At 33.0% G+C, this 67,349-nt stretch overlaps 6 protein-coding genes across 8 annotated transcripts; 2 read left to right on the plus strand and 4 right to left on the minus strand.

The window, feature by feature from the left end:
- Positions 1 to 427: 427 nt before the first annotated feature.
- LOC141711254 (uncharacterized) lies at positions 428 to 3,587 on the minus strand. Its single transcript, XM_074513656.1, has 3 exons — positions 3,535 to 3,587; positions 1,754 to 1,860; positions 428 to 1,116 (listed from the first exon to the last, which is right to left on the minus strand). Exons 1-3 carry the CDS (start codon positions 3,585 to 3,587, stop codon positions 428 to 430), a joined length of 849 nt encoding a protein of 282 aa, XP_074369757.1.
- Positions 3,588 to 10,544: 6,957 nt separating this feature from the next.
- On the minus strand, positions 10,545 to 12,660 carry LOC141710509 (homeobox-leucine zipper protein HAT22-like). Its single transcript, XM_074513077.1, has 3 exons — positions 12,091 to 12,660; positions 11,737 to 11,816; positions 10,545 to 10,950 (listed from the first exon to the last, which is right to left on the minus strand). Exons 1-3 carry the CDS (start codon positions 12,520 to 12,522, stop codon positions 10,653 to 10,655), a joined length of 810 nt encoding a protein of 269 aa, XP_074369178.1. The 5' UTR covers positions 12,523 to 12,660; the 3' UTR covers positions 10,545 to 10,652.
- Positions 12,661 to 15,116: 2,456 nt separating this feature from the next.
- Positions 15,117 to 25,329, minus strand: LOC141710510 (CSC1-like protein RXW8). The gene is made up of 11 exons (XM_074513078.1): positions 24,820 to 25,329; positions 24,179 to 24,325; positions 23,808 to 23,871; positions 23,497 to 23,703; positions 22,517 to 22,702; positions 20,258 to 20,559; positions 19,180 to 19,456; positions 18,764 to 19,042; positions 16,134 to 16,367; positions 15,798 to 16,056; positions 15,117 to 15,685 (listed from the first exon to the last, which is right to left on the minus strand). Exons 1-11 carry the CDS (start codon positions 25,092 to 25,094, stop codon positions 15,600 to 15,602), a joined length of 2,316 nt encoding a protein of 771 aa, XP_074369179.1. The 5' UTR covers positions 25,095 to 25,329; the 3' UTR covers positions 15,117 to 15,599.
- Positions 25,330 to 29,501: 4,172 nt separating this feature from the next.
- Positions 29,502 to 33,313, minus strand: LOC141711396 (squalene monooxygenase SE1-like). The gene is made up of 8 exons (XM_074513821.1): positions 32,829 to 33,313; positions 31,825 to 31,936; positions 31,546 to 31,720; positions 31,017 to 31,185; positions 30,699 to 30,917; positions 30,288 to 30,563; positions 29,883 to 30,161; positions 29,502 to 29,768 (listed from the first exon to the last, which is right to left on the minus strand). The coding sequence occupies exons 1-8, from the start codon at positions 33,060 to 33,062 to the stop codon at positions 29,661 to 29,663; spliced, it is 1,572 nt and encodes a 523-aa protein (XP_074369922.1). The 5' UTR covers positions 33,063 to 33,313; the 3' UTR covers positions 29,502 to 29,660.
- A 12,407-nt stretch (positions 33,314 to 45,720) lies between these two features.
- Positions 45,721 to 50,728, plus strand: LOC141711397 (amino acid transporter AVT6B-like). The gene is made up of 5 exons (XM_074513822.1): positions 45,721 to 46,160; positions 47,744 to 47,896; positions 48,816 to 49,019; positions 49,628 to 50,093; positions 50,399 to 50,728. The coding sequence occupies exons 1-5, from the start codon at positions 45,797 to 45,799 to the stop codon at positions 50,535 to 50,537; spliced, it is 1,326 nt and encodes a 441-aa protein (XP_074369923.1). The 5' UTR covers positions 45,721 to 45,796; the 3' UTR covers positions 50,538 to 50,728.
- A 7,618-nt stretch (positions 50,729 to 58,346) lies between these two features.
- On the plus strand, positions 58,347 to 62,465 carry LOC141711398 (putative xyloglucan glycosyltransferase 12). 3 transcript variants are annotated; one of them, XR_012571331.1, is made up of 6 exons: positions 58,347 to 59,480; positions 59,610 to 59,918; positions 60,221 to 60,511; positions 60,612 to 60,725; positions 60,859 to 61,718; positions 61,874 to 62,465. XR_012571331.1 is itself a non-coding variant. In XM_074513823.1 (5 exons), the coding sequence occupies exons 1-5, from the start codon at positions 58,695 to 58,697 to the stop codon at positions 61,492 to 61,494; spliced, it is 2,136 nt and encodes a 711-aa protein (XP_074369924.1). In that variant the 5' UTR covers positions 58,347 to 58,694; the 3' UTR covers positions 61,495 to 61,872. The 3 variants fall into 3 exon arrangements, 1 of the variants encoding a protein (XP_074369924.1); XR_012571332.1 differs by having other exon boundaries at positions 61,884 to 62,465; XM_074513823.1 differs by lacking the exon at positions 61,874 to 62,465 and having other exon boundaries at positions 60,859 to 61,872.
- Positions 62,466 to 67,349: the final 4,884 nt, after the last annotated feature.

A 67,349-nucleotide genomic window follows, 5' to 3' on the forward strand; every position in this document is an offset into this window, starting at 1 on the left:
ACGAGAAATTTATCTAATTATGCACAAACCAACCTGTCATATTGCTTCAAGAACAACTTGTCTTCCATGTCTCTCCGACATCAGAATTAACAATGACGATGAGTTAGTATCTGCGTATGAACGTTAGAGGGGAGAAATAACAGTTCAAAGAAAGACTTAAAGTACTTTCATAAGTGATCAGAAAACAAATTAAAACTAATTAATAACAGGTAGAAATAGAAGATCCACATGCAACAAAGTAACATAACTATTAATACTTCCCCAGTCCTAATATCTGAGAATGAACATGAGAGAAAAGAATTCTAAGCATAAATCCCAAATCAGTGATAATGGTCTTGTACCTTACAATTCTTTTAACTGGACAACTGGACATTAACGCGTAAATTGTCTTCTAAAAAGACAAATTATTTGCCTCCTAATGAACTAACTAATCGCAAGGGAGTTGTATAGCATTGTAAATCTTACTCCAAACACCACCGCAGCCCTTCCCCTCATCCAAAGAATATACATCAAGCTTACCAAATGAACAATAATCATGTGCCATTAAAGTAAGAAGTTCCCTCATATTCACAACTTTAAATCTCTCTTCACTACTAAAATCAGAGCGAAACTCAGGCAACAACTTGAAATTGTTACTTGTGGCGTCAAACTTGAGCGCAGTCAAATTAAATTTAGCCTTGTACTTCTCCAACGAGACTATGGTATAAGGCGTCCAATAAGGACAATCATTCACCATTGTAGTTGGAGAGCGCGAAAACGTTAATTCTGAAACAAGAGTTTCATAATCATGATCATGAAACTGATAGTGCATCCATGAATCGGAATTAGAGGAGTAAACAGCATAACAAATCCGTGACAAACCAACCGATTCATAACAAATTCCCACTTTATAATCATTATTTACAGGATCAAAACCGAATCCAGCTTTTTTAAGACAATCATAACCTAATGTCGGAAGCTGAAACTCCTTAGACTGACGAATTGCAGGGTTCCATAACGACAAAATGTCGTTACGACGAATACAAACTAACCCCTTAGCACAACCAATCAAATAGGAAAACTGATCCCCAACGCGAAAGTCTCTTGGAAACGGGAAAAAGTAACAAAATTGTATGACTGATTAGCGACAAGACAGTCATAGTGATCAGGGTTCATATAAGTGGTGTGTAGGTTTACATATTTTGGATTCGAGAATAGAGATAACCATGATTTACATACGCACTTTAAACGTACCAAAGATTTGATTGGAAGGCGTGTCAATATCTCTGCTCTGATCAAGTCTTCCGGAATCTCCCGGGAGATTCTAGTAGCCATATATACTTTTTAACTTGCGGTGCTTATTTTGAAGAAACCCTAATCTCACAGGATTGGACAAACCATGTCTCTAACCGTATACAATCAGAATCAGAGTCCCAATCATGTCAAGATCCTAAAATATTGTTTACAATGCTTACCTGCTTTCTAAATTTTAAGATTAAAACTGCATGTATTATGTTCATGATTAGTTCATGTTCCCATACCAAAATATCAAAAAGTTTTACATCACTTATTTATAAGGCTCCCACCGTCTGAGAGTCCTTTTCAAAACTACCGTCAGGAAAATTAGATGACTGTTTGGTAATTTTTTTTAATTTATGTATATTTTCAGATATAATATATAAAGTTAATATTTTCGAGAAGGTTTGATGATGAAACTAATAGCTACTTCTTGCAAAAGTTGAAAACAACTTTTTCCAAAAGTAGGGGGACATACTTTTACTAATAACAGCTTTTAGACAAAAACGCTTTTCCACACAGCAGTTTTTGGAATTTACCAAATATTTTTCTGACAGTTTTTCAGCAAAAAACTGTTGTAGCTGTCTGCAACAACAATATCAAACGGGGTTAATCTGAATCAGTAATTCTGAATGATTAATATTTCTGAATGATTAATACTCAGGATACCAACCAAATGAGATTTATTAGGGGTGTATTCAATTCTGATTTTAGCGAATTTATAATAATCTAATGATTATTGTTGATTTTGGCTGATTTTAATTGTACGCGTATTTTAGTTGAGTTGTTAAATAAATCTCGCAGAATCTTGCTGATTTGAGTAATGATTTCAACAAATCCATCAAAAACTCTTGGATTTTTCTAAGATTTCTGAAAATATAAATACACTGAAAAATCTATCAAAATCTACAATTTTATAAAATATAAAAAATCCATGAATTTTTGAATACCACCAAATTTTAATGGATTTTTTAAAATCAAAATTGAATACTACCAGATTTCAATGAACTTTTTAAAATCTAAACGGAATACCCCAAATTTTAAAAGACTTTTTTCAATCTTTATTGAATATCATCCGATTTTAAATAAGTTTTGAGAATTAAAATTGAATATCCTGAGATTTCAAAATTCAAAAAAATCTTTTAATATCTCAATTAAATACACCACTTTAAATTTTGGTCCATTTAAAAAATCGGAAACTTATAAACACTTGTGTAAGATTTTTTTTAATGATACTAAGCCCGTCCAATTTATTGGGCTCCGGGCGCCCGATCTCTTAACCGGATCATGAGTCAGGAGGGACTATAGAGTGACTATTTCGTAGATGCTCCCGGAGCAAGGCTAAACATAAATTTAGTATTTTTATATTTTTATAAAAAATATAGTAAGTTTTCTATTTTACAATATAGTATTTTAGAAAAACAAATCATACAAAATGCTAAATATAAATGTAAAATAAAAAAGTTGTAAATATTTTACTTTTAGTTTAAATATAAAACGAAATATAAATAAGCGGTAAAGTAGATATTTACCGTAAAACGACATATAAAATGTTGCATTGAAGGTTAGTCGAATGAAATTCGGTCGATCACAAGTTCTATTTTTAATATTAAAAATCACGATTTTTCTAATGTGTGTTAAGGGCACATTATAAGTACGAACTCCGGTTAGTTTGATGCATTTTGATTGGTTCTTTAATTATAAATTTTAATGAATCCCTGCACTTACAACAACTTCACTAATGAAAATGTACTAAACTCATAAAATTTAGTACTTATTGTGTGTTTGTGGGCACACATTCGAAAGACCGAAAAAATCATTTCAATAATTAACTAATGATTTTAGTGCTTCTGGGGAAGCTTAAACACATTGACCATCTATAAGAGCAAGTGCAGCGGGGGCCTATTTGAGGTCTGGGGACACGTGAAGTGACTTGTCCCCTCCAAATATGACACTGGACAGCGTTGCACTAAATTATAGTAAATGGCATGGTGTCTCTTCCCCGGGCCGGGACACTTGGTTTTTCTATTATTATTTTCCTCCACTTTTCACAAAAGCTGGACCCACCTGCTACTCAAATTATAATCAGAATTCATAACTAAATATAAACGTTGTAATGTTAACGTTAATAAATATTAACGTTGTTATATAAACAGTAACTTTTTTTTCCTCTTATAAATATCAATCCCCGAGTCACTATTATTTACACTCTTTGATTCTTAAAAAAATTATACTAGCAAAAATGAATCCAAAAAATACCCCATCTTCAAATCAAAATTCAACTCCTCAAAATCCAAACCCTCAATTTCCATATCCATACCAAAATTCCTATTTTCCAAACCCACAAAATTTTACCTTTAATTCTCAAAATCCGAATTCTCAATATCAATTTCCACATTCTCAAAATTCTCAATTTCCATTTTCATATCCTCAAAATTCTCCATATCAGTTTCCATTTCCTCCATTTTAAGTGAAGAACCATCTGTCACATACGAAACATATATTCAAAACAGTATGCAGATGCGTGATAGACGGCCCCATCGTCGGCTACAAAATGACTTGGTTGAGCATATCTCGCAGTTCAACGAGAATCGTTAAATTGTAACGTTTAAATTTTATGTTTTCTTGTGTGTTGTTTTCAATTTCATATTTTTTTAACAATATGATGCATTTTAATTACGGGTCATAATTTTTATTTTAGTGACATTTTTAAAAAATTAATCACTTTAATTTTATTATTAAAATTTTTGTACTAATAAATTAAATATAAAATCAAATAATAAAAACAATTATTAGATATATAATATACTAATAATATAAGGAGTCCTACACAAATGTGGGAAGTGGGCTTAGCATTGGATAAGTTGGGGTCACTTTTTTTATGGGGTCATTTCGGGTGACGTGGCGGGGAATGTGTAAGTGTCCCCGGGGGGTTGACCCCGAGGGCTGTGGATGCTCTAACAAGTACTATTGGCTATTAAAGTGTGGCAAGATGGAGAAATGTTTTTATACCTAGTGTTATAACGGAAGCAAGAAATATTATAATAAACTTAAAGAAAAGATCATAAATAGGTAGAAGAGAAAAGTTTTATTGATCTTGAGGATACAGATTACAACTTACGTTTAGGTTATTCCGATACAGATTACATAATACATGTTTTAGGTTATGCCCTAAAGAGTTTATATAGTACTCTCTAGGCGGTTACAGAAAAATCCAGAAAAATAGATCCAAAACAAATAACCCTCTAAAACCAGATTCAAGACATATTCTAACAATCTCCATCTTAACTTGAATTCTCTCACAAAAAACAGGTGTATCAGATGCACCACAATAGTGCCAGATGTACTAGAAAAACTCTTCTACTTCATATATTGCCCTAAAATGGACAATCAACAACTCCGAACATTTAACAAGTTCAAATAATGTTGAAACTTATTATGGGGAACCGACTTGGTGAGCATATCAGATGGGTTATCGGCAGTACCCACTCTGCTTACTTGTATTCTATTCTCACTTCTCAGAAAATGATATCTTACATTTATGTGCTTAGTCCGCTCATGATGGACCTGATCCTTGGCTAAATAGATTGTACTAAGAGTGTCACGATACACTATAGCTGATCATGATGTAGACCCAAATCATTGACCAAACCTTTCAGCCAGATTCCTTCTTTTGCGGCTTCTGTCAATGCCATGTACTCTCTGCTTCTGTAGTAGATAAAGTCACCGTAGGTTGCAAAATAATTTTCTAACTGACAATTGAACCACCCAGAGTGAAAGCATAATAAGTCATAGATCTTCTACTGTCAACATCTTCAGGATAATCAGAGTCTGAAAATTCTATCACCAAACACTCTGTATCACTTCCATAAATGAGACTAACATAAGACGTACCTTTTAAATACCGAAACACCCTCTTCACAACTTGTCAATTCTCCTTACCTGGATCACCCATAGACCTACTAACAACACCGACAAATTGTGCAAGATCGGGTCTAGTACAGACCATTGTATACATCAAACTTCTTAATGTAATAGCGTAGGGAACTCGAGACATGTACTCCTTCTCCTCAGCAGACTTAGGTGCATAAGCAACAGCCAGATGTGCATTTGCATCACTAGGAGTATCTATGAGCTTTTCTATAGACATGCGAAACCTTGACAGAATTTGCATCCCGCTTTCACTCATGTGACCGAGCCTCATGTGCCACAACCTGGTCATATTTTCCTTTTCAATCTCGGAGGACGCAACAACAACAGAACCTATTAACATAGAACCTTGAAAAAGATACAAGGTACCATGTTTAACACCTTTTAGAATCACATCAAAATCCTTGCAGACATGTAAAAATCCACCTTCACCTTTAAAACTGAAATCCTTGTTGTCTAACATACTCAGAGATATCAGATTTTTCGTCATCAGTGGGACATGCATAACATCATTCAATATGCAGTAATTACCATCATGTGTCCGATGTTTAACTGAGCATATTCCAACCGTCTCACATATAAAACTGTTAACCATAGAAATTTTTCCACTGTCTACTTGCTCGTAGGTTGTGAACCGCTCCCCACGCGGACATATATGGTAATACGTTCTAGAGTCAAGAATCCACACATCAGAGTGATGCGTGTGATTAACAACAACTAGAGCAATATCTTCTTCAGAATTATCACTAGCTACAACAACAATACCTGCGGCAGGTGCCACCAATTTATCATATTGCTTCTTTTTCTTAGGACAATCGGATTTCCAGTGCCCCTTCTCATTACAGTAATTGCAGACATCATTAGATTTCAAACCATTAAGAGCTGGTTTCTTGAATATATACTTCCCCGACTTTCCCTGCATGGTACTCCCGCTGGCTATCAACCCAACAGTCTGATTATATGCACCTGTATCAGCCGCCTTATGGCGCAGCTCTCTAGAATGAAGAGAAGATATAACCTTCTCTAGAGAAATAGTATCTTTACCAATAATAAACGATTGCACAAAATTCTCATATGATAATGGTAAAGAAACTAACAGAATTAAAGCAACATCTTCATCTTCAACTTCAGCATCAGTATTACACAATTCTAATAAAATTGTGTTTAACTGATCTAAATGATCTCGAAGAGGCGTACCTTACTGCATTCGCAAACTAAACAGACGTTGCTTCATAAGCAACTTATTTGTTAAAAAAATTGTCATGCAGAGACTTTCAAGCTTCAACCATAAATCAGATGCGGTATCCTCCTCCGCGATTTCAGTAATAATATCATTTGCAAGGCATAGCAGAATTGTTTAATGTGCCTTTTCTTCGAGATTGGCCATCTCAGTACTTCCAGAAGCAGCCGATTTCGTGTTCAACGGCGCCCAGAGCCCTTGTTGCTTTAACAAGACACACATCTTGATCTGTCATAAACTGATACTATTCTCATAGTAAATTTGTAGACCTTCACGTTAATACCGCCAGACATCCCAAACATCTTTCTCCCTGAACCGAAATTCAAACCCTAGAATTAGAACCAGATTCGTGATACCAGTTTATTATAACAGAAGTAAGAAAAAATATAATAAACGTAAAGAAAAGAACACAAATAGGTAGAATAATTTTTTTTATTGATATTGAGGATACAGTTTATATATCTAAAAGTCTAAAATTTATGTATCTAAAATCTGAAGAATTTTCTATGGAGTTCTTATTTTTTATTTTTTGTGGAGTGCTGGAATCCACTTACGTTCTGAAATTAAAATATTATGTAAAATATTGCAGAACACATTATTTTACGGATCGTTTTATATAAACATCGTTATTTAACAAAAAAATTATGCAAATCTCATAAATTTTACAAGAAGAACACGTATGTTCTACAATGTCAACATGTATGTTCTGTAATGTAAACATGTTTTATAGAATATCATGTTTTGCAATTTTCTACTCATAAACGGTACGTGTTTTGCATTATTTTTAATTAAAATAGTGATGTTTATGCAAGATAATTCGTAAGATAATATGTTTTGCAATAATTTATATTATATTTTAATTGCAAAATTTAGGTGAACTCCAGGAGTCCACAAAAAACGAAAACTCCATGGAACTTAACTCTCCAGAACCAACTTTATTTCACATATTCTAATTTATCGTCTTATAGTATCTTTTACAAAATCTATTATCTTTTTATCGGAAATTGCATCAGTCCTATAACAAGAAGCTACGCCCATGAAACCCTCGCATCAAATCTCAGTCGAATTGAGATTGATTTATCTAATGTGAATGTAGTTCTATCGCAGGTTCTAGAATATGCCCTGAATCTGGCTTGTTTTTGGATTTTTTCTGTAACCGCGCATTTAGAGTACTATATAAACCCTTTAGGTTATAACCTAATGTATTTTGTAATATGTATCGATATAACCTAAACGTATACTGTAATTTGAGGATATTATTTGAACATCAACTATTTTTTTATAGAAGAATTTAAATATTATACTGAAATTTCACTACTATTTTTAAAATTGAACGAGTATTAGGTAGGACCGTAAAGACCATAATATTAAATCGATTAACTAATTACAATCAAACAAGCGTAACCTACTTTTTACCATTTTTTTTTTGACAAAATGCTTTTTATAAATTGCATCAACCAAAATTACAACTTAATTTCAATAGGAACAAAACTCCCATCGAAAAAACACAGCCATGATTAAACAAATAAACGAGCTAAGCAAATAGTCGCTTATGTTTTCAGACTGTTTAACATCATGAATCTCACGATTCTTTGAATGAAAAAAGATTAAAATAGCTTCCTGATCGATCATACATGCACCAATCCTGGAACTAGTAATATCACAAATGACCTTCACATACGCACCACCTGTAGCCCAATGTTCAGAAGCACCCAAGCTATCTACATGCCTAAAACCAGCTATAGACAAGCCGAGGGTGAAAGATCTCAAAAGATGAACACATTTTAGTTGTGAAAAGTAAGCTCTTGTAATAATCGGCACCAGCCCAAATTTAATGCACGAAAAACAGATCTCCCACAAAACCACATAAATCATTTTCAAAGTAGCCAGATTAACCCAAGCATGACTAAGCAAAAACATAACAAACACTCCAAAAGGAGAGACAGATACACACTCCAAGAGGAGAGACACACAAATACCCAAAAAAAATGGGTTTTATTGAAAAGAAATCAACGAGAATAAAAAAATGAAGGGATTAGGGCTTTCCACTGGAGAAAACCAGTAGAAGCCCCTCGATTTACTTGAAAATTGACAAACCCTAGGAGAGGGGACAGAGGAGGGAGGCGGCTTCTGGCTTTTTTTTTTACCATTTTTTTTAATTAGCTGCAATATACTTGCTTGAGCAATGTGACATGATTCAAATTGCTTTTATATTAAAAACTCAATTTCCTTACATCAACTTATCATATCCACAGACGACGCCACCACACACACCATCTTCCTAGATTTGTCAAGATTTACAATTTTTTTTATTTTCCGCTAATGGTTATCAAATCAAGTTTAAGTTGTCATTGATGAGCTAAACAAAGATTTAATTTATATACTAAAACACTTGTCAAATGTTTACGCTTTACACCACTTAATTAGGTACTTAAATACTAGTAAAACGTATCTGTCAACTATCACGCCGCCTTCACCACGTCCGGGAAAACATCACTAAATTTGTATAAGCACTAATGCACTTTTAATGCATACTAGCCTTACAACCTATGCGATGCACGAGTCTTAATTAATATTTTTATATTATTTAAAATAATAATAAATTGTTTTTGTGTGATAGAAGGGTCTTTATTAATACTTTTATATTATTTAAAATTATAATATTTTTTTTGGATTATTATCTTATTAGTATATTTATAGATAATAATATAAATATCTGTTGTTGGCGGGATTCAAACATGAATATTGGGTAGTGTATAAATACAAATAAATATTTGTTGTTGGTGAGGTTCGAAACCGGGAGTTTTAGTAGTGTATAAATATTTGTTGTTGACGGAGTTTGAACCTGGGAGTTTAAGTAGAGTATATATTTTTAGTATTTGAATCTAACGGTCTTGATCACTTAATTAAAAAGATCCAACAGTCATAAATGGGATAATCAAACCAACCAAAAAAAAAACATACAAAATTATACCATATTGCGGTTATTATAATATAATATAGATAAGTATATAACTCGTGTAATGTACGGTCGTTTTTATTATTATATATTATAAATTATAATTTTAATAATATGTTACTTATAGAATTCGATCTTATATTACTTGAATAATAATTTTTAAAATTATATGTAACGATTTTTATCAATTAATTTAACAATGACGGTTCTAGATTAAATGACCAAGAATTAACAACCAAACTTTTAGTATTCCGTCTTTAATATAATAGTAAACACGATACTACTACTTGCGGTTTACCTTGGTTCAAGTGATTTGCAGGCTATTGCGTGAGCCTATGGAGTTTAACCGGTGCGCACGGATGGGTAGCGACTGCGATTTCCCTACATTAAAAAAATAAATATGCTATAATGGTTAGGCTCATGCATCATTATGCATGTCGCAAATTTTGGTACAATGGGGAATGTTTATACTTGTAGCTTCAATGGGATCAATAATGTTTTTATCCGGATTCCGAACCTATCATGGATTCAATAATGCGTATCACTTTTGCAGGTCCATTTGTTAGTTCAATTTAATTAAATTTCTTAAATCTGGGTTCTTTTGAATTTTTCACGTAATTTAAGAGGTATAAAAGAAATTTTTTCATTATTTTTTAAATTTTTTATGTAAATATAAATTTACAGTTTTATTTTTAAAAAAAATTGAAAAAATATTACTCCCTCCATCACATTTTTTCTTTCCGTAATTTTCGTTATTAATTATTTTAAAAATGTTGTTCATAATTTATATTTACGGGACATTGATTGGCTGAGTTCCTCCTCTTTACCCCTTGTCGAGGAAAAAAAAAGTGACAAAAAAAAGTAGTTCAAAAGAAGGACAATTAAAAAATTAAATAATATTTTAGGAAATTATTGAGTCAATTAATTTAATTAAATAAAAATTGGAATTTTGTTAGGGTGCCCAACATCTTCTTATATCGAAACTTTCGTGTCGATGGTTGCGCTACACTATAAAAATTTTAGTTGCGCCTGCTACACAAATGACTGTTTTTGGCTTACTGGTAAGCGCTAGGATCCAACAAATGGTATCTGAGTATGTCACGAGTTCGATAATTTGAAGAGAATTTACCTTGCATGATCTAAACAAACAAATTTCGATGTTATATACGAATATATAAATTTTAGCTAGGGGAATTAACATATTCAGAATTCGTAAAATTTAACCAAAACAATTAAATACAAAGTTTACTAGCAAGCAGCAGAAGAGTGGTTATTAAGGGGAACATAAGACTGTTTCTTCGAGCTGTTCATTATGAACTGAGGCTTGGCAGAGGTTTGTTGCTTAACTGCAGGCTCACCAGCTCTCTCACAGGAAGGGCAAATGCTAAGCGTTGCTGCAGGCAGTTTCGTATAAAATCGCGGTGCTGTAGGCTTCAATGCCTTGAGCTCTTGCACTTCCTTTTGAAGCTTTCCATTTTCGTCTGTTAATGTTCTGCAGATCTTCTTTAGCAGTCCACAATCTACCTCAGTTTGTTTCAGCTTGGTCCTGTTAATCCGTTCGAGGGTGTTAATTGAATGGAGTTATGGTACTTTACGACGATCATAGCAAAACATATAACAAAGCAATGTATGAAAGAACTGATAATATTAGCCGGAAATTTCCCAGCAAATGATCAAGTTTGTCCGAACACACTTTCATGTTCAAATTCGGATTTGATAATTAAACGAATCGAGTCGAGTCCACCTGAAACGGCCAACTCCAGTTTCGTTCACAAATACTACTTGGAACCAAAACGGTATGTTAACATTAGGTCAGATGTTGAGATAAATTTATAATACAAGTTCCTGGAACAGTCAATAGCTAATTTATTTATTTATTTTTTTACTTTTTTCCCCCGCTTTATATTATTGGTCCCGGGATATAAACCATTTCTAATAGGTTTAATGACCTTTTAAACCTCAAAATTTGCACTTGTATATCCATCAGTTCCCATAATTCATTACCGTACCTTTTTGCCCATCAGGTACCAAAAACATAACCTTTTACCCTTAGATCGGCCGGTTTTCACCCGATTTTTCTCCCGGTCCAAGGTTAAAAAACACATTTTGGATACTTGAGGGCTGAAAAAGTACACTTTTAAACTTCAGGATTTTATGAGTACGTGCAAATTTTGAGGCCGAAAAGGTCATAAAACCTTTCTAAATTCTAATAACTCATACAGTATATAATTCTAAATAGAACCAAGCACCAAGAATAAATACTATACGCTGTGTTCGTTTGCCAGAATGAATGATCGGAATAATATGCGATACGAATACTTTATATGCGTACCTGGCTCTTCTGTTCTGAAACCATACTTCTACTTGTCTAGCCCTCAAGTTTAGCTGTTTCGCCAACGCCTGCTTTTGCTTCTGATCATATCAAAATGAACAATCAATTTAGTTAAATCTCTATCGAGATTTTAACCGAATCATATACTATCTTAACGCTCGTATATAAAATAATTATTAAAAAACTTATGGAGCTGATATATACACATTCTTCGTTTATAGGTGCACACCCTTAGTTTATCTGGTCGACTTAATTTCGATAAAGGGTGTGCACCTATAAAGTAAGACTTGTACGTATCAGCTCGGAAGATGTAACACCTATAAGGGGAGAAGAGTGTGAATTGAGAAGATATACAGGATTGAGGGTGATATGTTCTTTGAAGTTTTCTTCTAAAATGAGAGACTGTTGTTTAGTAAGTCTAAGTTTCTTTCTTGCACCACCTTCTTCCTCAGTCTCTCCGTTTCCTGATTCTTCCGAGTGAGACATACCGGATATGTTCGGTTTCATTTGATTTACTGTTTTAATATTCACTTCTTCACCGCTCGCATCTCTGTCTCGTTTTACACTCGAAGAAATAGACGATATCACGCTAATCGAAGAGGCTTGTCGATTCAGAACCACACCGGGTTCAAGTTCCCCATGCACTTGATCGGAAGACAAGGCTAAACTGAGACTCGTAAACTGATCCGGAATAATCAATACCTTCTTCTTGTGAGTACGATGATGATCAAGCTGAGAAAACAAGCTAAGACTGAGGCCAGTGTTATGCAGATCCTCAAACGCCATATCAGAATAAAAACTTGATTAGATTAAGAAAATAATGAACACAGACTTGAGAGATAAGGAGAGTAGCATTCACATATATATATAATGGAGATATGAAAAAGAATGATTTGAGTAAACGAATCTAGACCGTTGTAGTAAAGTTGGCCCATTTTCCTTAATTTCTCGAGTTGACCGAACTCTCTTGAAATGCAACATTACGAGAGAATCGAATAACGACTCTACTTCATGACATATATATGTCATAAATGATAAAATTCTCAAAACGGTTCTCAAAATCGTTCCCAAATGCTGATGTTAAATAAACATACTCGATAACTTTCTTATAATGAGATGTGACATATGCGCCTCCAAGTTAAAATAAGTTGAATTTGACTCATATCAAGTTAAAATCATCAATCTATTGGATAAATTCTTAAATAGTACATTGACTTGTGATAACAATGAGTGGATGAGTGTATGAATACAGTCATGATCCAACATGTATATGGGCATGCAGCATGTTGGCAAGTAATCATATGTTCATTTGTATAAGCTGTATAGTTGCATGAATTTGGTTACACAGAAAGTATTAAGTGAATGATGGAATCAATTTCTTGTTCTTGGCAGCATGGTGAGCAAGTAAAGAGTCTTGTTGGATTTTAAGTTTTTTGTCCAAATTGTGAGACATCCTTCATGAGAGGCAATATTGGAGACCCATAAGTTCAATGCATTTTGCTATGGACATGTCTTCTACAATAGATGAATCTTGCCTGCTCTGAATAATGGGAAACGATTGTTACAGCATATCGTATTCGAAAAAAAATGAAAAATGATTTGTATTTTGAATCGACTTTCAAAAAATTTCTCAAAACTAAATTGTAACTAAAATAATTGATAATTTTTCTGATAATAAGATGAGACGTTGCAGGTATACATGTGCGCTCTCAAATTAAAATATTTTAAATATCGTATCACGTTATTTGGGAACCTAACAATACTTTATCAGAAATTTCTCCGTAATATTTATAAGAAATAAACCCCGCATATAAGTATACCAAAAATATTTTCCACGTTACGCTATGTTACAACGAAAAATTCACTTGTGACCGACCCATATTAATCCTGATACGATAATATGGATGTTCAAATTATCGTTTATAATGAACTCGGAATATAATCAAGTTAATGAAATTTGTTTTTAAAAGGATTCGACCATGAATCTTTAATCGGAAATTTATTTTCGAGTAGTGTTAGATTACTCAAAAATATTTCCAAATTTTTTATCAGATAATATGAAAAATACATGACAGTTTTTGATTTGTGAACACATATTTATGTACGTGTGATCTCATATTATCATTAGAAAAGTTGTTATCTATAATTTGACACATAAGTAATTGGACTTTAAAGAATGTTTTGGATTTTTTTTTGAAAAACCTAGCATTTATCTCTTTATTTTCACAATCCGGGAATTAGAGAGTGGTTGAATATTACTCCCTCCGTCTCATAATAATCTTCCTCTTTTGACTTTTCGTACTGTTCATGGTAAACGATTGACTACTAATTTACGTCTAATATATAAGATCAAACATAGTCATGAGTGATTTTGTTGGATTCGTATATATGAGTACTTTAATATAATGAAATTTTTATATTTAATACTAATACGAAATTAAAGATATTAACAATCAAAAGTGTACATTAGCAAACATGTCCAACACAAATAGTAAACGTTTTCAGGGACGGAGGGAGTACCAGCAATATCCGGTCATCAAAACATAACATAAGGTAAAAATACCAATTTTGAAATGGTACATTCTCAATCAATTAATCTGCCGACGGGCCAATCATGTCCTGGCAAGTTTTAATTTTGAATTATTTTAAACAAAACTATTGCACATATGATGACATTTGAAAAGGTTGAGATCATAGTCCAAGTATGTTAAGTTGCTGATTAGGTGTTGATTATGACATGATTATGATCCCAATCTTCATTCACAAGTTTGCTAATGTGTGCATATCAACATTAACTTTGAAAATCAAAGGGAGTCTAAGCATAAAGGCAAAATAAAAGTGTTCATAGTAACTAGAGGCAAATTTATATACAGTATGTGATTATTACTCCCTCCGTCCCTGCCAATTGCTATCGTTTCTAACAGAGTGTCCGGTACACATTTTAAGATAAATAAAAATTATAGTTCTATATTTTTTTTAAAATTTTCTTTTTTTGAATTATTTTTTTAAAAAAGTTATTGAACTATACTTTATATTCATCTTAAAATGCGCGTCGGTCACTCTCTCAAAAATGATAATAATTGGTCGGGACTGAGGGAGTAATATATTTAATTAAAAATAAATAAAGTGATAAAATTAATAATTATGATAAATCAATTACATAAATATGAACTATTTTGATCATAAACTAAAACTCCGATTAATGAAAAGAGAAATGTTATGTTCCCAAATACTGTTCCAAAAATGTTTCAAAAATGCTTAATTGGCAGGATATTATTGGTTATTATTTCATTAATGATATGGATCCCATGTGCATATACATGAATTATGACAATAACATTACGCCATGTGTCATTTTACAATATTTTTTGGAACCGTTTTTGGTTACCTAGCACTACTCGAAAAGAGAAATGATATCGTAATAAATATTGTACAAAAATATCATTTCAAGATCTAGAACATCTATGACATGGAAATCACAAAGAATAGTTAAAATTTAACAAATATAATTTGAAGAGGATATGGAGCTTGTTTGCTGTTGATTTTCCAGAAATGCATTTAGATTGTCATTTAAAGGCACTCCTGTATTTTTTTAGTTTGTGTGTGTGCATCAGCATGAACTAGAACTACTAACTTGTATTGAAACTATGACCACTTTCTTATCTATGTGTTGTGTAAAATCTAAACTAGCTAACAAAATCTGAACACATTGTGAACTTCAAAGAGTATACCAAAACCAGGCGAAAAACCGCGGTAGCCGGAATTGCTCCCCAGCTCTTCCAGTGGCAATAACTCTCTTGTTGATGTATTGATATAGACATATGTGCAGATGAAAATTGATCAATGTACACGAATAATATGAGTCAGCGTAAATCAATTATTGAATCCTCTGTTTCAAAATGAGGAGGCTCGGTTAGTGAATTTTGAGGGGATTTGTTCGATATCGTCCCTGAAAATTGAATCTAATGCTCAATATATAACTAGTAGTGACTTCATACATAGCAATGGATTCTTTAGCAATAGAAACAACATATAAGTAAAGAGAGTTATTGGTTAAATACCTGAAATTATATCATCGGCATCTTTAAGCTCGTGATCATCCTCATTCGTAACGTGGTCTAGGTGCCCAGATATAGGTGAATTATGATGGGAATTGGATTTTAAGGTGCTAAATCTGGAGCGCAAATGGTCATTAAGCTCTTGTAGTTCTTTATTGTTCGGTGAAGATGATTGAAACTGACAATAGGCTGAAAGTAAGATTTCATGAATCTCTTCCAATTTTCCAGAATGCTCATCCTGCCTATCCATCTCCATAACAACCTGGAGAAGCACGGATTTAAGTAAATACACAGAGCGGTTTTTAGAAGACAAACTGCTTTTCAAAATGTTCCCAGTACCTGTGCAGAAGGGCTTTGAAATAGTGGAAAAAATCTTTGCCTGCAGTAGTAGTGGAAAAGGAGAGTGCAAATGATCAGTGCAGTGGTGAAACTCAAAGAACATTCTGCATTCTTGTGAGAGAATACTCCCAGGACAATTGTTTGCGTCAGCAGCAATGAGAAGATTATTGCATTATGTGCAGTAGGCCAATAAAGTCCACCAGTGTCGTATTTTGTGATGTACACATTGATAAACTGAAAGGTGCAACAGTACATTGTTTGAACAGAGTAAATTATACAGACCGCAGTTTTAGCCTACCAGAGGAATAACGACAGAAGAGACAGGAAAGACGAACTGGTCTTTCAGATCAAGTAAAACGAATACAAGAAACTTTAAACGTATTACATATTACATATTCCAGTTACCTAAAACGTATTATGCAGTAAAATGTAGACAAGAAACTTTAAGCATATTCAACTTGACAGAAATAAATAATGCAGTAGAAATCTTTTTCAAATACAGAAAAATATTGCTACATCAAACAGCCCAGATTGTGATAATTCTCCTACATGTATATCAGACCGCTTAGATGAGAGCACTTGAAGGTAAATAAGGATCAAACTTGAAGTTGAATCGCCCTAGAGAGAACATCCATTAGAAACTCACGATTTCCTTAGCAATTAGCATTGTTTAAAACTCAATAGCTTCCGAAACAAGAAATAATTAAATCCAAAGCTTCTAAATTTATTTCTCATATTTAACATAGACTTCATAATTCCTATTTCTTAAGTGACTCCAAAGTTAAAACTTGTCTTAAAATATCAATCACCATTAAGGGTTAAATGGCAAAAAGATCACTCCACTCAAACTCAACTTGCAACTAGGTCATCTAACTCTAGAAACTTGCAGTCAAATCACTAAACTATTTAAAACTTTCAATCGAGTTACTGGCGTTAGAAAACGTTCAAAATCAAACAGAAAAATGATGTGTAACGCTGATGTGGCTCTTAAAGAGCTAAAATATTATTCAACATAGACCTGACTTGCAAATGGGCCATCAAACTCAAAAACACTTGCAATCAAGTCATTAAATTATTTGTTAATTTTTTTTTCTTCACTTAATTTACTTCTTTCGATTATGAGATAATATTATTAATTAATATTATAAGAATAATAATATAATTGATATAAATAATTAACATAGAAATTTTATTGATAATAATTTAAGGCGGTGAAATTGTTAATAGAATTAAGATCATATACACGAATTTGATGATTTTTTTATTGTATCAAGTAAAAATTACATTTGAGAAAAGAAAAAGTAAAACTTAAATTATTTTGTCAGTGAAATTAAATTGTAGGTTATATGCTAGGCAATGAAAATAATTCTTTTATATTTTGTTTATTTTTAAGTTATTTAAGTAAAAGATAAACTAATTAAAAATTTTGATAAAATTTGACTTATTATTATTAAATTAATAATTAAGACAATGATTTTATATTTATATACAAACTATGGTTTATTTGTAACTTAGTTAATGGTTATGAAATATATTTTTTATGTTGAATGACTAACTTGTAAGTTTTTCGAGTTCGATGACCTATTTGCAAGTTAGGCATAAGTTTAATGATATTTTTGCTATTTAGTCTCTTAGTTCACACGTCATTTAAGTTAAATGGCAAGTGATGCGGAGCTGATAAAAAAATATTTAATGGACTTCCGTTAAAGTCAAACTCAACTTAACGCACATGCAAGTTTTAAAAATTTTAAGGACCGGTTTGCAAGGTTTAATTGGTTGAATTACTCATTCTAAAGTTTTTCGAGTTTAATGATCCACTTGCAAGTTGAACGTCAATTGAGTGAAGAAATTGCCATTTAACCATCGCCCCGTTAAAGCACATTCTTCTTCGTAAGCTTAAAAGGAACTCTTCAAAATCCGAAAACATTATGATACTCTAAAACTAATAATATTTTTTAGAATTGGGCCTCCCTAATTAATTGCAATCTGTAAATTTTCGAGCAATTACAGTTTTGTAGGTAATTTAAGTGAATAATGTGGAAATGAGAATAGAACCAGTCATGGGCAATCTACAAGTTTAACCTTATTTAACTTCGCCTATAATGATATTAGCATAGAGTTTCCTTCCATATCCCAAATTTACTCACATGTTAGAAGGTGACATTTATGCTGATATTACCAAGGCAATATGTTAACGAGGGTTTTTGGGACAGAAAAAAGTGATCCTAATGATTTTTTTAATGTTGTAGTTCTGCATTTGTATTCGTTATAGTGTATAGAAGACACTAGTATCAGATTAATATCGAGGTTCTAGTACACTTTCACTTTCTCATACACTCCTAACAATTTACACAATAATTGACTTTTTAACCACCAGGAAGAAAAGCAAAAAACAAGATTAAGAAAATAATGCCTGCAGTGACTAGAGGCTATCACTTTGTGTATAAACGGTATTGTCAACTATAGAGCGACAATTTATAAGTATGTTCTGCCCTATGAGAGTGTAAAATGAACACACGGTAATATGATAGAGCAAACAATAAAGCAGTCAAACAACAACTGAGTAGCCATTATGTAAACTGTCAGATTTGAAAAAAAGAGTGTCCTCATAGAACTTAAAATATGCTCACCTGATTACGGTACACAAGATAGGCAAGTAAGAAGTAAACCATCAAGAAGGGTAACATTAGAGGTGCCGTAACAGAAGAAGTGAAGCCTAGCAAACCAAACAGAAGAACTCTTGGAATTTCAGTGTGGTAAGGAAAAGTCATTGGACCGTATGAGACAACAGTCTTGCCTCCGAATACGAGTCTATCTAACCAATGGCACAACAGGACAAAAGGCTGCATTAGCTCGCTAGCCAAACCCGTCCACCCTGATGTTAACACGTAGGTCATGAAGAAGACTGCCTGTAAAAGTTTGATTTCATGGTCAGTACTTGTATAAAATCACATGAACTTCACATTAAGACCCTTGCTCCAATTAGACAAACTAAGAGTGCTGAAGAAAATGATATAAATAATCTATAAATTAGAAGAGTGATCACCATTGATGGTACTCCATTGGCAAGTTGTGATGGAATGTCTTCCAAACTAGAAATTCTATCTATACTCTCCAAAACTGATCCTGACAGAATATTTGAAAAGAAGACATTCCAAATTATGAAAAATAAAACTTTGTGACATGCACTTCTTTTTCTGCCACTACGGGCAATAGGACCCTCTAGTGCTGCTAAAGTCGACATTACTGGTGGAACAGCATATAGAAATAGCATCAACATCACACTTGGTAGATATCCAGTAACCATATCGAAGATAAAGTTCCTAAAAAAACAACGAGAAATTAAAATGCATATAATGTACTGTAATCAGGAGGCTACAGAATAATCATACTTGTTAAATATATATTTTACTAACTGGAAAAAATAAATCACAAGACACTAAGACTGTAGAAAGGTCATAAGAAGTAGGGTACTCTGGATAGAAACGAATGGTACAAATCACCTTACGAGGAATGGGAAACGAATGTGGCACACTTGGTGTAGTTTCGTTTAATTTTTAAAATACTTTATCTAATAAAATCATCACAATCTTATATAGCATTCATATGATATGCATGTTCGTTCTGTCTTAAATTGTTCTATTAAGAATATGAACTTCGACATGCTGATAACTTAAAACTTCTAGGTAAGACTTAAGAGTAAGAAGATCAACAATGTCTTCCAAGAGTAAGTGAGAGCATTCACAACAATTCCAGTTAATTAAATTTAGGACCTCAACTCAGCTCCGTCAAACACAAATCAATTAGCATAGGCTCGCAAATATACTATATGAAAAAAAAATTCACAATTATGAAAAATCAAACTTCGTGTCATGCACTTATTTTTATGCCACTATGGGCAATATGACCCTCTACTGCTGCGGAAGTCGACATTACTGGTGGAACAGAGTACAGAAATAGCATGCTTCAAGTATTGCATCAAAGTTTGTGTTGTATTTACTGTATAAGCTCAAATAGTTTGTCAAACTAAATTCAGCTTTGACATGTTGAGATGCACCTGATTTCATATAAATAAACTGAAATTCAGCAGGCTTCTGAAGCCTGAACTTGACAATACTACCTACCTCTTATTGCTCAACCTTCTCACGAAAGCAAATTTTTCCTTAAGCCTCTCTAGGTGGACAAGACTTTGCACAATCGACACAGGAACGAAGAAGAAAATCATTAAGGCAATAGCAGACAAGTGAGTTCCTATCTTGCGGACCCAAAGCAATCTGTATGGTACACAAAGATTTGTCCAGAATACATCTGGCGGCTCAGGAGCCATATCTGTAACCCAGTGCATAGGATTTGGTGATTGTAGCGTCTTTGCAGCAACCAAAGCAGCATAACGAGTTCTGAAAAAAACTAAAGCAGCTGCACACTCCTGCATGAAAATACAAAGTGCTGATGATAGCAAATTAATCATTGCAGGCAAAGGATATCTTGCAAAATCATACATGGTTACTGGACGGATTTCAGGGTTGCAAGTAATGATTTCTAGCTAGTGCCACAAGCAGATAAACATACAGTAGACACTCAATAACTTAACCATAAGAAAATAGAATTAGAAGTCCTGACAAAGGAATCAGGCAATGGAAGTATTAAGAAGTTAAACAGAAGTATCAGAGAATCAGACATCGTCGTCTCACATTTAACACTAGTATCATCGACACCACACAGTTGCATGTTTTTGCTACAAATTTGCACGTGTATCATGTATTAATATGATACCATTATATTAAGAATGACTAGAAGTTAACACTTTATCCAAAGCAGAATTAGGATTGGAATGACCAAATCAGCCAGTGTATATGTACAACAATAGATGCACTTAAGTTAAACAGATGCGGAATGATTCTACAAGATAAAACAGTAGATATCAATAAGATTCTACAAGAAAGAAGAATAATATCAATAGATGCAGAATAATTCTACAAGAAAAAACAATGACCTGCACTCAGAGATTTGTGGTGGAATTGTAAATTATGTGAAGCTTCTGATGCACTAATATTACACCCAATTCTGATAGCCGGAGTAAAAAACTTTAATTTTTTCAGAGATAATGAATAATTGGGAGGCCTGAGAACAAACCTGAAATATACTATGTACTTTGCTTCCAACATTAAGGAGAAGTACTATCTCTTTGGACTTGTTGGTTTAGTCCTCAAATTTGCTTTTCTAAAATATATGCACAGTATTATGATACTACACTCTACAGAAACTGATGTGTGACAATTTTGAGTGGTCTTTGTGCGATTGAATGGAATAAGTCGTCCTATTGGCATTTGTATTTATTGTTGTAAAATAACTATTGCAACCAGCGTAAGGTGCTAGGAGGCAGCAGCTAGCAGCTAGCAGCTAGCAGCCAGCAGAGGATACTCGAAAGACAAACAGGTAATTACTTGGGGTGTAAGGGTTCAAACCGGGGACCCCTCGGTGATACCAGTTAAGTAAGCAACTCTCCTAAAACCTTAAGCCGGGGAGGCATTTATGGGATCATACATTATACTCAACATTCAACAATAGGAAACAAAAGTGTTTTTTTAAGCCGGCAGAAAACTGTGTCTTTAAAAATATGGTGCACCACTATTGCCAAACAGACCTCCTGCAATTGTTCTGGCAGAATTCTTCCCACGGGATATAACAAAGCAAAAGGATTGTTAATGATAGCTAAATTCCTTTGAAATGATTAATAGAATCTGTCAAATATCAGTAATAAACAATTACTATTCTAATAATATAAGCATCTAAGATTGTAAGGCATAATTAGTGTGATTGCTGTATAAGCATCTATTTCTGTTTTCTGTTCCAGCAGTGCGTTTATAGGTATTAACCTTTATTCTAGCCTTAAGTATCATTCTATAAACTGAGCCTTTGCCTCATTGTAATCTTTACAGAAGATAATATAACTGCTTTAGAAAATCTAACCCTCCTCTCTACTATCGTTCCCTCATAATATTTCTGAGAAAATATACTAATAAAATTGGGTGCATCTTTTCCCCGAAAGATGCGTCTCTAACCCAAAAGACCCGACTCTTCTTACAATTATAATCATTGTGCTTGGTGTGATGATAAGGTGCCTACTTGCTATCCACTAGGTCACGAATTCAAACAAGATTCTATCCCAAGGGAAATAGTCCCTTAATGGAAATAAAGGTAAGGCTAATTACATCGGACCTCCCCAGAACCTACTGACGAGCTCAAAAGTCTTGCGCACAGGCACAGTGCACTAGGTACGATTCTTTTTATTTTAAGTACACACAATATATAACTGCGGCGGTATACATTAGATTTTTTAATGACTCTAATATTAGATTTTGCATAAGTGCGAAACAAGTTACCTCTTCTCTTAGATCTTCTGCAAAGGCACGTCTATCATCATCGTCGTCATCATCAGAATATAATCTCTTGGAAAGGATCCTGAAAGGCTTTTCACTTATTCCACAAAGGCCGCATCTTACCATACTTGGCCCACACTGAGACACATCAGGGGCCTTGAGCATATTGTACATGTACTCTGCATCTTTCTGGAAGGATTTACATGAAAATAAAAATCTTTTGCTGGACAAATGGATAAAGATCAAAACTCATCTAATGCAGAAAAAGTTAAGGATGATACTATAGATATTAAATCAGTACTACACACTAGTAAAAAAAAAGTTGTCGAGGCATAGTGGTGAAAATCAAATCAGTGATACATTTTCGTAAGATTTTTACTCAAAACTCTAACATTTGCACAAGCCAGTAAATTGGCCTTTATCTCTTATCAGGCCATTACAACTGCAGTTCCGGAAAAAGTGTAAATGAGCACAAAAACGCTTGCATACACACGCATGGTTGATTTCTTACGGTCTAGAGGTATCTGTTTTTCATATTTTAGAGAGAAAACCAATCCATACGATATTTATTTATTTACTCATCAACATTTGGCACAATTAATCAGCGGGTCAAAAATCTTTAAAGTTACAAAACTATTAAGTATCTGCTTTGAATTTCAACTCCCTTCTATTGTTGCAGTCGATATAATTGTGGTTTTGTATGTGTTAAATAAAGAGGATGATCGACAAGAATAGTAGTACCCAATTTCTAATTCATTAAATTCTATCAGAATCCCAAAACAGGGGTGATGTCTGACGAGAGTCATACCATATTATGTCTAATGTGCACTTGTCTATTTGTAGAGCTACTACAAGAGGAGCTCAATGAAAGTATACATACAATTTATAGATAGCATGGTGTGAAAGATACACACATTGCAAGATATTTTACTGACTGATAATAAATAGAAGTGTCAAAAGTTATTTGTTTGTTAAGAGCTTACCACAAGCTTCCGAACTGTACCAGGGAGATACACCATTTGGTGTGATAAATAACTTGAAGAATAGTAATTTGTGAAGAAGTTGGTTACTGAGTCACTATACGAATGTCCTGAATAGGGGATGGCACGAACGACAACTGTAAAGAGGCCTAATTTTTGGTGATTATTGGTAATATAGGCGATCCTCTTCTTTGCAATACTTTTGCTTTCCTGGACCAGGCAAAAAAAATTACATAATTAAGAATCACGAAACACCAAGGGAAAGAGATAGTGATTATATATATACAGGATCAATAAATGATTGAAGCTCTTACAATGTACAGGAGAGCAAAGGAGCAGAAGGTTATGCAATATAACACAAGACAGTGAACCCAGAGCCTGAAAAAGAATATGTAAGATGGATTGGCACACAACGTCGATGGAGGTATGTACAGAACCTACATATACAGTTTACTTTACAATCTTATTTATAACGAAAAATTAGCCCCACACATCTCAGACTTAAAACTGGAAGCCAGTATGCCAGGAAAAAAGAATTCTTGAATCTTCTACATTAAACTTATTTTAGTCTTGCTACAACTATACATATGTATGTTGGCCTGCATAATCGAGAATCAACAAGCTTTGCAAGAATGTAAATAACTCAGCTACAGATGTGACTATAAGATGGAGAAAAGAATTATACCAGTTTGATTCTTCTTTAATATTTCCGATGGTGAACACTTCGAGTGACTCTGCACGCAGTTTCTTATGATGTACACGTTGACCAAAATAGTTCAGTGGAAGCACTACACAAATGCATAAAACACCAGCAACGGAGAACAGCCTGATACTGCATAACATGAAATGCCTTTGGTAAGCATCTGAAAAAAAATAGAAGCATAGTTCCCTGGCAGTGATAAAGATGCATGTGTAGTTCAGCATCTTAGCGTAAAAATGTTACCGTGTGCTTATATATTTGACAGAAAAACTATTGCAATCAAGCAAAGAAATGGACATTATTCATATTTCGTTATCCATAATGATACCTAAACTATATGTATCCACTACAAACTATATCAGTATAAAAATTAACACATATCAGATTGATAACTAAGATGATATTGCAACCAAACATCTAATAACTGTGAGGCCTGCTGCAAGCAAGTAAATTTAAAAGAATTAATCAGGTCAGCTGTTGCAAATTCTCATTTAACATGTTGACATGGCTTATAAATGCATATAATAAGACCTTCCTTCCACCAATGGAAATTATGACTTGAAATGATAAAACACCAGTAGAAAATTAGTTTCAGTGACAAAAAATTTAAGAAAGTGTATACTTACCAAAAAACAACTATCCGGAAAAATACAACTGCATCTAGACCCCCAGCTGTCAATACATCTTCTTCATTTGTCTCCCAGGCTTTAAATATCCAGCCAGCCGAAGGAACAAATCTGTCTAAGCAGAACTGATCTTCTGATTGTACTTGAGAGAGCCTTCGCGCAAAATAGACGCTCGCGTTACTTGGTTGTTTTCTTAATATAGAATAGAGTGAGGAGAGCACTACACACAAGGCTATGTTGATTCCAGCAGAAGTCAACAAAGCAGACAAATTCATCTCCTTTCACTATGTCCGAAACCTTTAGACCAAAATATAACATAAGGAATACTTCGAAGTTACCATGAATACTGATATTGAAGAAACAAAGTGGCACACCGGTCCAGCAGCTGCAAAGGTCAACAACCAATGTCTTATGGAATATCCTACACAACCATTGATGTATTTAAAGCATTAAATTATTGAATGTCGACCTGGTATTAGCAATTTTTGACCCCCTCTCCTACCTATTATACCGAAAGTCTGGCTTTCTAAAGCTGTAGTGAAGAACATGAGAAAAGAATAGAGGTTATCAAATAAAAAAGCGGATCAGGATATGTAACTAAATGTTACTCCTCTGTTTGACAAAAATTGAGCCCTTTTGGCAAACTTAAATATATTGAAGTCGCAAACTGTTCTAGCATTTAAGGTACTAATGACAGTTTTACTAAAACAATAATCGGCTTGGTCTATGAAATTGTGATGCTAAACTTGACTAATAAAAAAGACTAAAACAGGACTCTTTTTGCAAATACGGGGAGCTATAATACACAATCTTATACAAATAAAGTGCAGTTGGTGGTAGTGTAGAATAGGCAGAAACTACAAGCACATTTTATCATTGCGCGCTGATCAGAGCCCCAAATTCCCAAAGCAAATAACAAAATGAATCATTATGAGACCAGTAATAAAGTAGCAGTGTGAACGGGACAAAGTCGAAACCAGGATTTCAAAACAACCAAAGCTAAAATGAAATAAGGTTGCTAGGCAGTGTTTAACGAAAAATTCGACTATTTTTATCTAATAATCGGAATGAGATTGCTAACAAACCCGAGGTTAAAACAAATATAATACAAGTTAGGGTTATTTTTGTAAATACATGGAGGGAGATTCAATTATTACAAAAATGTCATCCAACATTTGTATACAAAAGTGTAATAACCTTAGGCAAGATACCTGAGATCAACCTCAGGCCCAGTTTTCTCTAATCGGAAATTGAAATATAAATTCTACTAAAATTTTCGACTCAGCCGGACATTCAGCCTAGGTTCACCCCCTACTACATGTCTACACACCTAATGTCAGGCACTGAGTGTTTCAAAAGTGAGTCTGGACAAGAGCAAGAATTAACTATTGATTCTTGTGTCTGCATGCATTTATAGCAATAATATTATTGAGCTACCTAAACTCATTCATCCAAATATTTATTTAATTAAATAAAACCAGAAAATAAATAGTTCAGGTAAAGAAAGGTGATGCATGATTCATAGATTTTTTTTTTTAAAAGACAGAATTTAAAGAATAAAAGAATAGCATGCAAAATCTGCAGGATACAAATTTATAATATGCATAAAGAATTATAATACACAAGAGGGATTCTATAATTACCTGTACCGATGTGAAATGTGTAACTACAAAAGTGCTTGATTATGAAAATGAGGGTATTTTAATTAATTACGCCCCTGTGAAGAAGAAGAACGAAGAGAAAGAATCAGATGAATATGACATATAGCTATATTTAGCCCCTGGGTATTGTTTATGGCTTCATTCAGCGGGGAAGGAAGGAGACGGTTCGGGTTCGGGCGGTTTCAAGAGTTCAAATCGAATCGAATCAAAATTTTCGGTTTCCTAAATTTCAATCCGAACTAAATCGTTATGTGAAGTTTGATCCAATTCAGTTTAAAACGGTTTGATTCGATTTGATTTTAATTTTAACGATTTTTTGATCAAATTAAAATTTGATAATTATATTAAGTTTAAAATTGAAAAATAAAAATCGAAAGTCTGAATTATATTATGGATTTATATATTTTATCATTTAATTATATTTTAAAGAGCATATAAAAATTCACATCGGACGTTTAAATGAACAGATGTTGATTCTCTATTTTTACATTGGTTTGTTCTGATGAATTTTAATAAATGGTTTCCAGAGCTTGTAAAGTTTCATATTTTAATGGATAAATATCTCATAATATACTCATATTCAACTAGAAATACTGTAATCTAAGCTAAAATTTGTTGCAAAAACATCACATCTAATCTTAAAATCATTGTATAGCAGTTTAATTGATATCGGGTGTTAATCGATGTCAAAAACTAATGACATTTAATATCACACGCGAAAACATTGGTTCAATTTTTTTTAAAATCGATTTTGAACTGATATCTGATTCCATATTTCTAGTAGTATTAGCTCATTTATTTGTGTTGATCTCATATTGACAGTTAAGCAAACAGATGGTCATTTATCGTACCGTCGGATTTCAGGTGTCAGATCAGATCAGGTAGATGTTGTGTGAGGAAACGTCGTTAGTTGATGGAAATTGTAATAGATGGAATATATATTTTTGGGTTATCTGTCGATTTTAAGCCGGGATTGAATATTTTGGATTTATTTATAATAAGGATTGTAATCATAATATACTGGTTGGTAGTTATAATATTATCTCATACTTTATTCTGTTTATATCCTAGCAGTATTCGGGGTTTATTATATTTCTGCTGCTTTATTATATTAGTTTATTAGTGTTGTGGGTACTCATTCCTAATCCTAAACCTAAGTTTGAGGGCATCACGGTTTCCCTCCATTAAACATAGCTTAACGGAGTAATATTCACTGCATCACCCCATTATAAATTGGATTCTTTTAAGATTTTAGGGTTTGTAGCAGAGGCTTTGATAATTTTAATCCAGAAATATGATCGAGAAGGAGAAAAGTAGTATGTCTGATAAGAAGAGAAATAATGCAGGGATGACATTTCACATTTTAATTGTCCGTCATATTTTATTACATCTTCCAATAAAGTCTGTGGTGGCAGTTCAACTCGAAACTCGTGTTTGATCGTTAAAAAGGATGAAGACATTTCCATTTTGTCTCGTGATGAAAAAAATATCATAAAACTTTCCGATGATTTTCACTTAGTAGGGTGTGTTACAGAGCTTGTTTGTTTACGACATGGTCAGGTTTATTTGTTATGGAATCTTGCAATGCACAAATTTATTGAATTTTTGCTCCCCCAAATCTTGTTGTTGATCTTGGTAATTTGAATCTTGGTTTGTTAACAATGTTGGTCTATGTTTTAATGCTGTAAATGCCGATTAAAAAGTAATTGTTTGTTACAAGCGTTTTAAATCAAGTCATGAGATCATTTACTCGTTTACAGAAAATTTTTGGACAAATTTACCGATTCTTGAAACTTTATTTGTCAATAATTCGTCTCAGGCTCCAACGGTCATTGTCAATGATTGTCCATATCAGACAAAATATTCAACTGATAATCAATTTCTAATGTTGTTTATAATAAAATTTGATGCGGATGAGAGTTTGTTCAAGTCTTTATCTTAGTTTCAAAGTTATCGGGTTAATGACGGTGTAGCGAACTGTTAATTGGTTAATATTAATGATAAGAGGGTCGGGGCAAAATAATTGAGGGCAATTTCTGAAATTTTAAAATTGGACCCGTAATTTTTACTTAAATAAGAAATTCAAATAACAATTTCTAAATAAAATTTACTATTAAAAATGAATTATAAATCGCAAATACATTTCGTTATATTCACTTAAAGAGATTATTTTATAACAATAATCATCAAAATTTATTTTTTCTTACGACATAATTGTTCGAAAATAAAAAATTTACAACTTGAATTTGGAAAAACACTTTTCTATAAGTGCAACGGTAACAGAAATAGTTATTAAAATTATATATATAATTTTTACATTATGAGTTTAATTATAATGTTAAAAAAATTTAATGGTAAAAATATATTATACAAAAATATTTAAATAAATATAACTTAAATTATATAACCACAAAGATACAGATTATATATGCATATATATATTTCAACTAAAACAGTTTTTGAAAAAATTAAAAACATGCTATCAAAATATTATACTCCCGCCGTCCATTTATATTGGTCACAGCCTTTATTTGTATATCTCAAAAGTATTGAACTCATAACTTGATTGCTAGATATTATATCAGACAGAAGGAGTACTATATTTAACATAAAATAATATTTAAAATAAATATTTTATAATAAAAATATAATGTGAACAGGGAAAAAAAATTTAGCCCTTACATAGCACGGATTATTGGCTACTTATGCAATAGTTGCGGCTCGGATATAGATGGGGGCGAATTTCTGTCAACGAAAATCAAAAATAAAATATAATAATAATAATAATTTAAATTGAATGATATTAATTAATTGAGCTTGAAACGTTTTTAAAAAGTTACTCATTACCTGTTCAAAAATATATATTTGTTGAAATTTCAATTTTATCAGAATGAAAACAACTGTAAAGTTGAGGTCCTTTACTTTCTCTCAGCCCAAATAAATCGAAGCAAAATTAAATTAACACGCGCACTCAAAACACCATGAGAGTAGAAGCTACTGCTCATGAGCAGGCCGGGATGGTTCTCGTCAAACAAATTAAAAAATTGATAGGACAAAAATTGCATTTACCTTGAATTTACACATGCTCACTAAAGAAGATACTGAAAAGAAAACAACATCAAGAAACAGAAAATACATTAATCCATATCTTTAGTTGTTTCAGATCAGAGCTTTTTATCATCAACAAGAAGATGGAGGAGCTCTGTAATACGCGGGTACTGTTGCAGGGAAGAACATCTGTCTAACTCCTTCTGCCTTGATTATGGGAAAAATTATTCCAGATGCGCTCTGTTAACACAATCACAAACTCAAAAAAGTTTAGATTCCATTTAAAATAGTTCAGCTCAATAAAAAACTTGATGGGAAGGACAAGGAACATTAAATAATTTAGTAGGCACTCACGGAGATCAATCTGGCCCCAATCCACATCCGTTTAGGTGAAGGGAAAGGCAGTAACAAGCGACCTACACCAAATATTGCCACAGCAAAGAAATGGGCAACCAAGCTTAATGGGCGAGGATTCAAACCAGACAGCAAGGATACTGGTCCTTCTGAGAAAACACCTCCAAGGCTAAGATAGTCAAAGCAGGCCTCACGCATTTCCTTCCTTGCCTGATCAGGGGAGGCACAAAACACCTTATACAGAGCACCAGCCAGTGTGTTGATGGTGGATGCCACGGGCTGTTAATAAAAGCATAAATGTACAATGAGATTTGCTTGGTGGAATCTCATATTCAACTTAAAAAACAATATCTTATCCAAGAATATGTAGGCACTACTGCAAGTTTAGTTGCTAGCAAAACTCACCTTGCGCAGTGTGTAAAACGATTCAAGATATTTGCATAGAGTAGATGCGTCATTCATGTCCGCGAGAGGCCTTAAGAGATTGCGTAGGACAACAATATCAGAAAGGGCAACAGTCATACCACCACCAGTTAATGGGTGGCGCATGTTAAATGCATCTCCCATCAGCAATGCCCCTGGAGTAGGATGAGGAGCAGCCGGCATGCTTCTGTTAGACATTGTCCTTATTTTTCCTTTATCAACTGTAGCTATGAATGCATCAAGCAGCTCTGGAGGAATCTGAATATGTTGAAGATATTAGTCATGTTTTTTTTTGCAAAATATATTAGTCATGTTTGCTACCAGGTTTAAATTTCAATGGACTATCTGAATGTAATTTCACGTTTCATAGATAACAAAGAGATTGACGAATACCTGAGGAGCAACGACAGTCTTTAGATATGTGGCCATTTGGCCATTAGACACTGAAGGCACCTTTTGACCAGGAACATCAACCAAGCAGCGAATTTCTGTGCTACTGATGGGATAAAATAAGATAGGTGATGGGTCTGCTAAGATAACATGCCCATGGTTTGCATGTGGAAGTTGGCAATTCTCCAAAATCAGACCAACAAAACTAGATGGCACTTCCACCTGCAAAGATAGAAGGTTACTGTGAGTATACAGTCAAAGTAGATGAAAATTAGATTTAGTACTAACAGCAGATAGCATCTAAAAATATACTGTTTTCACCTTTGGGCTGCAAAGATTACGTCGCAAGTTTGAAAAGCAGCCATCGCAGACAATAGTTAGTGGGGCATATGCATTCATTTCTTCACCAGTTTTCGTCTTGTATTGTACACCTTTGATAGTTCCATTTTCTTCGAGAAGAGATGTGACAGTTCCTTGCTCCAGTTGAACACTATAAAAGAATAAATAAAAACCAGTTACTACATTTTCCAGTGTAATAGTTGAAACAAATTTTCTTTTGCTAGGCCTGCACCAACCTTTCTTTTGATGTGACAATTTTTTTAATGAATATCAAAAGTTGGGGGGGGGGGTCTTTATGAAAACAACATCACTGATTTTATATGTAGGGGTGAGGTCTTTTACATCTAGTCCTCCGCGGACCCTTCTTACGAGTGGGATATACGAGGTATGTTTGCTTTGCTTTAAATTAAAATCCTTGCGAATCCTCTTATTTCGTAAATATGTAATAAACTTCCTGTTGATCTAGAGAAGGGGGAAGAGAGGAGGGGATAAACAAGACAAAGATGTATACTTAGAAAGAGTTGCAGCCTTCTCCCGCATTCTTTGTATAAACCGTCCATTGTGAAAGCTTCTGCCGGACACATCAGAGTGAAATTTCTCTAAAGGATAAGAGAGTCTAGTACTCTTTCCGTCCTTGAAAAGAGCATAACCAAACACTCGTTGAGCATCAATCTCCTCCACACAATCTGCAGTTCAAACAATAGCACGTCTCAATGAGGAAGAATCAACTGATAAGATAGACGGTTGATAGAGCCAGCATAGCAGCTAATAATCAAACAAATTTTGATACCTTCCAGTCCTAATTCAATCAACTTCAGGTAGCCACCTGGTTGTAAAAGTTCTCCGACAATTCTATCAGGCTCTGTCAAGTCTCTTTCAATTACATGTACCCGACGTCCGTCCTACAACAGACCATACGATTGAAATTCAAAGGTGCATCTATAGTACATTTCCGATTATAGAAATCAACAAGTCAAAGCTCAATATGAAATAAAATCATTGTATATATTAAGAAAAACAAAAGGCATACAAAATTTGTATACCTATACCGAACATTCAAATTCCTAATATACAATTAAGAAAAGCAGGACAAAACTTCAAGCATCAAACACAGACAACAACATACATACAGTCGTCTTCCTAAAGGTGGTCAGCCAATGTTATACTTTTAATTATTTTATCAACTTAAAAGCTCATTCACTATCAAACAAGAACAACTTGCATAAAAACTGATGGTAGAGAAAAACAAGAACAATTCAATAAAAACGAAGCTTCCTAAACTTCTCATTGTCCTCATTCACCATACAACTCCATCAAACAAAACCAGATCTCACATAAACATATAGAAACTTGCACATAAAATACTAGCATTTCATTAATAAAATCAAACACATAACTACTCGTAATTACAATTCCTCGATTCAATTTCCTAACACAACTGTTTAGGTGAACAAAACATTCAATCAACAGCTGGAAGCATTAGCATAGTCTCCGAAGTTTCAAGCCTCCTTAGTCCTTTCTCTTCTCAATCACAACATTTCAGTTACAATAACAATATTATTAATATCAATTGTATTCAACCTCGACATATAAATATACAATTAACATTAACAATAAAATCAATAAATGAATAATCTCGACAAATGAATAAAATTCTCTCCGGAGTCTGTACCTTCAAAATTTTGCATAATAACATATACGAAAAGTGCAGAACAATTGTTTTCACGTAAAGTGCGACTATCCTATACAAGTATATATAGACACGAGTATAATATACAGCAATTGTGATAATACCTTGCCAAGCGTGTGAGCAAGAGCGGCGCCGGCAACGCCAGCGCCGACAATGATAACGTCGGCATCATCTCCGTCACCGATTCTAGATCCGCATTCTCGTGCAACGGCGGTAGTAGTATTAGCGCTTTTCTCGGCGTCGCAAACGCCGTCGTTTCGCTTAAAAAACAAAGCGTACGCAAAAACAAACCCTAACAACACCGCCAGAATCGATCCGTACAGCAAATGTTCCTCCATTGATAGACAATGCGGCGGAGGAAGAAACGATGACGGAGACGACCGGCCGGAAACACGTCGGAGTACAATCGGAGCTGTGGAGAAGAAAAATGAATTAGATGTGTGTATTGTTTATATATTGGAGTGATGTGGTGATGTGTGTGGTTTGTATTGTTTCTCTCTCTACTAGTCCTGGCTGGCGTTTAAATTTGCTGTGCTGGTTTAGTACGTATACTTTTAACTTTATAGGGGGGAGAGAGAGAGAGATTTAGCAAAAGAGAGCGAGAGAGAACGATTTAGCAAGAGAGAGAGCAAGAGAGAGACTTAGCGAGAGAGAGAGAGATTTAGCGAGAGAGAGATTTAGCGAGAGAGAGAGGCCAGGCCAGCAGGAGAACATGCCACATAACTTTTTTATGATACGTATACGTTAAACGGATGTGAGTTGTCGTTTATTCATAACACGCTCCCGTGACTAATGTCACGTTAAAATTAATTTCAGCATATGCTCTCTTTTTACTGCTCCGTTTTTGCCTTTTTGGCTATGATACGGAACAAAATATGACTGCTATAACTATTTTTTTTAAAGTATGTCTGCCATTATGTGTGTATACGGTTTGGCCAACCCGACCAATCTAAACCGAACCGACCCTATTTCGATCAAACCAAATTGATTTTTTTCAACCTGATATATAGTTGGGTTGAAAAAATGTCAACCCGATTTAATTGGGTTGGATATGGTTTTCGATAATTTTAAACCAATCCAACTCAAACCGATTAAAATATATATATATATACATGCTAATACGTTAATCCAAAATTATGTTTATGCGATTTACATAGATCCATATATCTCTAACTCTAAATTTAACTTATAACCTCCGTGTTCATAGTTCATTTCGTAACAACAATAGATGTTTGATTAGTGTTATATTTTTTGCATCTATGATTCATTCCGATATTTAAAACGTAAGCAATATTATTAGTACTTTTGATGTCGAAAATTAGATGATTAAGACTATTCAATACGGAGGATTGTAATATTGTTTTGAACCATTTTCAAGTGTTTTAAACTTTGAAACCTTATGTTTTATTATAATTTTTTTATTAATTTTGTATATTTAATAAACCGATCAAACCGATCCAAACTGAACCAAGCCGAAGTATACAAATTGGTTTGGGTTACAAATTTAAAAGGTTTGGGTTGGGTTGAAATTTCGAAAACCCGAATTAATTAGGTTGGGTTGCTAAATTCTCCCAATCCGCCCAACCTGATCCGTGTACACCCCTAACTGCCATCACATTGTAAAATATTTCGGTTCTGTCTATAAATTTTCAAAAAACTTTTGTAAATAAGTTTAATACGAAAAATTGATAGAGATCACGAATTACGATACTCTATTATGCTTCGTCTTAAGATTTTAAGTTTTTTAAATGAGAAATGTTAAAATTCATGAAAACGTTCCCAAAACATTTATCAAATATTGAATTGTCATCGTGTTATTAGCTATTCTATCACATAAATGAAACTCCCTTACATTAATATTAATTCCACTAATAAAACAATGACAAATGTCAAGTAAGAAAATTTTGCGATCGGAATAAGTATTATTGCTCTTTTTATATTTAAAGGAAGTCACGAACATATAGTTTATTAATTATCGTGGGATATTTTTTTATTTAGAATTTTTTTTCCCATGAACAGATAGTTTATCCAAGGAGGAGCATCCAAGATTTCATTTTAAAAATGAATTTGAGTTTAAAGTGTCTTGTAATGCCTTTAGTAATAAATTTTTTTTTTTTTAAAAAGGTGTTTTTGATGGGTGATATAGATCACGATTATGATTATTTTAATCGTCAATTTAAAATTTTAGTAATGCAATATCTGAATTTTTTTTATATTGTAAAATGATTTTTAATTTTTTTTATAAGACTTTATATTACAAAAAACACCCACAGTTAATTTATTTGATACAGATTTGACGATGGGCCTGCAGATATTTTGAGTTTGGGCCGCCGTTAATTTTTTCTTTGTTTCTTTGTTTGGGCCTGCACATATTTATCTAATATTTATGGCTGGCTTGGTCCATTAATGACAAACTAAAAATGATCGTAAATATATTACTCCGAACCATTTCTTTATATTTTTCTTTTTGAATGTCCTATCCAATTTTTTACATTTTAAAACTTAACAAAAATAGTCAATGGGTCCCATAATTTTCCCATTTTTCCTTCCTTTTCACACTATCTCCTTTTTATACATTAAAAATCAACGGGTCCCACCACTTCACCAACTTTTCTTTCTCTTTTTCACTAATTTATACATATTTTTTACACTCCGTGCCCAAATCAAACGTAAAGAATTGGCCGGGACGGAGGGAGTAACTCACAAAAATTAAGAAGTAGGGAGTAACTCACAAAAATTAAGAAGTTACAAATTCAGGTCAATAACAAGTGAAAAAACATCACAGTTCATTACTAACTTTAGAACTGATCAAATGAATGTCTCACATAACAATCCCAACCAGGTTTATGTTAAATTCACCTCTTGTCATGCTATTTCTCAGACACTTTTAGTTGCAAATTATGCTAGAAGATTCAACACATTGAGTCCCAGAGTCGCCTCTTACATTTATCTGCATTGCGACAAATTTCAGACATCGATTTCAGCTGGAATCATTGGTGCACCATCACAGAGGCTAGCCTCATATTGTGATCAGAGCCTACCTAGATTAGGTATAACATTTTCAGGTGATTATATATTTTTGAGAATTTAGCTGAAGTATCTTCGCAACAGACTGTTAAAGATGAGAGCTCTCTCTTAAACTTAAATACGAAAATCTTTCATATACAGCAATTAACCTTTGCTAACACATTTTACTTACAGTGAGATTCAATAAGGCTCTTCACCTGCTTCAACCACTCTTGGATCATTACTGTCTCCTTGTTTACCTGTTCCAGTTCAAGTCACACCGCAGTTTAGCAACTAGAAAATAATGCTGTGCAAAATAAGAGATCTACAATTACCAAAAATTAATGTTTTAGTCACTGTAAGTTCAAATTTGGCAATCCAGTCATACCAGCAACTACATTTCTACTCACTCTGTCAGTAGCAAGAAGAACCAACTTAAATTTTGTGCCCAATCTTTTGAACAGCTAACGTTGTTTGAATTAAGAGAGGAAGTACTTCCCAAGCACAACAACACAACCGCTAGTCATGTATTCATTGCAAGGGTCTCCGGTGCCTTCTACCACTGCTTGAGCAAGAGAGTTTCTCGCAGCAAAACCCTCCCCAGACGACCAGTAGCCCCATACAGACACGTATTCCCTACTATAGCAGCATCCTCAGGGATAAATCCAGTATTTTCAATAAGGGGCACAACTAATTAACCACTATCCATACTCTAAAAATAATTTCTAGGTCAGAATATAGAACATTCAAGTCATTTGAAACGCAACATCTCTCTCTGCCTAAAAACATTCACTTAGTATATCCAAGGTGCACAGCAGGAGATTAATTTATTGACAAGAATCGCATCCTCTTTGTCTAAAAAATAATCCCAGAAGCACCTACCTACATTCTCTTTAGTCCAAGTCTGAAGCGGTAGCTCAAAATTTTGTGAAAGATGCAGACATAGCTACTGAACTAACTTCCAACAAAATTTCCCTCTTACTGACTGCTTTTCTAGTGTACCAAATACCGAATTAGCAAATATTTTGTCCTTGTGCAATTCTAAGGTAATAGTTCTAACTATTTAGTAATGCTAGTGCACAAATTACACAGATGAAGTTGGTACAAATAACGGCATTACAACCATCATTTCAGAAAATCCGAAGTTTCTACAGGTGACATACATGCCACAATATCACACTTATTACTGATATTAAATAGGAGTACATAATTATGAACATGTACAGATGTGACCATGTGAACTACCTGGAAGAGACGACTAGCCAGGTATAAACTTATGCTAGTTTCCAGTCTGCAAGCACCTCTTGAAACATTTCCACCAATAATTCCCGTTCTGCATACTTGAAAAAGTCGTGAATCGAGGTACTCATAGTTGCAGTCTTGTATGATAAACAAACATAAATACTACTGTTAAGTTCAGATTGAAAAAGATGTCAAAATCAAACCATTTCTGCAATCTACCAAATACATCACATTCTTAATTACTAAATTCCGGTAACACTATGGAACTCTGGCACAAGGCGCAGATCATGGCAAGGATAAAAATTGAAAAAAATCATCTACAAAATTACTTCATCTCTGTCAAGAATGAAGTACAAAATAGATTAGATATCTGAACCTTAAAACCAGGATGGAGCCGAATTCAGGTCTTTCATCTGGCCAAAGAGTTGAGCCCTAAACGCAGGTGAACAAGCCACAAGCACCAACTTAACTGACACGATATATTTACTTAATCAAATCAATACACTCAGAAGATTTAATATATAAAAGCATCAATATCAAAATAATACTCTCTTAATGAGATACTGAGTTCCACAATATGTCTCTGGATGAGATATTAAATTCCACAATATTTTGTTCATGAAAAAACCATCAACTGAAACTAAACAAGCAAATCAACTATGAATGATTACATAATATGGCAACCATTACGACGTCCATTACTATAATAACCATATGCTGCTGCTGGTGGCATCATTTCCGGAGCATAATATTGTCCATAGTGAGGTGGAGGTGGTGGTGGAGGCATACCATATGGAGGTGGAGGATACATGTTCATCGTAGGATAATTATAATTATGACCACCTCGAAACATTGGCCCATAACTGGCACCATAGTTCATGTTTGGCATAGTATTGTCTCTCTTGTGATATGTACAATACTTATCCCTGCATATATGATCCGGAACTTCTTTCACAGAATTCCTTTCAGAATTGTCATACTTCTCCGGTGCATGACTGCTGCCTCTGTCACGTGCACGAGATGCAGATTCATTGTGATGATCTGAAGAGCTCCTGTGATCTGAAGAGCTCCTGTGAGGGAACGAGGTATCTTTGTGACAAAAGGAAGAATCCTTGTGATGAAACGAGTCATTAGGTAAATCTTTTTCTTCTTCATCATCGTCAATCATTTCGACCTTGTAAGCGAGGTTTTCTTTTCTCTCATGCATTAGCTCTGCTGTTTTTCCCCAGCTCTCGAGTTTCTTGATGATTTCCCTGGAATCAATTGTGCCTTTCACTGTTGCCAGATTATTTTTTTCATCAACTTCCACTGTATCAATACCTACACCATTAAAACATATCAATTATTTCTATCGTCTTATGTCATTGTATTCACAAACTTAATAACTAGTTTACTACACACCAGATCAAATAACATATGTGCAAAACTATATTACCCGACTCTTCGATCTTCATCAAGTACTCGTATCGGACACTTAAAACTCGTACACGAGACTATGAACACTCAGACACCTATTTTAGGCCTAAAATATGTAATTTTTCAAAAATATTACCGAGTCTTTAGATAAACCGGACACTTTTAATCGAATCCGGGTAACATGGATACAAACAATTATTATTAATATATTATTTTATTTTATCGAGTGATAAAATAGAAAAAGTACCACTGAGATTTTGCAGTTTTGTCTTCACTTTCTTGGGACAATCCTTGCAACAGTTAATCTTTACTCTAAATACGGAAATCTGACAATGTAAACATACAATTAGTATTCATATATGTACTCAACTCAACGCCTCTTGGTGTAGCGACAACATGATCAGTGTTCCAACCTTGTCGAAAGACAAATCGGGTGCATGAGTGTGTTTAACCAAAAACAAAAGACATAAATACTTAATACAGGATAACATAAACATGAGTGCATGAGAACCTGATAACGGTAAGAACCAAAATTTTGAGAAGAACTAATATTGTGTTTGTGATGAGCGTTTGCCATTGAAACAAGTTTTGTGAAAACCCTAGCGCAGGTTTGTTATGAGATGAGAGAATAATATATACAGGTACTCTCAATATACCAAGAAAATGCAGCTTGATATATGGTATGAATAAATTATGAAAGGAAGAGTAAAATCTTTGACTTGTATATATGGAATGAATGAACTTTATATTAAATTGATTCGCAGTATATATGGGATATTTAATAATCACTGTATGCAACTTCTACGTACAAGTATAACTTATTTTTTAACGAGATAGGTTGTCCTAATACAGGAAAATTGGTACTCCCACGGTGGATTCGGCACGTAATTTAAGAATTTCTTAAAATTTGGTTTTTAAATAATTTTAAAAATATATTTTTTAAATAAAAATATAATATTTAAATTTTTATAAAAAAACAAATTCTAAAAATAAATTATATAAATTAAAGAAATATATTTTATAATAACCTTGTAATACGTGCGAAAAATATGTAAAAATTTCAGTGAAACGGATAAACTAACACTTAAGTCAATATTCTTAAAAAGAGAAAATGGCAGGGATCTCCAAGTTATTTTCTCACGAGGTGCCAATATATATAGTAACTGCATTAATATTTTCTTTTGACGCGCCATTAATAATATTAATAAAACAGACACTTAGACAATTAAAATAATTTTTTTTAATTCTAATTTTATTCGTAACGCTTTTGCAATGTCAATTAAAAAAGATGAAAGAGAGATGCTCTTTATATGTAATTAGTTTAAAATATGTGCGATTCACTGATTATTTTTAATAATATTTAATTTTTTAATTTAATTTTAAGTAAAAATTTTAAGATATTAAAATTATTTATTTAAAATTTAACATACAATTGATTTGATATAAACATAAATACACACACGTGTATAAGTTAGTTATATTTTTGAAATAAGTGGTATTTAAAAAACTATATTAGTAATTGAAATATATAATTTTATTGATACTGATAGAAGTATCACAAAAGATAATTATATTTTAATAAAAATGTATATTTTGGCTGAAATTAATAGTATGCAAATTATTTTAGTTTGATTGTAGTCTTGTTTAAGTCTGGATCAGTTGTATATATTACTTTTTATTAGTACAAGACCTCTTATACCGATCAAATCTAAATAATTATATTTAAATTTATTTTAATTCAATTGATTTAATCCCATATCAATGGTATAATTTTTATGTTAGCCCACATACACATTATTAAGTTGCAGCTTGTCTAGTTATTTTTTATTTTAATTTTGTTGTGTGACAAATCAGTTCCATAAATTTTATTAGCCCAGAGAAATAATATATATTAATTTGTTTTAATCCGACGTTATTATCTTGACTAACGACTTATCTCTAGTTTCATTTTAATAAAATAGCATTAACACTATAGAAACTTGGAAAAAATCGTAATCATATAAACTCAAATATTGTACAAACAGATCGACTATCAAACTTTTAATATATCGGCTATAAAGGGCGGATCCCGTTACCATACTCATTTCTAAATCTACATTATATTTAACAACAAATTAGGTACACTTTGGTTTTATTTTAGGTTGGATCAATGGCACAAGAATTATCTTTAATTTGATTTTTAATTTTGATTTTAGCGCATTTAAGTACTATACATCATTTTATTTTAGCCTTATACCCGTTATGTTAACCATATCTAATTACATTCAGATTGTTTTTAATTTTATTTTAACTCGGGTGAATATTATTTTGGACCGAATAAATTTTATATATTAGTTTGTTTTAGCCTCATATCATTATATTGATCGACAAATTACTCATTAAACTTTTATTTTATTTTAGCCTCATTCAACAGTATTTTTTTTTTGGACGGATTAATAGAAGTTATTATTTTATTTTAACCCGAAGCAAGAAATTCAAAAAATTATATTTAGTTTCTTTTATTTTTCATAGAAGATTGGATAAATGGTTAAATTTTGTTAAGATTTTATTTAAAATTAAGACCATTAAACGGATTATGATTTTATTTGTGTTGACGGAGGAATTTGGTATCAACAAAGTTTGAGGTTCGTCACCGGAATCAAGATCTACGATGGTGGTTCTTCGCCTGAAAAGTGAGCGGAGTGTGGTGGTTGTGATAAATTGGGGGCTGAGATTGCTTAGGATTGGTGGTGGCTACTTATGGCTCTCGCTTCTGACCCCTCACAATTTGCCTACGTATCCCTATTTATAGGGAATCAAGCCCACGTAGTTCTTGGAAAACAAGAAATCTAATGGGCTTAGACTTTTTATTCCCAGGCCCGGTCCAGAATCCATCTTCCGCTAGCTTTAGGAATGTCCAACTATGAGGCTCAACCGCGAAGGCCCAAGGCTCGTTTGTAATCGCAGGACTTCACGGATAATGCATCTCCCTGCGCAAGGATAACATTCCGCTACAACTATCTCCCTTGAATTACGAACGCAGGTATAACCACGGTTCACCCCAAATGCCAGACGAGTCCCTGTCCCCCGAATGAGGATAACCCACCAGATAGCAGGACAGGTGATCCCAAGCTCTTGGGTGCAAAGTGCAGGATGACTCCAAAGTTCTCCAACGAGGACACCCGTTGAATACAAAAACAGAGTTCCCAAAGCACACACCAAAGTTAACCCCGCATCCCCAACGAGGGCACCCGTTGAATACAGGAGGAGGTCTTCAATCATCAGGCATACCCCTGGAGGCCTTCAAGCTTTTCACGGACATCCCCCTCCTTGACCGTCTCAAAAAGGGAATTCTTCAAAGAGTACTCTTGATCATCCATTCTTCACACATAGGATGCGTCCTGAAGATTGGGCGCGTCCTGACGCTACGAACTCCACATATTGTTATATCTTCCAAGTATCTCTATTTGCTTTGTCTTGAATGAGAACAAACTCAACCATCCCAAAGTATGCATCTCCAGAAGGCAGGACGCGTCCTCCCCTTGTAAAATACACATATTCTTCTTTCATGGCAACCTTATTACCTGTACAGCTCATCCCATTATTTTTACTTATCAAGGCGCGTCATGCGCCTTGGGCGCGTCCTCCTCCTTTCAATATCTTCCTCCTCATCTCTTTACATGACAACCCAAAATACAGCCTACACAATCATGGACGCATCCTACATATACAGTGTGCGTCTTCGCTTCATGCAATGTAGACCAAAACCTAATTATTCATCTTCTTGCCCCAATTCAATTCCAATTGACCCGTATTTGACCCGAGATAATCCAATACCAAATTGTGGCTATAACAATTTGTATTTATATTATAATATTGTGATATTTATCTATTCATGAGAGTAATTTATTTTAAATATTACTATCAACCAAACTTTCACTTCCATAGTCGATTCTTTGAGTGTTTTGTAATTAGGTCAATGGATTGAGGGAATCTAACGTTCTTGATTTTTTTAGAGGGTGTCGATTGTTGGTTGTAATTTAAATAAACTTGAAAGTTTAGTTCGGGTGTTCTGTATTTGTACGGGTTAGTATTCTTTGTCGGAGTAGAAGTAGACTCTTTTAATTTATATAATTTGAATTTTAGTATTATAATTTGAATTATAATATAATATAAATTATATCCTTTATATATAACAAGGGTAAGGAACTTATTATCCAAAACTTTAGTCATGTATCGTCAAAACAATCTCAATTGTTGATTTGATATAATAAAAAATAGACGGTTAAAATTATATCTTATTAGAATGAGTATATTCTTAATACAATTATAAATAGAAAATAGTTACATTGTTCTAATACTACTCAAACACCAACGGTTATACAATGTGTAACATCACACGTCTATAAAAATAAGAGTCTCCGGGTCCTTTATGGAAACAGGTCAACAACTAATGTGCCCGTTTGGGAAATTTTAAAATAAATAATTTATGACTTAAAATTAATAAGTGACTTAAAAGTGACAAGTATATAATACTTATAAGTTAGTTATGTGTTTCGTTAATTTTACTTATAAGTCAAATTTTTTTTTAACTTAAATGAACTAAAATAAATATTTTTTAAATATTATTATCTTAATTCATGACTTTTAAATTAACTTAACATTTAAAAACTAAAATTAATAAAAAAAAATAAAAATCAAAATAAGTTGAGAAAAAGTACATCGTTACTAACATTCAACTTATCAGCTTATAAGTTGTAAATTCAACTTATAAGTTGGGTCGACAAACATTCATCGATAAGTACTTACGGGCTTATAAGTCAATAAGCCGCTTATTCGGTGGTGGCCAAACAGGTCCAATGTGTACCAAATCGCTAGTTTTTTCGGACTGACCTATGGTGGGTCATTGGGTTCGGTACGCATTCGGTTGTAGGCTTGGATGTTATACATGGTATTAGAGCTTTGCCCGGCCGGAAGTGTAGACGCACTACCGGGTTCCGTTTGTGTGTTGGTGAGATCGACGAGGACGTCGATCCTATAACAAGGGGTGTTTGTAACATCTCACATCGATAAGAATAAGAGTGTTCGGGTCCTTTATAGATACAGGTCAACAACTAATGTGTACCATTCGCTAGCTTTTTCGGACTAATCTATGGTGGGTTGTTGGGTCCGGTACGAATTCGAAGGTTTTCCGATCAACCGATTCCGGCGTCCATAAAGGCAGATGATTATATGAATCGTCTTGTTTTTACACGATATGTCGATTGACACCACTTAATTCAACCCAGAATCAACAGAAACGAAGTCCCCAATTCGAATTAAAAACATTCAAGAACATAAACCCTATTTTCAGTTTTGTAGAATCTAACATCATTTTCTCTATGTTATTGAACTCTATTTTTGACATATAATATACCAAATTGACCAGAAAAATATTATCTACACGATGGAATCATCAAATCATATCAACTATGAAGAACAAAAATTCCTAATTTAATCCATAAATAATTTGAATTAAAACAATTAAATAAGAAAAATACCTTAATTTATGCACAAAAATAGATGGTTGATTCAGAAAGAGATTTTCGAGAGCTTCGTTTTGATATATTGCACGCCCGAATCGGAGTTCGATAATGCATTCGTTTGTGCGATTGATTTTCAAGAATACAGTATTTTAATAGGGTTTTCTCTGGTTTTCAGTGGTTTGTACTGTCTGATTATGATTTTTACACGTAAAATGAAATAAGAAAAGGGCTATTTATATTTACAGAATATTAGTACGTTCTGCATCGTGTTGGATCGATAAATACGTTACTTAGCCGCTAAGTAACTATAAATACGATCCTATCGGATAAACATTATCCTGTTTTGGATCAACATTATCCTGTTTTGGATAATTATCAAAACCGAGCTTTTATAAAACGGTTTGTATGAAAATAATGTTATCGAAAAGGGTTAGCGTATCGAAAATATAGCGGCGGGCCGTGCACGGGTCAAACCGTAATTCGGATCAAAAAAGTCAAAACATGGAAAATGTCCGGAATTACTAGATTATGTTAAAAAGGAGTTTTCTGAAGAGTTTCGGGTTTTAAAAACGTAAAAACGGTTGAGGTTGGACGATTCACAACTTTAGAAAATGATTTTGCAATTATTCAGAAAATAATTAATAAATTCATAAATCGATATAAAATCATATAACACTCCAAAAATTACCAGAAAAAATACCTTAATTATTTATATTTCATTCTGGACATAATAAAATTAACATACTTATACTTTACCGCATATAAACATCCACATAACAACATCAATCATCAGATAATTCACCAAAAATCACAATATAACCACATAATAATTATTTATCAATAAAAATAATTACCCGCTATGTCCCGGATATTACAACTATTGATAAACTTCTGTAATGTCGGTATTCTTAAAAAAAGAAAAAGAAAAAAGATAGATGCACTTAATAAGTACCCATAAAAAATGGAGCATTCTATGTACCCAAAAATGATTAAAAAGTATATCAAAGTAACATATTGCTTGAGTATGTATTCAATTCAGATTTTTTAGAGAATTTATAATAATTTATTGATTTTGAATGTTTGTTACTGATTTTCGCTGATTTTAATTGTACGCGGATGTTAAATAAATTTCGTAGACTCTTGCTGATCTGAGCAATGATTTCTATAAAACCATCAAAATCTCTAAGATTTTGCTAAGATTTCTGAAAACATAAAAAAGACAGTAATAAATTCATTAAAATCTATAATTTTATAAAATACAAAAAAAAACCCATGGACTTTTGAATATCACCAAATTTTAATTAATTTTTTGAAATCTAATTTGAATACCACCAGATTTTAATGAACTTTTTAAAATTTAAATTGAATATCCCATATTTTAAAAGATTTTTTTCAATTCCCGTTGAAAATCATCAGATTTTAAAGAATTTTTTAGAATCCAAATTAAATACACTAGGATTTTTATAATCCAAAAAAATCCTTTAAAATTTCCGAACAATGTTTTAAAAGATGGAAGTCGGAATGAGTTGGTAAATATATATTACAACGATAATCGGATTATCAGGAATTAATCGAAATAATTATTTGGGAATATTAATTTGGTTTATTTAAAAAATATAATAATATTAATTTATTAAACTTGATATATTAATTTAAAAAATTATTAGTTTATTACATTCTAAATCGAGTCATGAATATCTTATATCTCGTAATAGGATGATTAATCGATAAAATTCGTGATTTTCGAATATCTCCAACTAATTTAACTGAAACCAGCTCCCGATTGTACATATATTTGTCACTTCGTGTCATCAACTAGACCAGACTATACCACAGGGCCCCACTAAATCCCATAAAAAACACACACTCCACACACACATTTTTCCAAAACCAACAAAAATAAAATGCCAACCTCCGATCGTAAATCTCGCCGGAGCCAAAAACACGACGACGCATTCATCAACTCCGGCGCTTCATTCTACGGCGCCGTTTTCAATCTCTCCACGACGATCGTCGGCGCCGGAATCATGGCCTTACCGGCCACCTTAAAACAACTAGGTATGATCCCTGGTTTGATCGTGATTGTGTTGGTTGCATTACTAACGGAGTCATCGATAGATTTGATTTTGAGATTTACGAGAGCCTCGAAGGTTTCGAGTTACAGTGCGCTAGTTGGAGATGCGTTTGGAGGTGGTGGAAGGACGTTGTTGCAGATCTGTATTGTGGTGAATAATCTCGGCATGCTTGTAGCGTATATGATTATAATTGGTATGGTTGGATGATGGTTGTCACTTTTGTTTGTTAGGTAATTTATTTTTGCTATGTTTGTTGTTTTTTTATTGTGTTGATTGAATTTATGAATATTCGGAATGTGTTTGTAAGTAGATAATATTTTTGGGAATTTACCAAAAATACCACTTTTATGAAAATATTTGCAAAAATACGGCCGCTGGTTGCATATGTGTTGCATATGAGGTTGAAATGGTTGCTTACGTGGTTGCATACGAGGTTGAAATGGTTGCATATGTGGTTGCATACGAGGCTGATCGGTATTTTTGCAAATATTTTCTGCAACTTGGGTATTTATGCAAAAATCCCTATTTTTTTTACTGACTAGGATGATTTTCGAGTACTTGAGTTTGAGTGAATTGCTAATTTTTTAGGCGGACTGTTAATTATGTTTTATATATTAAGTTTAAGAATGAGTAATGGTAGAGTTAACAAATTGGATGCCAAAATTTGTTACAAAATGATGTTGCGTTGGTGATGTGGCAGTATAGAATGTTTATTTTTATAGGTTGATATTGGGCGGGGGTGCATTACATTTAATTAAGTTGTAGCCGATTACAATATGAAACGTGTGATTTGTTAAATATTTTTGTAGCTAATTTGCAACCTCTAGCATTTTTCACTAGGAATACGATTTTAAACTAGTAAAGGATTTGTAAATGGCTGGTTATGTGTATGTAAGTAGAATGTAGCATGACTGGCTTATTTATTCTAGGCTTTGAAGTTTGCGTTCTGGATGTGGTTCAGCTGGTTTTGGTGTGATAAGGCATGTAATGCTAATTATGTAAAACAAGAAGAATCATGTGATATTTGTTTTGTTTAGATAATTTTTTTACCGACTAAGACGATTTTCGAGTACTCGAGTTTGAGTTGAATTGCTAATTTTTTAGGGGGGTTGTTGGTTATGTCTGATTTTAAGAATGAGTAACGCTAGAGTTAACAAATTGCGTGCCAAAATTGTTACAGAATGTCGTGGCGTCAGTGATGTGGCACAGTGGCAGTATAAAATGTTTATTTTTATAGGTTGATATCGGGCGGGGGTGCATTGCATTTAATTAAGTTATAACCAATTATGATATGAAACGTGTGGTTTGTTAAATATTTGTGTATCTAATTTGGCACCTCTAGCATTTTTCATTAGCAATTTTTTTTAAAACTAGTAAAGGATTTATGGTGTTGATATTTGTAGCATCAAGCATGACTGGCTTATTTGGTCTAGGATTAGAAGCGCATTCTGTATGTGGTTGGGTTGGTTTTAATGTGACAAGGCATGTCGAATACTAATTTTGTAAAATAAGAAGAATCACATGATGTTTGTTATGTTAATACTTAATATGCAAAAGAATTTCTTAATAAATGGTGGAAAGGTACTTTGTGAACTCTGTTGGGGCTGACGTGCAGAACTGTTAGGATGTTGTAATATTCTTTTTTCCACTTTGTTTAAAGATTAGTTATGAAATTTGAAGTCTGATTGGCATTTAATATTTTTTTGAGGGAGAGTCAGATTGGTAGTGATGTTTTTTTTGCTAAATTAGATTGAAACTGTTTGTCATTTATTGTAGGTGATGTTCTATCAGGAACATTTTCAGATGATGTGCAACATCCTGGTTTGATGCAAGAATGGTTTGGTGTTTGGTGGTGGACATCACGTTCTTTCGTACTAATTTTCACCACTGTTTTTGTTTTTGCTCCTCTGATATCATTCAAGCGTGTTGGTGAGTTACATACCTTCCACTAATGACATTTCTTTCAGTCAAGTATTATGCAATTTCTAGTCTGAGCAATCTCAAATACGGTGTGTCAATTTTAGCCAAAAAAAAAGTATGAGGTGTCTTGCCATTTGAGATATAATACTCTGAGAAGCCATAACTTCATTGGACTGCTTAAACAAAGTCGTACTAGCATCTGAAAACAATAAATAAACACTTGTTAGCATTATGGATTTTTTTTATATATGGTTATAATTCAAGAAATGAGAAATCATCATTGTTGGGGAAACCCCGTAGTTTTCAGTCCATTTAGCGAAGATTAAAGGGATGAGATTTCTGTTGACTAAATTGGGGAAGAAAAGCTGTCTTTGGTTTTAAATGTTTATTGCCAGAACATCCCAATAATTGTTCATATTAAAGTGATAGCAATCATCTGATTCCCAGAGTCGAGGTCGACAGGTATGCTTGTCTACTCTACTTGAGACACAGTTTCATGTGTCATACATGTTCAATGAGTGGAACTGTGGAAGACTAGAAAACGAGGTTCTAGCCTTAATGCTGTGACACCTTATTGCATTAGAGGTATTAGTTGCATCATGCAGGGAGATTATGATATATATTGCAGACTGATAATATCTATTGAAAACTTCTTCGTTAATAATGAAGCCTTTAATTGAACCTAGGAGAGGATAGAATGTCTAAAAGTGAATGTCTCAGTTTTTTTTCTGAGTATTGATATATTGCAAACATAGTCCAGATAATTAAAATGTGTGATTTTATTTTATTTTTACAAATAGTGTATTCCTTTATAGTCACTTTTTCAATGCTACTATTCTTTTTATTACTTCTTCATTTGTACTGGCAAAAGTACCAGAACATGTTGCTGTGGATCATCACTGATAACTTATTTTTTGGTGCTTGCTAGATTCACTGAAATACACTTCAGCTTTATCGGTAGGATTGGCCGTTGTCTTTGTGGTAATAATCGCTGGAGTTGCAATCTTAAAATTAATGAATGGAAGCATTGGTATGCCACGTTTGCTTCCTCAACTTGATGACCAGGCATCTTTCTGGAAGTTATTCACAACTGTTCCTATACTCGTGACTGCTTATATCTGTCACCACAACAGTGAGTTTGAAACCCAAACTGCAGCCCACCTCATTGTTGCGCACAGTTATAACATAGGACTAAAACTTTTTAGTATTAAACAATATATTGTCTGTGGTTACTCGGTTTTGAACAAATCAGTATTTGATGCCTGAAATTCTGACCGTTGTGGAAAAAGTTAAACATAATTGCAATATCTGATACCTCACAGAATAAAAATATAATTGTCTAAATTTAAATTTTCTGTTTTCTAGATTGAGATACCAAGCTAGCAATGACTTCTAGGAATTGTTTCATGTTAGGACATCGTAAGGGCCTAAAGTCCAATCAATGCGTGCAAAATTATTCCTTTATATAAAAATTAACTTGCACAAAAAATAGAAACATGTTTTTTCTAGTGAACACAAATGAGAGATTGTTTAGGAAGGCTCAAGTTACTGTGTTGATTAGAGCTGTAAGATTGTAGATACTTTCTTAAATCTTCCAGAAATAAGATTTGAAAGGTTTTTTCTTTCCTTCTCTAAATTTGCTTTCAAATTGTGGATGTTATTATATTGTCTGCATTGATATAGTACAACACGGTTAAATTTTTTGGTAATTTATGAAACAGTTTTTAATTCTTTTTGCAGTTCACCCCATCCAGAATGAGTTAAATGATCCGATGAAAATGAAGTCCATAGTGAAGACATCAATTGTTTTCTGTTCATCAGTGTACATCACAACTAGCTTCTTTGGATTCCTTCTGTTTGGGGATCAAACTTTGGATGACATACTTGCAAATTTTGATGGCGATTTGGGGATTCCTTATGGCTCAATGCTCAACGATTTAGTGAGAGTGAGCTATGGCATCCACGTGATGCTCGTATTTCCTATTGTTTTTTATTCACTCCGTCTCAACCTTGATGGCCTCATTTTCCCTCATGCCATTCCTCTCATCTTTGACAATCGAAGGTTCTTCTCAGTGACTGTAGCTCTCATGGGATTCATATATATAGGAGCAAATTGTGTGCCTAGCATATGGGATGCATTTCAGTTTACGGGTGCCACAGCTACTGTAGCGGTAGGTTACATTTTTCCAGCAGCCGTTGCTCTTAGGTAAGAGAAGTTTTAAAACTTTTCATTATATCCAAATTTTTTTCCAGTCCCCATCTACTCATCATTAATATAATATAGTCATATAGATGATCACCTGCAATCCAAAAAAGAAGAAGTTTCGTACTGTATAAGTTGATTTAAGATGAGAAGTGGATGAGTGATTTTAAAGCTTGTTTTTATGAATCTCCCTTGCGTTCCAAACCCAGTCAATTTGCCCCCCCCCCCAATTTGTCTATTCCCCAGTCAGTTTCCAACTCCGTGAAGGCGAAAACAAACCATTTATGAGTTTATTTTGTACTTTGCAGGGATGTTAATGGAAGCGCAGTTAAGAAAGATAAACTAATACCCTGGATAATGATGCTGCTGGCTGTATCTTCAAGTACTGTAGCCATCTCCAGTGATCTTTATGCCATATACAGAAACAGAAATGGTTATATAAGTTAGTATTAAAAAAGGCAGAAGTAATTGATATTGTTGTGCAAAACTAGTTCTCATATTTGTTTGACAAAGTCATTCACTTGGGTGAACTATTCAGTACCCAACTTTTCAGTGACTAAAATTTGTTGCAATGTTGCTGCTAATCCATGAAGTAAAAGAGAAACAAGCAAGTCTGATCATTTTTGTGTTTGGATCAATTGTCCATGTCTGAAGATGTAAGATGTAACCAAAGCATTTCGTTTACACAGCTTGTATCATTGAGATTTGAGATTTCGAGCAAGGGGTTTGTCGAACTCGTTAGCAAACATCGAAATAGTCCAGTTTTGTGCAGCAAGCATCGAAATAGTCCAGTTTTGTATCATCATATTTTTTTATGATACTAATGATTTTTGCTAGTTAGACACACTCACGTACCCCCTTGTCAGTACCCTCGATATAATTATTCCAGTTTTGTATCATCATATTTTTTTATGAGAACGATTTTTACTAGTTAAACACACTCACATCCCCACTTTGGTTAGTACCCTCGAGGCCTCGACATACCCGACACCCCCATAAAGACCTTGGTTAGTACCCTTGACATCCCGCGAAAAGGAGTGAGGGAGATACCGGCTCCCTCTATACGAAGAGGGGTAGGGTATTTTTTTCAGGTTGTTAATTACACTAATTAGTACTCCCCCTATCTGATTGACTTTTATACTCTGTTATATAAATTGACCGATTTTTCAAAAATCACCGATAAATCGGTAAAAAATATTTGTCCGATTTGACCGATTTCCGATAAATCGCCGATAAATTATCCGATTTTAAAAATCGTCCGATAAATCACAAATCGGTACATCAACCGAATAATCCCGATTTCCGAAATCTGTAACACTGCTTTTATATGAATACAATGTATAGAAATAAACGAGGAAGACAGAGTTTTTTTGCATGCTAGATGAACCTGTAGCAGGTGAAACAAAAGGGTGATTAGATGTTTAGTGTTTTGTCTGGTGGGGAGTCTTTGATTGACAACCTAAATTATATCATGGTTTCAGGAGACATGCAGAACCTGATATTCTCCCCGTACCAAAATGTTGTTCCTATTTTGACTTTTTATACTGTGTTCTTCGTAAGTGAAGCGATTGACTACTAATTTACGTCTAATTTATAATATCAAACATTATCATGAGTGATTTTGTTGGATTCGTATTTATGAGTATTTTAATAAAATAATTTTTTTATATTTAATACTAATACGAAATTAAAGATATTAACAATTAAAAGTGTGCATCGGCAAACATATACTCCCTCCGTCCCTAAAAACGTTTCCTATTTGTGTTGGACACGTTTGTCAATGCACACTTTTGATTGTTAATATCTTTAATTTCGTATTAGTATTAAATATAAAAACTTTGTTGTATTAAAGTACTCATAAATACGAATCCAGCGAGATCACTCATGACTATATTTAATCTTATAGATTAGACGTAAATTAATAGTCAATCGCTTAATATGAATAATGTCCGAAGTCAATATAGAAAATATATTACAGGACGGAGGGAGTACAACACAACCCGAAAACGTTTTTAGGGACTGAAGATGCGGTACTTTATAAACAAACAAACAAACCCCCTTCCCCAAACCAAGGCATGTGAAATGTTAATGCATGGCCGGACCGTCTCTATTCATTTAACCTCATATAGTATTTACTTATATTATATTCAACTTAAATACTAAATTCGATTATGATTAAAAACATTGACTAATTATTAGATCTGATTTGGACTTATGTTCATTCGATTCGACAAACTTCCACTTAAAATATTGAAGAGGTTGAAATGTACTTGTTGATTGTGTATTTGCTGAATAAATAACGATGGCGTTGTCCACGTTATATATTTTTATTTTTATTGGTTAATTCTTTGATTTGTAACTTTTTTTATAGGACCAATGTTTTTGACAAGTTCTTCTTCAATAATAAATTATTGGGTAAAAGTTATAGTTGCTACTTGTCCGGAGCGCGATGAGATATTTAAATTTATTAGGATTTATCTCGTATTTGTATTTTGGTTCGATTTTTATTCAATCCCGAAATTTGTTAGAATAAACATATTTATAAGACATTTAAATTATATTACTAGCTCATAGTCTATGCGAAATCTGTTATTTTAACTTTTTCTTATATTTATTTAATGTACATATATATTATATGATGTTGTTCCAATATTATTTTTTATATTTGTTATAATATTGTAGCAACAAAATATGCAGATACTAAAAAAAATATAAATGTGTAGTTGAATTATTACATCTATATACATATACTCCCTCTGTTCTTTTTTATATGTCGTTTGACTTTTTTGCACACAATTTTAAGTTCTTTGAATGCAGAGATAAAATAATATTTTTTTAAAATTTTCTTTTTCTAAATTAAAGTTTTAGTTATATATTTTTATTCATAAAATGAAAAAATAAAAAATTATTATTCTAACTATACGGTCAAAGCACTTAGAAGTGTGTGCACAAAATCAAACGTCATATAATAAAAAACAGACGAAGAAATATCTAATAATATTAATGTTATATCGTTATTGATCAATGATTTTACGGGTTTTCTAATATGTGCCCAAGGGCACACAATAAGCATTAACTCCCATGAATTTGGTGCGTTTTGATTGGTCCTCTAATCATAAATATTGATGGACCCCTGCATTTACAACAACTCCACCAATCAAAATGCACTAAACTCATAAAATTTAGTACTTATTGTGTGCCATTGGTCACACATTAGAAAGACGGATGATTTTATTACATTTTGGTGTTTGTGTGGTGAGTTTAAAAGTCTACAACTGAAATCAAAATCAATGATGAAATGATTATTTAACGCGAGTAACGCGTGTCAGAAAACAAAATAGAATCAAAAGCTGGAATTTAAGAGAATCGATAGCAATGTGTGTTGATATTCTACGTTGACCTAATGAACATTAGGACGCTTAGCTTGAGATGAGTGGTGCAAATCATAATCAGTGGACTTTAGAAAACCAATTATATGCAGAACACCTATTTAACAACCTCTTAATCTATGATTAGAGATGTTACGCCATATTTATTTCTCCATCACCGAATGCGGGTGTTATGTTCGTACTAGTTTAAAATCAGTGCGATATACGGTTCTTTATATAATTATAGAGTACTTATAATTATATATTATAAATTCGAATTTTAATATGTTGCGGGTAGGATTCAAATTTTATATCTCTTAAAAAATACTGATTTTTTTAATAATTTTAATATGTTGTTACCAGGATTCGAAATTTGTACATCTTAAATAATACTAATTTTTAAGAATAAATGTAACGGTTCTTAACGATGTGATCTGACGACTTTGGATTAACTTCTTAATCTATGATTAGAGATATTACGCCATTTTTCCCGATCACCGATTGCGCCTATTATATTTGTATTACCGTGTCGAATCATGAATATAAATTTTGAAAATCGAAATTAATTGTTATAAAATAATATTTGAAAAATTATATAATTTATCGAACCAATTAAATAATTTTAATTAATTTACTGATATTTTTTAAAAAATCGTCCGATATCTACAATAAAGAGGGAAATACAAGAAACACACTAATTAATGGTACCCAACTTAATTTTAATTTTTAGTTAGTCTTATATATATTTTACAAATACAAATATATATTTTAATATATTTAAATATTAACGAGAATCAAACATGGAACGGAAAACGAATTAACCCTCAGTGACAATGATTTCGAGATATATTTTATGTAACTAGACTATTCTTCTGATTGATTTTTAATTTTTTTAACTAGACTTGGACTATCACAATATTTTAATTTAATTATCTGCTTTAAGGTTTCGCTTTTATATCTGAGCTTTAGAGTCATGTTATCCTGTCTCTATCTTTAGGTATGTTAATTATAATTTATAATAAACAAAAAAATTATAATTAATAAAGTAACACTTTTACCAACCATGCATTCTGCATGGTTTAATTTTTAAAATTATGGATAAAACAACCTTTAGACTTTAGTAGGTTATAATGTGACTCGAGAGGCGTAATCATAAATTCTTCTCCCGTGGGATTCGAACCTGTGACCAAGAGGATAACTATCCCCTTTTTAACCAACTGAGCTAACGCTTGCAGACAAGATTAATATTATTTTTGATTATTTTTTATTAGATTTTTTCAAAATTAACGAGATTAAACCCGACCACAGTTAGCCACGTCATTTGATAATTTTTTTTTAAAAAGTATGTGGGTAATCTAGCACTACTCACAAAAAAACATGTCTAAATCTTTTCGTAATCTAGCTATTCATGTGCCCGTTTAGGAAATCTTATATATATATATATTGCTAAATAAAATCTTATAATTTATAACTTATAAATTAAAATAAATAAGTGTCCTCAAAATAATAAGCAAATTAATACTTATAAGTCATTTAAGTGTTTGGTTAAGTTTACTTATAAATAAGTTTTTTTTCTTAAATAAACTAAAATAAATAATTTTTAACTATAATGATCATAATTTGTGAATTTTAAAATTTAGATTAATATTTTAAACAATTATCTTACAACTGAAGCTAATAAAAAAAATAAAAAATTAAAATAAATTCAAAAAAAATACGATCATTTAACATATAACTTATCAGTTTATAAATTCTAAACTCGACTTACAAATTGTGTCGACAAACTCACGGACGCGTGAGAGAGAGGGAGGCTTATCCCAATCATGAAGTACGTGTACATTGATAAGAATAGTGATCCAATTATATTACGAGGTCATATATATGATAATTCGTACAATTGTGAGTCATAAATATACCTAAAAAAATTTTCTCTTGCCAATACATATTTTTGATCGTTAATATATTTTTAATTTCGTATAAATATTAAATATAAAAATTTCATTATATTAAAGTACTCATAAATACGGATCCAACAAAATCACTCATGACTATGTTTGATCTTATAGATTAAACGTCTCCGTGAACAGTATTAGAAATCAAAATAGGAATTGTTTTATGGGACGGAGGGAGTATAAATATATCGTATGGTTTGAGAACATGATCATGATTCGTGACCATGTGTAGCTGTATATTATAGTTACAAAAGTTTGAACCAGATGTGTTTCAGTTTACATAAATAATTGTGCACACAGGTAAGCTTTGAAACGATGTATCTTAAATTTGGCAAGTCTCGAACAAGTTTTGTTGTTGTTCTCTCTTTTTTTTCTTATAATCAGGAAACACAATAAAGATGATGACTGATGAGATAGGCACCATATGCATTTCCCCTTTAATCACGGATAACTGATTGAAGTTGGTCTACACGATATTTCACATACATGTAAAAAAAACCTATACAAATTAACTTATTTTTAATCTAGATTTTTCATTCACCAATATTAGAAATATGTTGGTTTCAAAGTTTTAATGAAAATACAATTTTTCATTAGAATTCATTTATTTTGAAATTTGAATTATTTGATCGAATTGAATCGGACCGAGTTAAACGTCATAAAAACGTCTGGACTACAACCAAATTCTACCTCACGATGTTATAGAACATAAATTCGATTTTAATAGTTACTCGGGGACAAGTTATTTGTTCATTTTGACTTTTGAATAGTCACATTGACCCGTTCTCATCAAAAATAAAAATTTATTATTTTATTATTTTATGAAATGAAAAATTATATTTTAAAATAAATTTAAATTCTGCTTCCAAAGATCCAATTAAATATTTTTTCAATTATTATTTATGAATTTTGTTCAAATGTTAATTAGACTGGTCACTTTAAAATTAAAATCAATAAATAATTAGGGAAGGAATGAGTAAAAATAAATAAATATTATTAATTTAATTTATACAGGGATGAGCATCAAATCTCAAAAATTATCCGTACCTTATTAAGATACGTGGTTTTTAATTTTTTAACTTGCTATCAAAAACAATCGGGGGAGGTTCCTTCGCAACGGTTTGCGAGGAAACCCTTATACAACAAACGACAGTTGGATCAACTATTGGACTATTGTGATTAAAAAATATATCTATAGAAACCGCGGAAATTGTCAGTGGTCCGCAGAAATGTCCGCGATTGGGACCTGAAATAAATTTTTATTTATTAAGTGGAGATGGCCCCTACATTAACATGAAGTCCAACCGAAAACAATATCAGCGGTCCGAAGTCAAAAAAGGTAATTTTTCCGTACCCCGACAAAGTCCGCGGTCTCTACAGCCGTTGAATAATTCATCCAACGACCAGAAAATCATTTGTTAAATCCAACAACTAAAAATTTATTTATTATATAACTCGTTTATAACAAACGGTTGACACAGACCGAACTCGAAAGAAAATAAAAGATGCACGGGACAGGAGTAGGAGTAGTTGGTGTGTGTAATAATTTGTACATGTAACGTACTTTACTGTCATTACAAGGGGGTTGTTTTTACCAAAGCCACACTTGGACCCATTCCCATTGGTGACGCACTTGGATCTCCTCTTTCATCTCTGACCAACTTTTTATCCGTATAAATAAAAATAGATAAAAATCATAATTTAATCTCGCTTGTTTGAAGAGCTTTTCAGTCGTAATATTATTTTCAGAACTATTTTCTTATTTTCTATTTTAAAGAATGAATAAAATGATAAAATTGTTATTTTAAAAAAACGGAAATCGATATTATTCGGTAAAATAACCTTTCAGTAATTAATTAGATAATCGGTGATTAATCGGATTGAATAATCGGAGTATTAATCGGATATTTTTAATAAAATAGAAAAATATATAATTTATTAAATTAAATATATTTATTTTAGAAAAAAAAGTAATATTTAATTATATTATAAAATCGAATCGACAACATATTGAAATGGTTAATCGGGTGATTAACCTGTAAAATCGGTAAATTTTAGAACAGAGGATAAAACTGGTCCTGTATTCACATCAGGTAGTTATTGAAAAAATAAAGGTACGAATACTTTAGTAATTTATCCTTCTCTTTTCTCTGAAATGACCCTGAAAATAATATTTCCCTAAATACTTTATAAATAATAACTTTATGCGTAATAACATGAAATCTTGCATGCATTTAAATACACTAAAAAATTAGGGTCTCGTTTGTTTCGATGTAACCCGACTACGTAACTTAAAGTTCCTTAGATTCGAAATGAGTTATAGGGTTTGGTTTGATTGTTTTGATGTATTTTAAATTGAGTAAGGGAATTTCAAGTACCATGATTTTTGTAGTTATCACAATACAGGAGAAGTTAATAATCAAACTCAACCATACCATTGTCACCACAAGTTACGTTGTTATTAAATATAAAAATATTAATTATTTACCAAAATTAACTATGTAACCTCTAGTTACATATCAATAACCAAACACGTATATTTTAATTATGCTAAAACTCGTAGCTGTAACTTAGTTACGGAAAAATTTAAGTTCCTATGTAATTATAAAAGTTAAAGAAATAAATCAGGCCTAAATTTCGACACTAAATTATGTCAACTTATTTTATTACTATTTTGAATTATTGTGCATTACTCATATTTCAAAGATAAATCTAATCGTTGTCACTTTACTCTTTCCCGTTTGACAATACTTTATATTTTTTTCTTGATTTCATTTTTGAAAAGAAAGATCCTGATATTTTTGATAGCTTCAAAATTATGGAAACCAAAATCTGAAAAACGTGTTACAAGAATCTCTTTTCAAATTTAAAAAAATATTTATATATTATTTGAAATAAAATAAAAAAAGACAAAAGCAAAAATTGTGTGTGTACTGTGTGAGAGAGAAAGTATTGTTTTTTTCTTTCTGCAGCTGTAATTGAAGAGGATGAAGCTGTTTCGTACTCATCTTCCACCTCCATGTAAGATTTCCAAATTTAAAATCCATCACCTTATTATATAAATCAAATCTATACATTCATATTTTTTTTATATCTCTCCGCAACACTCCAGTCTCTTCACACGCGTCCATTTATCTGCAATTCTTCTCGATTCTCGAGAAACGAGATCATAATCATCAAAATCATTCATCTGGGTCCTTCACATTTTCATCGTTCTACAACCCCATCTGAAAATCTTGAAATTTGAATTTGATTTTGTCATCTGGGTCGAAAAATCTCGAAAAATGTCGCCGACGTTCGAATGGTGGGCTAAAGAAACCCACAGAGGAACGCCGGTGGTTGTGAAAATGGAGAATCCGAATAACTGGGCCATGGTCCAGCTTGAAGGCCCATGTGATGACGATTTTGTTTTACCCGACGGTACCGGAAATTCGATTTCCGGCAACCCCAGATCAAAATCTCGCCGGAATAAAAATGCTAAGCAGCTTACTTGGGTTCTTCTGCTTAAAGCCCATAAAGCTGCTGGTTGTTTGACCTCAATTGCCACCGCATTGTTCAGTCTCTCCGCCGCCGTGCGCCGCCGTGTTGCTGCCGGTAGAACTGACTCCGATGAGTCAGAAAGCCCAGTAGAAAGCCCAGTTGTTAAGTCCAGATTTTATTCATGTATAAAAGTGTGTTTATTATTGTCTGTTTTGTTATTAGGGTTTGAAGTAGTTGCTTATTTTAAAGGTATGCATTTTGGTGGGCCAGATCTTCAGTTAAAGTACTTATACACATTAACAAGGCCTTCAGTTGTGAAAGATGTGTTTGATTCACTTTATTCAAATTGGGTTTTATTTAGGGTTGCTTATCTAGCTCCCCCTCTTCAGTTTCTTGCCAATTCATGTATTATACTGTTTCTTATCCAGAGTTTAGATAGGTTGGTTTTGTGTTTGGGTTGTTTTTGGATCAAGTTTAAGAAGATTAAGCCTGTTTTGAAACACGGGGATGATGATCTCGAAGCCGGTGATGGTGCTAAGGGTTACTTTCCTATGGTTCTAGTTCAGATTCCCATGTGTAATGAAAGAGAGGTAAGTTAGTTTTGTATGAATTTACTTATTGTGTGCTTATTGTTTGTTTGTCTGCATTGGTTATTTTTGGTCTGAATTTGGACAGCAAAATCCAATTTTGTTGATGTTATTTGGATGTTTGTGTTTTAGGTTTATCAGCAATCTATAGGTGCAGTGTGCTGTTTGGATTGGCCCAAGTCGAAATTGCTTATTCAAGTGTTGGATGACTCGGATGATCCAACTACGCAATTGCTGATCAAGGATGAGGTGCATAAGTGGCAGCAGGAGGGTGCTAACATTTTGTATCGACATCGTGTGATTAGAGAAGGGTATAAAGCTGGTAATCTTAAGTCTGCAATGAATTGCAGCTATGTAAAAGACTATGAGTTTGTTGCCATTTTTGATGCTGATTTTCAACCAACTCCGGATTTTCTTAAACAGACTGTTCCATATTTCAAGGTAATAACACTACTTAATTCCTTTATAGCACAACTGATTGTTACTATAACAGTTGCATTCTTCATTGAGTTGGTTTAAATAAGCATTGCTGCTTTTTTCGGAATTGCCTATACACGTGGCAAGAATCTAATTGAATAACTTTTTGCCAAATTCCGTATTTCAACGTTTTTGTCGAGTCAGTAGCCTTTACAACTGTGTAGGATACTAAGGAGTTAGGGTTATAATTTAATTAAACTCTTTTCTTGCCAATCCCCGAATTTGAATGTATGGTGTGCGTTAGTAAAGCCTACACGATTTTGTAGGATAATGAGGAGTTAGGGTTGGTTCAGACGAGATGGTCCTTTGTGAACAAGGATGAAAATCTCTTGACGAGGCTGCAAAACATAAATTTGGCTTTTCATTTTGAAGTGGAGCAACAGGTGAATGGAATTCTACTCAATTTCTTCGGATTTAATGGAACTGCTGGTGTGTGGAGGATCAAAGCCTTGGAAGAATCTGGTGGGTGGTTGGAGAGGACTACAGTTGAGGACATGGACATTGCTGTCCGAGCTCATCTCCATGGATGGAAATTTATCTTTCTAAACGATGTCGAGGTATATTAAACTGATTACCACATTTCATGCAATACCTGTGCTTGGAAATTTTCCCATATATTAATATTTTTGTTTCTTAATATATATATATAAATTGCAGTGTCAATGTGAACTGCCTGAATCTTATGAGGCTTATAGGAAACAACAGCACAGATGGCATTCTGGTCCAATGCAGTTGTTTCGTCTTTGTTTGCCTGATATAATCAGATCAAAGGTATTAACTTTTACAATCCATTCTTAACAATTGTAATTGAATTCTTACTTGGCCCAATTCAATCAGTTCTAATCATATGTATTTAAGTGAATATATGACGTTGACTTGGTTTTTTAAATTTTGGTTGCTACAGATTAGCTTATGGAAAAAATTCAATATGATCTTCCTCTTCTTCCTGCTAAGAAAGCTAATCCTTCCATTTTATTCGTTCACCCTGTTCTGCATAATTCTTCCAATGACAATGTTTATACCGGAGGCTACTCTACCATCATGGGTTGTATGTTACATTCCAGCGACCATGTCATTTCTTAACATACTTCCGGCCCCAAAATCATTTCCATTCATCGTCCCATACCTTTTATTTGAGAACACAATGTCAGTAACCAAGTTCAATGCCATGATATCTGGTTTATTTCAACTAGGAAGTGCATATGAATGGGTAGTGACCAAAAAATCTGGACGCTCCTCGGAAGGTGATCTAATATCCTTGATGGGGAAAGAGGAGAAGCCTCTAAGAGTAAACTCGGAGCCTGATTTAAATGAAATGCGGGAGGAGATTGAAAAGGAAATTAAAATGGAGGAAATTGCCTCTAAGAAGAGAAAGCACAACAGGATATATACAAAAGAGCTAGCACTAGCTTTTCTTCTTTTGACAGCTTCAGCCAGAAGCCTCTTGTCGGCCCAAGGAATTCATTTCTATTTCTTGCTCTTTCAGGGGGTGTCATTTCTTCTGGTAGGCCTTGATTTGATCGGTGAGCAGGTCGGTTAAAGAAAAATTTCTAGGCCTTATCGGGAGTACAGTGTAAAGAAAGGCTATGCTGCCTGTTGTAGATAATGAATCGAAGATCAAACCAGGAAACGGACTTTATTCACTCGCTCGTGAATATTGGCAGGCAAGAGATGTTCATGAATAGTTATTCTAAATTAAGCAATTACGGTCCGACTTCAATCAGAAAGACTGAATACCAGTGCACAGAGATGGCGGTACACGAGGTATATAGATCGATAATATTAGTTAGTAATTACCTATGTGATTTCTTTCGTAATATTAGGCAAATTCTATGTTTTAGTGATTCATTTGTTTTTTAGTCTATTTTTTGTAAGGAGGAAATTGTGGTTTAATCATGGAAAAACATAAGTTATTTCAGATTTGTGCAGATTCAGTTCATTTAGTAGCAGTGCATTTTTCAAGCACACTGGTTCTTGTAATCACCAACTTCTCTTCTTCAACTGTGCCTGTATATAGGGGTGGCCATGTCTACAGGCGAGCAAGACTTGCGCCTAAGATCGCCGACACTCAAGAGCCTAAAAAATTTCTAACTTATTCAAGTAAATATATATATGAATTTCCATGATATGTGTATATTAGGGTCTCATAAACTGATTTCGACTAGGGCCCCTCGAATCTCGGGCCGGCCCTGCCTGTATACTATCTAAAAAATTGAAGTGGTTTTAACACTTACTACAATTTAGGCTGCTATAAAATTACATAGCAACTGAACCAGGCTTTATCTTGTGGCCAGATTAGGGCTCACAGATTAATTGAAACAAGGTCCATTGAAATGGACAGGACATCAAGTGGTGGTACATATAATTGAAGTGTGGCATATTATTGGTACATAAATATGAAATCATTCCCATGAGAGCTTTGTCTGTGAGTACTTCTTTCCAAACGGCTGGAGAAATTAACAATTTGACATTTTACCTGTATCAGTCTTACAACCTGTCTTATCATGGAGAATTTTATCATGGAGTTATGTGCACCGGATCTAGGAGACCTGTTATATGATTTATTTGTACTAATGATATCACTCTCAAGTTATTATTCGAAAATGTCGTGTTAATGCTCACAACATATAATTGTTACAACATACTTCTAACAACGTATATTAGCACAAATAATTTCAAATAATTTCAACTACAGTTCTTTTCCTTTAAACGAAAGTAGTTATTTATACTCATATATTACTTGACATAAGCTTAATAAGATATCAGTGTAGAAATTTTTTGCGGATTTTTGTAGAAACAACTTATTTATTTTTATTGTTGTCATGTTACTTGTCACTAAAAGATAAAGAATAGAAACACAAAGTTATTAGCTAATTACAACTTATGCTATAGTGTTATGTGCTTGTGCTGCTGCAACAGTAATGGACTCCATTAGTTGTAAAAAATTTCTTTCTATATAGTTCAGCTAAATTTAGTTATTTTATATGCGATGGTGAATTTCTCTTCTAAATATCTTTATGCTAAAAATCGTGCATCATGATACTTCTAATAATATAATTATGATAGAATATTTTTTTTACAACCCAATCAACCCAACCCGTTAAACAATTAGTAGGATTGGGTTTTTTAATTTTTTCGAGATTAATGGGTTGAAATTTTTATAATCCATACTAAATGGGTTGAGTCGTTAAAAGGGTCAAACCGACCCAATCCAGCCCATGTGCAGCCCTAATTCGTAGCATAAAATATGTCGAATACATATTCTTCAGAGGGGAAAAAGTGAAGAGAAATCTGAATAATTCTTTGAAAAATACATATATATCAAAGGGGAAAAAAGTGAAAAAAAAATTTTAAATAATTGCTTATAAATTTCATCCACACACCAATTAGGAAATGTTACTAGTGGTGCATACTAAGATAACTCAAGTGGTTAAGGATTTATCTCTTGTTGTTCCAGATTTTGGTTCGATTCTCGCTCACCCCGAGATTTGGCAAATTTGGCAAGCTTTTTTTGTTAATTTTCGTTAGACAGAGTTAACCCATCAAAGAAGACTATAAAAAGTCCGTCAAGTATTGGGCCAAACACCCTGCTATATGGCAAAGTACACATTTGAACTGAGTATATTATTTGTAGAAATTGAAAATGGTTTCTTTACTTCCATCTTTGGCTATCTTATTTCTTAAAGCAGCAAAACAGATGTTGTGTGGAGCTACCTCTTCTACCGACCAATAGAAAAATGAAACGTGTGTACTTTTCAAGATTTTTAATGTAAAAAACTTAGGGGGCGTTTGGTTCATCTCGGGGAAACGGAATGGAATCGAGAAAGGGAAAGGAGGAGAAAGGAAAGTAAAGACCCAGAATTGTTTTACGTGTTTGGTTCAGATCCGGAAACGGAATGAAAAAATTGTTTCTTTTTGTAGTTTGTACTTGTTTCTTTTTGACTAATATGCAAAAAATTGTTTCTCTTTGTAGTTTGTACTTGTTTCTTTTTAACTAATATGCAAAAAATTGTGGAGGGGGAATTAAAATGTTACTTTAATAGGCTCTCTAAATCCATTTTTAATTTTAAGAGTTTAATCGATCTCCTAAATTTTAAGAGCCAAATTTTACTCTTAACTATTATTTTGTTATATTTTCTATAAGAGCTTCTCCAACCATAAGAAACCCTTAGCTAAAAGTCTAGGTGACAATAACAAAAATAAAAATTATAGAGAATATCTAAAAATTTTATAACTCCAATCTATAATTTTAGCCAACCTTTTTATCTTGGTTATATTTGTTAAACCCTCGCTGGCCTGTAGTGAAATTTCATGTCATTAGTTACCATATAAAAATAATACTTTCTTTTTATAATAACTTCAAATAATAATAACATGCTATTTTTGAAATATAGCTAATCATTATAACCAATTCCATCGAAGAAAATCGCATTACAGGTTCAACAAATTTTACATATCAATTATTTTAAATTATTTTAGCCAATCATCTTACCTAACACCATTAGAGATGCTAACAACACTATATTATTCTTTGCACATACTTTTGTTTTTTATGAATTCAAGATGTTTTTATAATAAAAAATAGACGGAGGAGTCAACTGAAAGACTAGTGTTGGAGATGAGTACATATAAAAATCACTGATAACAATAATTTATATTATTTATACAGAGCGAGTTAAAGAGTCCAACATGATAAGATTCATTTGTTAATTTTTGGGAGATAGAGTTAACCCATCAAAGAAGACTAAAGAAAGCCCATCAGGTATTGGGCCGTGATTGATTAAAATCAAACGGGCCCAATTACGCGTTTAATGGCTCGCAGCTAAAAAAGACGGACTGTAAATCTGCAATGAAATTTATAGAAAAGCAAATCAGGGGTCTGGACGTAAATTCTTTGAAGTTAACTAAACGAGCCGGGTTCGATCAAGAGTTGAGTTTGTTTGAGTTAAATGGACTTATTAGCTATAAGCCCATCAAATGTAGGCCCAAAAGGAATTATGAATGAAGACCCAAGACCCACCAGGCTCCTAACTTAGCCGTTGAAAGATACAGAATCAAAACGTCCCCACCTTTTAAGCCTCCAACATTCGCCCGTATCTTCAGCATAGCGAACGAACATTAGTTGCATATATTTGAGTATAAATACAAAACGAATGTAAGAAGCATGGACAATTCTTAACCCGCCCCGTGCACATTGTTGTTTAGTGTTTAATAGCGTTGTTCAAACCGCACCGGAAATTTATAAAATAATATTTTATATTATTTACATACTATATATTTATTAATATTACACTCAACATATTATTATTATTATTAAAAGTCAATTATCAAATTATATGATTTGATAGTCGTAACAAACTAGCTCATTTACAATTATAACAACTATATCAAAAATAGATACATTACTAATGTTATTAGTAATATAAGCTTTAACATTTAACAATTTTAGCTAGTTTGTCAAATATAAGCTTTAACATTTAACAATTTCTAGTGATTCATTCCATTTGTAGTGTTTGTTAATGTTATAGTTAGTATAATACTTTAGCAGTTTGAGGCTCATCAGAACTACAAAGAAGAAGGCCTTTTTTTTAGTGATTGAAAATGATTCAATTACTTGATTCACGGAATTAGTTTATAGCAGTGACAAGCTAGTTTGAGAGGTATATCTCATCAGCGTACACATAGAGAGATCCTGTGATTGGATCCTGACACACGAAAAATTTGATTTAATTAGAAATGTTTTGAATTATAAAAATTGATACGCATTCAATTTTCATTAAATAATTATTTATTATTTTCTTAAATCGTTCAAACCGCTTAAGCCGCTCAAACCAAACCGCATTTTCGAGGTTTTGTTATACTTTGAGAATTTGGATAAACTGCATATGCAGATTGATTTGCGATTTTAGTTAAAACCGCATCAGACATCACCACGAACACCCCTATTTTATACGATTTCAATGATCAAATTGATAACCTGTTAAAATCTGTGAACGAAATAATATATGAGTTTTACTACGGTGACCAATTTAATATTAAACCCTAAGTATGGATTGAATTGATCAAGTTGCTTACAAGTTGGATCTGCAAACTGATTCTAAAGTTCGCAATATTTTTCATGTCTCTCATTTGTAAAGATTTACTGGTGTTGTCCCATTCTTGGCTGGTTGAGGTAGAGGAATACTCGTTTTTAGACTGAAATTGTGAGAATACCATTCTCTGACAAAGATGACGGAAAATACCCGATCGAGTACGAATCCGGCGCTGGGGTATTGGTTAATACGCATGCGTAAATTGGGTAATGGATAATACGCAACTTTAGTTTGGGTAATACGAAATAATTTTTTTCTGGAAAAATGAGACGCAATGTTAGATAAGGTATCAGGATAATATTATATTCTTACAAAACAGATTACGCAATATTGATTTGGGTAATATCATTATCACATATATGACCAGCTGAGTACAATATGCAGATTGAGTGCTAGCAGGATACGCAATAATCATATGTTTAGCCCTAAATCAGCAAATAACAAATAGCTTACAAATGAATCGATACTCATATGCGTATGAATGAGTTGAAATTGAATGTCAAGAGTATCAAGATATCGTTAGTTAGCACTTCGTCTTCATAATTCAACGTCTTAATTCAACGAGGAAGAAGAGTTATCCATCGAGTACAGTGAAAAATGGGGAATAAACGTATGTGGGTATGTAAGTGGGGTTGGATCGGATGTGAATACACATCTATACAAGGGCTATTACCTAGTATGCAAATATATGACGGGTATTGAAAACATTATTTTCAGTCGACCACCCGAACAATTGGTATTCTTGTGTTTTTTAGTTAAAAAGTCGTTATTATTTTCATTTTTTCTTCTCGGCTAATGTTCATGATTGTTTTACTTCTCCTTCCTGTGTAACAAAATATAAAAATATGGCTCATGTGCGATATTTAGTGCATTGGGAAGGATTTTCAGCACAAGATAGCACGACACGACTCACATGTTGAACCGACACGGCTCATGATTTCGCATATTGATTCAAAACACGATATTTTGGATACACCGATATATCGAACCGGTATTTTTGAATTTGGATTTCAACAATACCGAATCGATACCTAATCCAAAATCTGAAATTCAATCCAAACCCGAAACTCAATAAAAACTCGATACATAAATAATATACAATGTTTACATAATATATTATATATAATATTTTAGATGTAAGACATATAATTTACAAATTTTTATTTTATTATTTGAGTAATAATAGATTAATTTCAATATTGTCAATAGTTAGTAAATTATAACTCCTTTTTAATCCACAACTTTTATTATTTAAGATACGGTTTATATATGTATTGAGAAAAAAAAATCTTTTATAATGAAA

This window comes from Apium graveolens, chromosome 3 (genome assembly GCF_009905375.1).
Source record: "Apium graveolens cultivar Ventura chromosome 3, ASM990537v1, whole genome shotgun sequence".
NCBI classification, from domain to species: Eukaryota; Viridiplantae; Streptophyta; class Magnoliopsida; order Apiales; family Apiaceae; genus Apium; species Apium graveolens.

What these genes read in the sequence shown, in the direction of transcription:
- LOC141711254 (XM_074513656.1), bottom strand. Translation starts at nt 3,587, where the DNA reads ATGGAAATTGAGGGTTTGGATTTTGAGGAGTTGAATTTTGATTTGAAG. An exon ending in AATTTTGATTTGAAGATGGG is followed by an intron (nt 1,861 to 3,534) that starts GTATTTTTTGGA and finishes TTGTTGTTGCAG; the next exon opens with ACAGCTACAACAGTTTTTTG. An exon ending in AAAAGCTGTTATTAGTAAAA is followed by an intron (nt 1,117 to 1,753) that starts GTATGTCCCCCT and finishes GTCGCTAATCAG; the next exon opens with TCATACAATTTTGTTACTTT.
- LOC141710509 (XM_074513077.1), bottom strand. Translation starts at nt 12,522, where the DNA reads ATGGCGTTTGAGGATCTGCATAACACTGGCCTCAGTCTTAGCTTGTTT. An exon ending in AACATATCACCCTCAATCCT is followed by an intron (nt 11,817 to 12,090) that starts GTATATCTTCTC and finishes TGATATGATCAG; the next exon opens with AAGCAAAAGCAGGCGTTGGC. An exon ending in TTTCAGAACAGAAGAGCCAG is followed by an intron (nt 10,951 to 11,736) that starts GTACGCATATAA and finishes ACGGATTAACAG; the next exon opens with GACCAAGCTGAAACAAACTG.
- LOC141710510 (XM_074513078.1), bottom strand. Translation starts at nt 25,094, where the DNA reads ATGAATTTGTCTGCTTTGTTGACTTCTGCTGGAATCAACATAGCCTTG. An exon ending in AGAAGGTTGAGCAATAAGAG is followed by an intron (nt 19,457 to 20,257) that starts GTAGGTAGTATT and finishes TTGTTTTTTTAG; the next exon opens with GAACTTTATCTTCGATATGG. An exon ending in CCAATGGAGTACCATCAATG is followed by an intron (nt 19,043 to 19,179) that starts GTGATCACTCTT and finishes AAACTTTTACAG; the next exon opens with GCAGTCTTCTTCATGACCTA.
- LOC141711396 (XM_074513821.1), bottom strand. Translation starts at nt 33,062, where the DNA reads ATGGAGGAACATTTGCTGTACGGATCGATTCTGGCGGTGTTGTTAGGG. An exon ending in AAGGCTGCAACTCTTTCTAA is followed by an intron (nt 31,186 to 31,545) that starts GTATACATCTTT and finishes ATTCTTTTATAG; the next exon opens with TGTTCAACTGGAGCAAGGAA. An exon ending in GTAATCTTTGCAGCCCAAAG is followed by an intron (nt 30,918 to 31,016) that starts GTGAAAACAGTA and finishes CTATCTTTGCAG; the next exon opens with GTGGAAGTGCCATCTAGTTT.
- LOC141711397 (XM_074513822.1), top strand. Translation starts at nt 45,797, where the DNA reads ATGCCAACCTCCGATCGTAAATCTCGCCGGAGCCAAAAACACGACGAC. An exon ending in AGCGTATATGATTATAATTG is followed by an intron (nt 46,161 to 47,743) that starts GTATGGTTGGAT and finishes CATTTATTGTAG; the next exon opens with GTGATGTTCTATCAGGAACA. An exon ending in CCAGCAGCCGTTGCTCTTAG is followed by an intron (nt 50,094 to 50,398) that starts GTAAGAGAAGTT and finishes TGTACTTTGCAG; the next exon opens with GGATGTTAATGGAAGCGCAG.
- LOC141711398 (XM_074513823.1), top strand. Translation starts at nt 58,695, where the DNA reads ATGTCGCCGACGTTCGAATGGTGGGCTAAAGAAACCCACAGAGGAACG. An exon ending in AGACTGTTCCATATTTCAAG is followed by an intron (nt 59,919 to 60,220) that starts GTAATAACACTA and finishes ACGATTTTGTAG; the next exon opens with GATAATGAGGAGTTAGGGTT. An exon ending in TCTTTCTAAACGATGTCGAG is followed by an intron (nt 60,512 to 60,611) that starts GTATATTAAACT and finishes TATAAATTGCAG; the next exon opens with TGTCAATGTGAACTGCCTGA.